A 72089-nucleotide genomic window follows, 5' to 3' on the forward strand; every position below is an offset into this window, starting at 1 on the left:
AGGATGCATTGAAGTATAACTGAAGACAAAACTTTTCTTTTTGTTTATTTTGGATAGAGTGCAGGGGAATTAGAGCACTTGTCATCTAATTGCTGTCTGTGCACTCATTAGGGAGAGTCACCCTCTCTTTTTGTCCTGTCTACCACTGTCGTTGAAAGTGAGAGTAAAGAAAATCCCAAATGTTGGGTTGTCCCCAGAAACGTAATAGAGAGGAAATCTTCCAATGTAGACACAAGTTTAATTTGCAGAATTTCATTTTACTTCCTGTTTTGGCTATGAAACAGGAAATTAAGTGAATTTTCCCAATTGGACACAGATGGCGGAACACAAATCTGACAGGGGTTATAATCCTCCCTTACTCTATCCAAAATGAAAAAAAGTTTTGCCTATAGTTATACTTTAAGGCAGTGGTCATCAACCCTGTCTTCAGGGCCCACTAACAGGCCAGGTTTTATGTATTACCATGCAGACTAAAATACTGCAATCACTGAGCAGCAAATGATATCACCTGTGATGTATTTCAGTTATCTTGCAAACCTGGCCTGTTAGTGGGCCCCGAGGACAGGGTTATTGACCACTGCTTTAAGGTAAAAAAAACTTTACCCTTTAGAACCACTTTAAGTGTATGAAAAGACAACCATTTTAAGATTATGGCACTGAATATCCAATCTCACTGTGTTTCAGAGAACACAGCATGTTGAAACAAAATTATTTATATATGACACAATCATAAGCTTTCTGCCAATCACGTTCCAAAAAAGCTCACTTCCAAGTAAAGCAGGATGGTGTTTCAGGTGAAGAGAGGTATTTAGAGGTAGCAACAAAGTTCAACATGGTTTTCATATTATTTATTGCACATACTCTCAAACATAAGTTTGTCATTGTTTTGATTGGTGCTAGTTTACATCTTTAGCGTGTGTTAATGTGCATTGGCCATAAAAATCGATGTCTTTTCTTTAATCTGTTCATGGGTATTTAAAGGAAATGGAAGTGCATGGCAAACAAAAAAACAGTAATATAAAGATGCAAATGAGTCCAGTTTTAGCGTTCTTACAGATTACACTGCGTCAATTGTTTTAGGTGCAGCTTATAAGCGTGTACTTTTCTGCTCTAGCTCTGTGCTCAGTTCAAGATGTCCATTGATCAAATGTTGTCCTCTTTTGCTCTCGCTTCTGAAAAAAAGACAACTCAGCTTCAAATATGGGAAAATATGGAAAAATGTATGCAATACAATTTTTCATCTTATGATATGAGACCAGAACTTTAGAAATTACCATAAAATTATTATTTTGACTATCTACATCTATTATTTATACCAACTTTAGATATTAATTTCTTTTGAATGGGTGAATAAAGTAAATTTATTTCCGAAACTAGCACTGAAAAAGAAGTGCATGACAAGAAAAGATTACCAATCTGTGGATTTTAAATCTCTGCAAAAAGAGAAAGAAGATGAAATATCGGAAGTGATGCCGCGTACACACGATCGTTTTTCGGCATTAAAAAAAACGACATTTTTAAAAACGTCATTTAAAATGATCTTGTGTGGGCTACACATCCTTTTTCGGCTTCTGAAAAACGACAAAAAAAAAATTCGAACATGCTGCATTTTTTAACGTCGTTTTAAAAAAATTTGTTTTTCAGGTTGTAAAAAATGATCGTGTGTGGGCTAAAATTAAGTTTTAAACCCGTGCATGCTCAGAAGCAAGTTATGAGACGGGAACGCTCGTTCTGGTAAAACTACCGTTCATAATGGAGTAAGCACATTCATCACGCTGTAACAGACAGAAAAGCACGAATCATCTTTTACTAACACGGAATCAGCTAAAGCAGCCCAAAGGCGAATAGAACTTCCCCTTTAGAGTGCCATCGTACGTGTTGTACGTCACCACGCTTTGTTCATCATTTTTTTTAAAACGATGGTGTGTGGGCAACGTTGTTTTTAATGATGAAGTTGGAAAAACGTTGTTGATGTATTCATCTTATGGAATTAATCTAGGGAAAAGGTTAATAAATGTTGGCCTATATCAATGCAAAGACTGGATGGCTGGCAATAAGCTTGGACTGAACGCAGCCAAAACTGAAGTTCTATTAACCACTTCCCGACCGCCGCATGTATATGTACGTCCACAGAATGGCACGTACAGGCAAATGGGCGTACATGTACGTCCTTGCCTTTCCGCGGGTCGGGGGTCCGATCGGGACCCCCCCCCCCTGCTACATGCGGCGGTCGGGTTCCCTCAGGGAGCGATCCGGGACGACGGCGCGGCTATTTGTTTATAGCCGCTCCATCGCGATCGCTCCCCGGAGCTGAAGAACGGGGAGAGCCGTGTGTAAACACGGCTTCCCCGTGCTTCACTGTGGCGGCGTATCGATCGAGTGATCCCTTATATAAGGGAGACTCGATCGATGACATCAGTCCTACAGCCACACCCCCCTACAGTTGTAAACACACACTAGGTGAACCCTAACTCCTACAGCGTCCCCTGTGGTTAACTCCCAAACTGCAACTGTCATTTTCACAATAAACAATGCAATTTAAATGCATTTTTTGCTGTGAAAATGACAATGGTCCCAAAGATGTGTCAAAATTGTCCGAAGTGTCCATTAGTAGTAAAAAAAAAAAAATTAATAAAAATGCAATAAAACTATCCCCTATTTTGTAAACGCTATAAATTTTGCGCAAACCAATTGATAAACGCTTATTGTGATTTTTTTTACTAAAAATAGGTCGAAGAATACGTATCGGCCTAAACTGAGGGAAATTTTTTTTTATATATGTTTTTGGGGGATATTTATTATAGCAAAAAGTAAAAAATATTGCATTTTTTTCAAAATTGACGCTTTATTTTTGTTTATAGCGCAAAAAATAAAAACCGCAGAGGTGATCAAATACCACCAAAAGAAAGCTCTATTTGTGGGGAAAAAAGGATGCCAATTTTGTTTGGGAGCCACGTCGCACGACCGCGCAATTGTCTGTTAAATCGACACAGTGCCGAATCGCAAAACCTGGCCTGGGCATTTAGCTGCCTAAAGGTCCGGGGCTTAAGTGCTTAATTGGACCTACTAGCCCCCTATTGCTGGCTGCTTGGCCTCCATCTTTCGGACCAGCACCCATTCCAGCCAAGCAGGTAAAAAACCTAGGAGTCATAATTGATGACACCCTCTCGTTTGTGCCCCACTTTAGAAACATCCTGCGGAATGCCAATTACCATCTAAAGCTCCTCAGAAAAGCGAAACATCTATTCACGCAAAATAACAGATCACTACTTGCCCAGGCTTTTATTCATTCCCGGTTAGACAGGGCAAAGGTATTCCTATTGGGTGCCCCGCAAAAATGGGCCCATAAGCTTCAGGTGGTTCAGAACCACACTGCTCGCTTTGTACTTGGTCTAGCAAGACAAGATCACATTAGCCTGGCCAGGAGATCACTTCATTGGCTCCCTATCGAGCAGAGAGTGATCTTTAAAACGCTCTGTATCTTCTTTCGTGCATACTGGGGACAGGGTCCCAAGTATTTACACAGCTTGGCAGTGCACTATGAACCCTCGCGCCTATTAAGATCCAAGACCCAACATTTAGCCACAGTTATTCCATCTAAACTTTCTTCCATGGGAGGCAAACGACTCCAGAGTAGGGGTGCCATGCTGTGGAATGCCCTCTCCTTGGAACTTAGGATGACACCTAACCTGCTCCTCTTCAGAAAAAAACTGAAGACGGAGCTGTTCGTCCAGGCTTATGGATAAATGTATTTTTTTTATTTTCCCTTTCACAGTCCGCCCCCTCATTGAAGGGGCCACTTGCCTCTCTAATAACCATGATCCCGGAACGGCCCTGACTATTCAGACATCTATGATGTCTTCTACCCCTCTTCTAGTATCTCCACTGCCCCTTTTTCTTTTTCTCTCTTACATTCCACGGCTCTTTCCTCTTGCTCCCCTAAGGGCTGGATACCATTTCCTTTCACCGACCTTTTCTTCTCTTTCCTCTCTCTTCCTCACCAGGGATTGATTCAAAGTAACATCTCACCAGCGGCGCTTAGATGCTCACTTCACAGTGGGCATTTGGCGCCTAACTAAGCTCAAAAATCAATAAATCAAATCAATCAAATAACATAGGTATATTTTTTACAAGTGAAATCCATCAAGAATCTATCAATTTCTTGGATTTGACTATATAGAAAGACAAAAGAATAAGAAGAATTGCAGTAATTTACAGGAAACTGACATCAGTGAATAGTCTGCATCATTGGTATAGTCACCATTCAGATTATGAATTGTTGAATTATGAATTTAATTGAAATTATGAATGAAATCATGACATTTATGAATGAAACCAAGGGAGAGGGATACTGACAGGGCAAACATTGTGATCAAGCTTAAATTATTTAACAATGAATTCAAGAAAGAAGCCAAAGTTTGGCAGACATATTTTTGGAGAGAGGGTATCTGAAGAAATGTTTAGAGATCGCATATGAGAAAGTACAAAATAAAACCAGAGAATCTCTTATGAGAGTGAAAAGGGAAAGAAAATTAGAAAGATACAATAAGTGATTGGCACATATTCATAACAATTTGGCAAGATTTTAAAAATACTAACACATTTTCCTAGAAGACAAAGACCAAAAATAATTGTATAAGCATTATATTATACATTGAAGTGTGAGGAATATCAAAGATGTGCTCATTCATAGCCATCTGGATACACATGATAAAATTGCAAGGAGTGAATTCTAGTTATCCCAAAGGCTGAACAGGTCTTTTCAAGGTGGGAACTTCAAGGCATGTCAAAATATTTGTAAGTACCATTGATTATCCAAAAATAGTGGAAGGATAAAAAAATTGATCTTTTTACATTTATAGCTCCACAAGAGCTACTGTGTGTATTCAGCAAAAAGCCCCTGTTCTAAATGATATATAAGAATAAGTTATTATATAGTTTTTAAGGTGAGTTTTAGAGCATTCGAATAATTTCCTGCTCAAAAGAGGGAACACCCTAGCACACAAGTATGGTCAGCGCATATAGGTAATTCAGATTGTATACATTTTTAGGTACTCAGCATAAAAAATTGGACCCCTGTAAAGGAGACTTAGATAAGGCCCTGCTTTAGGCTAACATGTGATGTATCTTTAGAATAAATTCCAAAGCAACAGTTTGAATGAAATATTTCCATGTTTGTCCATCATCAGTAACTGAGATAGGATAGACTACTCAGTATATGACATAAAGAATTAATCTACAAAGTAATTTTTCAATAAGATTTAATAAATATTCAAAAAGATTGCATAAAATACATTGATTGTACTAAAATGTATAGGAATTCCTCTGGCAAAATATGAGTAAAAAAATAATTTTATGAAACTATTAGGTTACACTGGTGATTCTTATTCTTAGAATTAATTTCTAATTATCTAAATAGTAAATTAGATGTAGCTATTATTATTAAATCCCAAATAGCAGAAAAAGATATAGGGGTTGATTTACTAAAACTAGTGAGTACAAAATCTGGTGCAGCTGTGCATGGTAGCCAATCAACTTCTAACTTCGGCTAGTTCAGTTATTCTTGGACAACAAATTTGCAATAAGCGTATATAGATTGGTTTGCGCAAAAGTTATAGCGTCTATAAAATAGGGGATCGTTTTATGGCATTTTTATTATTCATTTTTTTTTACTAGTAATGGAGGCAAGCTACGATTTTTATCTTGACTGCGATATTGCGGCGGACACATCGGCCAGTATTTTGGAACCAATGTCATTTATACAGCAGTCACTGCTATAAAATTGCACTGATTACTGTGTAAATGACACTGGCAGGGAAGGGGTTAACCACTAGGGGGCGAGGAAAGGGTTAAGTGTGTCCTAGGGAGTGATTCTAACTGTGAGGGGGCTGGGCTACGAGGGACATGACATTGATCACTGCTCCCGATGACAGAGAGCAGTGGATCAGTGTCCCGTCACTAGGCAGAACAGGGGAATGCCTTGTTTACATAGGCATCTCCCTGTTCTGCCGCTCCGTGACACGGGACACCAGCGGACATTGAGTCTGCAGGTCCCACAGGCACAGTCCCGGAGCTTGCAGCGCGCGTCTAGGTGGCAGATTCAAAGCAACGTACCTGTACGTTGCTTTGCCTGCCTGTGCCATTCTGCCAACTTAAATGTACGTTAGGCAGTCGGCAAGTGGTTAAAGAGGAGTTCCAGCCAATACATTTTTTTTAAAAGTCAGCAGCTACAAATAGTGTAGCTGCTGAATTTTAATATAAGGACACTTACTTGTCCAGGGATCCCACGATGTCAGCCACCCGAAGCCAGTTCATCCATCGGCTCGGGTGCAGGCATTGGCATCGCAACTAAGGGAAACCGGCAGTAAAGCCTTCAGGCTTCACGCCGATTCCTACTGCTCATACGCAAGTAGTGCTGATAGTAGAATGGAAGTCCAGCTGGAGAACAACAAAAAAGATAAAAAAATACAAAAAGAAACGATATCCAAAAATTATTCTTTATTGTTCAAGACCTACTGTAGTTTCATTTTAGCCAGAAAGTCAACTTTAAGCTGATAACCATAAGCATGCACAATTGGGAGCTGTTTTTTTCAGTCTAACATCACTCGAGTAAGACTTTGAGATATACACACCAATCAAAGTGAGGAAGGGGTAGAGCGGCGAGCCCATATCCATAATTTGTTCTGGGTTTTGTTTCCAAATAACTGCAGAAAGTCGGTTAATTCCAGGGGGTTCACATACTTTTTCATGCCACTGTGCATGACAATCAGATTGCATGAGTTGTGTTAAATTCGATTAGATTTTTTTTTAAAAGCTACTGTATATAATGTGAGGGCATACCTAAACAATCCATTTAGTTTGTATCCAGTCAGGTAGGCCATTGGTCTACATAATCTATAGGTAGATGTAAAGGAAATTGTACAACAAGACTGTATGGTCCGATTTAACCAAACTTTTCACCAGAAATCACTAAGCCCAGGTTATTTTAATCATACATTCCTTACACATTATGATTTTGTAACCGTTTTGATAACTACGTGCATGTGTGATTTATTGTAACCTTGATTTAGGGTGTCTCTATACTGCCATTTGAATGAATCAATATAATCTGTATTTTTTTCAACAAGACAGGAAAACATTATGAGACAGGAAGTAGACAGGAAGTATGCCTCAATGTTTATTTCCCAAATAGATATAAAATGTCACCTGACTTGTCAAGCAGACTCCACATATAAACACAACTTGACCTTTGAGGTGAATCAAATCTTTAAAATAGAATATACTTAGTGAGTGCATGTTTTAGGTTGTTGTAACACTTGCCTGAAACTAGTATTTGACTTTCAGCAGACAGTTAGATTTTAGGAAGATAAACAGTAAAAAAAAATGCAGTCCTTGTAATGATATACAGAAACAATGTTTTTATTTAATCACTAGAACACATTGGTAATCATGTTTAAACACAAAGATCTATAAATAATGTAAAAATAATACTAGTATTATATCTGTACCTTGGCACTCCATTGGCATCATGTGTATGGTCCTGGAGGTCTCTGTTCCGTGTCTCTGGAAGAAAGAAACAGGAAAGGCCTCCAATGATGGGGCCACTGCCATAAACAGCCATTGGAATAGCTGAATGATACTGGTCCAAAAGATTTATGAGGGGAGCAATTATTCCAGCAACACGGGATGTCATAGAGCAAAGACCCACTCCATTTTGTCTGTAAAAAAAATAAAAACTTTCACCATTGGTGTCAGAATACCATAATCCAAAAATACTTTTACAGAGTATGTCCATAATGTCAGGCTCAATAAAAGCTATTAAGACTGATATTCTCCACCATATGACAACTGCAGCCAGAACAATAATAGCTTGAAAATGGAGAAGTACAAAAAGTCAGACCAGGGCCGATACGCCCTATAGGCTCACTATGCAAGCCGCTTAGGGTCCCGCAAAGCTGCGGAGGGCCCCCTAAATGACTAGAGGCCCCGCCTGGTGAGAAGTCATTCTCAGCCCCTCACCCCACTTCTCAACTCGCTGGCTGCATGGGAGAAGAGGTAAGAAGTCAGCACCCCCCGCTTTTCTCATTTTAATGTAAGATGTAATTTCTGACAGCAGAACACCCCCACCCCCCGCTTCTCAACTTTAATCTTTAATGTGACATGTCACTGTTGGCAGCGCCCCCCTGCTTCTCAACTTTAATGTGACATGTCATTTTGCTTAGGGCCCCAGGGAAGTCAGGATCGGGACTGAGTCAGACTATAATTGAATGGATATGTGAAATTAACGAAACACAATACACAGAAAGACAGATAAGGGAAGAAGGGTAAAAAAAAAATCAAATGCCAGAAATATGGAAAAGATGGGAATGATTTCAGTCCTCAATAAAAATAATAAAATATTTATAAATATGAATGAATGAATAACCCCAAAGGGGGGGGAGTTAAAGGGGAGGCAAAGGAGGGAAGGAAAATAAACAGTTTTTTTGTTTTTGTTTTTGTGGTTGTGGGTTTTGGATGAGAGTACAGTAGTTGTATGTATGTTGAACTTTTGGGAAAATGAAGGAGAAAGAAAGATAGGAATAATGAAAGTCTATATAACAATGATGGACCCTAGTTGACTTATAGGACATAGAATGTTTGTATAATGTAATGAATTTTATATAACTGTGAACATTTTGGTATAAATCAAAAAAAGGAAATGTGTCTAGAATTTAGAACATTTGTCCCAGCCACCCGTAGGCCATGACATCTCCTAGCATCTCCTGGCTGAGAACTCTTGGGAGACAAATCAATGAGTTTGTATGGATTTGGTCAACCAAATTCCCTTTGAGAGAAACTAGTGCTCAGGCGTTCCCTTCTCCATAAACATTCATCCTGTGAGATTGTTTGTACAACAATTTTTCCTAAAAAAAGTTTTGGCATCTGGATTGTCTGTTCACAGCCAGATGGTGCCTGTAGGCACCTTAGAGTGTATTTCTGAGGAAAAAATAAAACATATTTAGTGTATATCAGCAATGCATGAACATTTCCTGGTGTTTTATCCTTTTGGGGGCAGTCGGCTCAGGCTCTCAATGGCATGCTGAGAGGTTGAGCCAGGTGTCGGTCCAGGGATCTGGCGGATCCCGACTCCATGGTCGTGATGACGTGGAGCCTGGACAGACTGCTGTGACGTCAGCAGAGAGCAGACTTCAACCTGCTCTCTGCTGAAAACAGGTCACAGGAGTACAAAACGAACTGCACTGCTGTGATCCACAGGAGAAGTACAGCCAAACCAGCTTTGGCTGTACTTCTCCTTTAACTGGTTAAGCTGTGAGTGGTTTGTGTGGCATGTTACATACAGTAGCTCTTTGCTTCACCATAATGAATAGCCTCAAAATCATTTTGATTTAGAATTGAATTCTGTTCAGAATCCCAACAAGGACATCTTCCCACATTTCTGGCACTGCCTCAACAGGCTAAGATCTTCTTTTAAACAAATATACCATTGTCAGCCTAAACTCATTTATAGAGAAAAGGCACACAGAAGATAAAAATCTATCTGGATTTCTCATTAAAAAATTAGGAGGGCCATCAGGAGTAGAAAATGTCCCAGCATCAGCTGGAGTAAACAATACCCTGTATTTTGTGTCATTGGGAGGAATTATGCGCCATAATTGGTGTCATAAGGCCCCATTGATGGTGTCATTGGGAGGAACTGTGCTTGTTTGTTAGTGTCAGTGACAGTGCCTCAAGAGCAGGCAAAGGGCCACATCTGCCCCCGGGCTGCAGTTTGGAGACTACTGCCCACTGGAGACCAATAATACTGGCAGATAGACTGAAGAGTTGTGCCTAATGCACTAAAAACACACCAAGGGTTGGGAAAAATCAAACTGCAAGAGTCACTTACAGTAGTGCTCAACTAACCCAAGACTACTCAATGTAAATACACTCAAAGAAAGTGACAGACATGGAAAAATTTAAAGGATCTCACCTGATAACAGTGGGGAATACCTCAGCGGCATAAATATAACAAATTGAATAGGAAGACGCTGTTGCAAATTTTCCAATTACGGCCAACACTGTTATTACGATAGAAAACTCTAAAAAGGAAAATGATAAACAAGTGAGGAGAGATTATTATGCAAACTAAAACAGGTCAACAAATCCCCAATCTAATGAGGATTTGAAAAAAAAATAAAAAATAATGGTCACTATACAAGCATTGTTCTACTCCAAAGCATTGATTACAAGGTGTAAACAAATGTGTTATACATTTATGGCATAGGTGGGCCCCATGTAAAGTTTAGCATAAAACATTGCTTGTAGAAAGGGCATGGGATTTCTGGAAAAGTTAGATAGTGGCATCAGGGTGCTAGAATTTTGTTGGCATTTCTTCGAGAAAACTAATTTCTTTGGCTTTCAAAGATGGACTGTCCCAAGACAATTTAACTTGATGCTCGACAATATTGCAGGTCTTACCGTTTGGTATTGCAGTAACAATAAGGCAGACAACTCCTCCAAGCAAGAGACAAGCTGCCTGGCTTGGTTTCCTTCCAAAATACTCCACCATGAATATGGCTCCAATCCGAGCTGGAACTTCTACTGCTCCAAATATGAGCTGGGTGACATAAATGTCCAGCCCAAAACTCCCAACACTGAGACTTAGACCATAATAGACCAGACTGTTCACAAACCTGAAAGCAGATTTGTAAATACAGGTGGGACCTTTCCCCACAAACATAGGGTTATAACATACATACACTTTTAATAAATATGCCATCAAATGTGCACAAGGAAAACAGAAAATAACAAGTGCAACCAAAGATTACGTTTTTGTTTTTTTATTATCTTGAAATAAATAGGACCCCATTGCTCTTTCCTCCCTGTGTAAATGCCAGATGCGGTCATGCAAAAAATAATAATTTAAGCCCATTTTACTATGCACAAAAGACACGCAAGCTCCTGCGCACGGGTGGGTTGTCCGACAGTTAGTCACTATTTCCACATGGGAATTTCCACAAAATCAAAACTGGTAACAAAGGCCTTGCTGCCCTTCAGGGACGGGGAACATCCTAGCAGAGAACAAAAAGAAGAAAAAGAAAGGCGCACCAATAAATAACAATACAAATACACATACTAAAATAGGAGAGGCTGAGATCCCATCTCAGCCTCTCCTATTTTAGTATGTGTATTTGTATTGTTATTTATTCATTTGTCTATTTGTATTTATTTCTTCTCATTTTCATTTTTATTCATTTATCTCTTGTCCTTCCATTGTTCTGTTATTGCTGTCATTTTTCACTTATTGTCGTTTTGTAAGACCCGGAACTGCCCATCATTGGGTGGGAGGAGTCGTGGTGTCCCCTGGGAGGTCTCCCTGGGCTAGAGATAGGCGTGGTCAGTGCATATGTGTAGGTATATCTAGGGGATGCTTATGGAAGGGCCTGTACTGCTGAGCTCTGATGAAGAGGCCTCTGCTGCCTTGAAACGCATCAGCTGGCAGTGACATACCTCTTTCCCCCCTATCCGGGATTGTGGCTCGAGGGATATTCATCATCATACCGTTGTTGACAAGCCTTTTATACTATCTCATTTGTGAGTAGTTTTATTTTATCTTACCTATTTATTAAACTGTCAAACGGTAATACACTAGGCTGGTGCGCCTTTCTTTTTCTTCTTTTTGTTCCCATTTTACTATAGTCTGACTCCTGTACCTAGTGTTTAAATGCTGGGTTAGATAGTCGGTTACAGTTTTGTTACTGACTGTGACCACAATTGGAGACATTTCCCCTTTCTTCCTGTCTTGTTGACAGAGGGATGGGAAGTGGTGGGACATCTATAGAATAGGAACAAGTACGACAGGAAAACATTTTTAAAGTAGACTTATGCCACGTACACACGGTCAGAATTTCTGACAACAAATGTTTGAGAGCTGGTTCTCAATTTTTCTGATAACAAACGTTTTTGTCAGAAATTCCGATTGTGTGTAGCCAATTCCGACACACAAAAATCCACACATGCTCGGATTTAAGCAGAAGAGCTGCACTGCCTATTAAACTTAATTTTTCTTGGCTCATCGGGCGTGTTGTACGTCACTGCGTTCTTAACATTCAGAATTTCCGACAACATTTGTGTGACTGCATGTACGCAAGACAAGTTTGAGCCAACATCCGTCGGAAAAGAATCCACGGTTTTGTTGTCGGAATGTCCGATCGTGTGTACATGGCATAAGGCTGTTTTCCTGTTCCAGTGACACTCACTCTATACTTAGTAAAAAAATAATAATTTGGCTGATAGTTCTGTTGTAAAAGAGAAAGACAGGTCATTTGATCCCCCACTCAGCTTATCAATGATGTGAGAACCAAGTCAGATTTTACTGGTCTTCACATTTGCAATCTAAGAATCTGAATAACTGATAACACTGTAACAAGTGCAAATAGATGACCCCCTTATACTATGCCAGATCACGTCTCTGCACTTTTCAGTATGGTATAGCCATACTACTGCACTTTAAATAGACCAGCAAATTCTGAGATTTCCTAATTAAACAATCAACCTTTCTTTTTGGTTAGAGCACAAAACAAAAATAAAGATCAGAAACAAATTAACAAAACTGCTAAATCTCACAAATCCCGGGCATTACCATCTTGAAGAAAGTCTCTACTGAGAGAAAAATCAAAGCTGTCAATGCTGACCTGGTTGCTTGGTTTCTATATTTTCTGAATCAAAGACCCAGAAACGTATGTCGATTCAGAGTACATTTAGGACTTCTGATCTGCATACTAGTGTTGGATCAGTGGCTTGGATGGTATGGAATCTGTTGGATCGGTTGCATTTTCAGGAGTCATCAGCAATGGCAACCTTCATATTTCTCAAAGTAAATATTTTCCTTAAAAAGACACTAAACAATAATATCAAAGGGACTTTTACTCTAAAAAAAATTTAAATAACTTTTCTAACACCCCAATTTTATTAAATATTTGATTCCTGTGTAGGCTCAAGAAAAGACAGATGTATTCCTCAATAATGTGAAAATGTGTGCAATGCACATTCACAACCAACGAAAGCACATTCATCAATCCAACTTTAATTTTTTTCTAGGTGTTTATTACCTATTTTCACCTCCAAGACTTACCATATCAAACACATAATCAGAGTTACTTTTCTCAGATTTGGGATCCTAAAAAGATCTATCATGTTTCCAGATGTAGCCTGTTTTTCTTCTTGTAACTTTAAATAAAAAGAGAAAGTTAACTGTTTTGAGAATCTAATGTTTTTTCACCTCTCCAGCAAAGTGTCCTGGTCCTGTACGTTTTTCTTGCTACTGCTAATGTAACAAGTGCCCTTCTTTCATCTCCTTATTCCATTAAAAGATAGCTATATAATATAATTGTAATAATAATCCTTTATGCTACCCCTTCCCAGCATTCCCCCAATGTTTTTACTCATATTGTGAAACCCAAGGAAACTACTGCTTCCAACTCTTATTTTGTACATATTATTTTTATAATATCTTGCAAAAATTGGACGTTGAGTTCGACGTACGACAACATTTTTATAGTCTGTACATCCAGCTTTTGTCTGAAGAAAAAACGGAGTCGGCTGTTAAAAGCACCATACTAACGATTCGGAAATCATCAGAACGTTCGTCGAACACGATTTTACTTCCGATTTTTGTATCATGTGTACGGGCCTTAAAACACACCAAGTGGGGGGGGGGAATTATAACAACACAAAAGTATATTTATTTTTAAAAGAGAGCCAGTCATCAATGGGCATTTGTTTTATTCCGAACCCCCCCTCCAATTGTTATTGCGGACTTTCCATAAGAAATAGAGGGTCCACTTTAATGGTAGGCACTCACTACCAAAACCTAATTAGCTCTGAAATAATCTTCAAAAAGTATTTAAAAAAATGAATTCATTACAACTTCATTACAGGACTGCATTACTGCAGGATTGCGAGCACCCAGAAATCAATAAAGTTCACCCCCCGAAAGCATCACCCACAACTCCAATAAGCTTCAGAAGTTTTCCTTTTTTTTCAAATATTTATTTTTCAGAGTAGGGTACTGCCAATAAAGCAGACCTTCCATTTCCATGGAAGGTCTGCTTTACAAAGTGCATCTTTAAGCACTATTTTATATCATTTTTTTATTATTCATTCTCCACCTGAATGTCAGGTGGTAAGGCCATCTTATCTCCTGTCTGTGTATGGTGGTAATATCAAACTCTCAGACAACAATCAAATAGCAAAGGTGCCATCAGGATTACGTGAAAAGGCTTTGACAGTTCTACCAGGGATGGACTGGCCATTGGGACTACAGGGAGTTTCCCGGTGGGCCGATGACTCAGTGGGCCGGCTTCAGTGACAGCAGACCGCCACCCCCCTCTGCTCCTATGTCTCTCCCTTCCCGCAGCGATCACCTCCTCTCCCTCCCCACAGCGCTCAACTGGGGGGAGCAGAGAAGCAGGGGGAGGAGCAGGGGGGACAACAGAGGAGCATAGGGGAGGGGACAGACAGCTGACTCAACAGCTATGGCCTGGGTGAGTTTCTCACTTCTGCCTAATCTTGTCCCATAAGGGGGGGCACCGAACTGATTCTTTGCCCCGGGTGAAATAATGTCTAGCTTCCCCACTGGTACTGCCTATAAGAGTACCAGTACCAGCCGTTCTACTTGAATAAAGTATAATGGCTAGTGAAGGGGGAGGGGGCTTGGGTGGCCGAGGGGGGGGGTGCGGGATTTGTCCGGCCGCCATGGGAGAGACCTGTCAAAGTGGGCCAGTCTGGATGAAATGCAGTGCCAAATTTTTGTCCCAGTCCAGCCCTGAGTTCTACCCTCCTTTATCAGCACAGACAGGCTGACAGATGTCAAACCTGAGCTTAGATTAGAGTTTGGTGAGACTACATCAGGGGTAAAACTGGTCCGCTCTAACAGGGAGAGAATACATGTTAACAGTGCACATGCATCCCTAGAAGAAAAGGCTGTAATTCCTTAAAGAGGAACTAAAAAAGCTGTAATTTTGTAAAGTGAATGTAAATTTCACTGCTGGTGCTTAGAGGTTTTGTAATAATGTTTAAGTATGCACAGCATTAATGCACATTATGACAGAATTTCCTGCCAAATTTTCCCCTCCAGGATTGCAACAGTCACCATCATGAGTAGTTCAGTGTACAATCTTAGTATGATTTTGTACCGGTACTAAGCAACCCCAGTGTGCCAATCAAGACAGTCCAGGACTTCAAACCTGGAGGATTGGGTGAAGATGGAAGTGTCAGTGAGAAAGATTGCATCACTAGAGGGCAGGTAAGTATTGCAGACTTTAGTTCCACTTTCCATGTCCACAGCAATCTACCACCCACAGTTTCAATTGTTTCCTGCATCAAAGTAGCATAACAAGTACAATTATAATGGAAATTACTTTTAAACTGATGTAATGCTAATCTAACAAGTATTTTAAATAATATTGCTCCCAAATATAAATTGTTTGCTCACTTGAATCTCCAAGAAGCGATTTGTGGGTGGCAGTTTCCTGTGGAACTTTCAATTCTATGGCCACATACTGTATATAGGCACTGTACGGGCTAGAGGAAGCCACATTTTACAATAAATACATGTTTTAGCCATCCTTCTTGATCAAGTGATAAGAGTTAGATATGTGCATTCCTGTTCGTACGAATGTTATTTTCGTACGAAAATGTTCATTTTCGTACCCGCAGAATAATGTGTACATACGAAAAAATTAAAGCACCAAAATACGAAAACGACGGGATTACGAATGACCCGCATAACGAACAACCGCAAATACGAACGAACGATCCGACGAAAATACGACAAAACGAAAACGGCAAAAGAACGAAAATTATATCTATAACAAAAGATTTGCATTCTGTATCCTGTTTGAATCCCCTCTCTGCTCGTATCCTCAGCCGTATGTTCACACGACATCCACAACAAAAGATTTGCACTCTGTATCTTGTTTGAATCCCTTCTCTGTTCACACCCTCAGTCGTATGCTCATATGACATCCACAACAAATGACCCGCACCCTGTATTTTGAATTCCTTTTTTCTGTTCGTATTTTGGATTCAACAGAATGCAAATCTTTTGCCACAGATGTCACACGAACACACGACCGAAAACACCAAAAGAAAAAGGACCCAAAACACAGAATGCAAATCCCTTGCCACAGATGTAATTTTCGTTTTTTTTTTAATGGGCAGTGAGTGTAGTTAGTAAAGCAGCTTCTCTTTTGTGCTGAGTAGTACAGTAAAGCCAAATAAACTTTTCTGTGGATTTTCATCTGAAGGGAGATCAGTTGGCCAGACTTTTGAACCCAAAAATGGTTTTCTGATGGAGTTTAAAAACGAACAAATTTTCTGAGAACGAACGGAAAACGATCGTTTTTATGTTTGTTGTTAAAAAAGTCTGACCAAGTGTATGGGGGCTTAACAATAGTTAATATGGATGAGCCGCGTGTTGAAAGTGCCGCAAATCCCGCGATATATTTACGAAAGTACAAAATGACGAAAATCCTTTTTCTGTTCGTATTTTCAGTCGCATGCCCGCATGACATCCACAACAAATTGTCATAGATGTCACATGAACACACGACCGAAAACACGAACAGAAAAAGGAATCCAAAACACAGAATGCAAATCACTGATGAAAATTCACGAAAATTATTGTCTAACAAGTAACGAACGTGAATTAAACAGAATAACGAACCATCCCGCATGTACGAAAATAAAACGGTAACGAAAATACGAAACGATTGGAATACAAAAAAATCTCGTCGTACGGAAAACAAACGGGAACGAACAGGAAAACGGGCGTCTTACGAAAAGCGAACGAAAACGAACCTACGGAACGATACGAAACAGAACAAATTTTTTTTTTTCTGTGCACATGTCTAATAAGAGTAATTTGCCAGTTAATACCAGTTGCTGTTACAGGGTAATTATTACTGGCATTAAAAGCCTGATTAATGTAAGGATACTCACTTGATTAAACAATTCCTCAGATAGTTCCCGTTTATTCATAACTGCTGCTTTCTGGAGGAGTTTTTTGGCCTTTTTTACTTTCCCTTTAGCTAGAAGCCATCGCGGTGATTCTGGAAGAAACCTGACAAAGAAGCTTTCATATTATGTGAACTTGAAAATTGGCAGTGTTACAGAAATAAAATATTTATCATTAGGGTTGATTTACTAAAACTGGAAAGTGAAAAATCTGGTGCAGCTCTGTATAGAAACCAATCAGCTTCCATTTGTTTTGTAAAAGCGTAATTAAACAAGCTGAAGTTAAAAGATGATTGGCTACCATGCACAGCCTCAGCTCTAATTCATAACAAAGGTGTTCTATCGGGTTGAGGTCAAGACTCTGTGCAGGCCAGTCAAGTTCCTCCACCCCAAACTCGTTCATCCATGGCACATATCTGCAGACCCAGAAGAGGATGCCCTGAGTCTGGTAAAATACTAATATTGCACAATCTAATCTGTTGTCTACTGGGAACTGTTGTGCTTCCTTCAAGGGACCAAACTTTGCCGGCCAATGTTCTCTTTTCATTATTTTCTGGCCAGTGTGACAAAATGGGAACTGGTATAGCAAGTTAGGACTGTCTTTATATACTGCTGTTAGATTAATGCAGTTCAGTTCTGTTAATTACTGCTAGACAGAATACTCCAGTTGTTTAACCTCCCTGGCGGTATGATTCTTTCAGAAAAAAGATGCTGAAAGCGGTACCATTATTTGCAAGGAAATTTGGCGTTTTATACTGTAGGTCTGTAATTTTTAGGAATAACTCACTTAAATCTGACCAAACAAGAGGCTAGTAGGCATCCCGGGTATGAAATTTTTTTTAAAAACAAAATTATAAATTATAATATAATAAATAATTATAACAAATAATAATATAATTCTAATAAAAATTATTCAATAATGTAATCAACTCAAAATCACTGAAATTTGCTCAGTTGCAGAATTGTCGCTGTCATTACTTTTATTTTTTTATGACGAATTTCCCCACAAATCGCTATCGCACAATTCTGCAAGTGATTATAATTTATTATCGCCGTTTTCTAGCTGCTCCAAAACCATTTTTGACATAAAGGGACACTTTTGGTTGCTATGGACAATCTACAGTTTGCAGGGAGAAAGAACCATTTTTATTATATAAAAGTACATGTAGGGCACTGGGCAGACCACTAGGGACAAGGGGTGTGTGTATTTTTTACATACAGTACTGTAATCTATAAGATTACAGTATACTGTATGTATAGTGTTTGTTTACGTTTTAGAATTTGGCGCCGTTCTCCACTCCCGTGCGTCGTAACGTCGCAGGGAACAGAGATCAGCGGCACAGGAGGACACTGTGAATCGAGCGAGGTCCCGCTCGCTCACACAGCGCGGTGGCATCGCTGGATCCAGGGACAAGGTAAGTAACTTTGTCTGCTGCTGCAGCGAGGCAAGCCTGAGTCTGACTCGGGGTTACCGCTTTTGGTATGAAAATCTCACCCCGAGTCAGACTCGGGAATACCGCCAAGGGGGTTAACCATATCTCTCAGAGTAACATTATTTTCTTATTAATTGTTTGTATATATATATATATATACACTTGCTAATCCACTCTCCTTTTAGGCTAAGCTTAGCCTCAGGATGTGTCAGTAAGTGCTGGGTGAGCAAAGTGTACCATTTTAAGATATGCAGCGGTTCCATTAGGGGTTCAGGGGCGCCGCCCCCCTAATCCCCGGACCCTAATTTAAATGCAGGGCACCAGACGCATGGATTTCAATGGGATTTATATTTTATTTTTTGAAGCACATGATTAGAGCCCGAGGCTCTAATTGGCTTAAAAAAGGGTGGGCTCCGGGCGCACCTGCTTCTCCTCCTGGCCAATCAGGAAGCGGGTCTTAAGACCTGATTGGCCTAGAGAAGAAGCGACCGTATTGGTCAGGAGCAGAAGCAGGGGAGAAGCTGCAGAGGAGACACAGGGGGAAGCCGCTGAAGCTGCCCACAAACTGAATGGGGTAAGTGTGGTACTGGTGGATGAGCGGCAGGATGGTTTGATCACCAATCCACTGACCGACGGAGGGGTAGGGGGTTTGATCAATCGATCGACCGTATGGGGGCGGGTGGTTCGTTTTCTGCCCCCCCAAAAATGGAGCACCGGCTGCCACTGAGCTCTACACATGCAAGAACCCCAGCATGGGTTCACACAAATAGCTGCAAGTAGGCAACCCAATTAAAAACAATGGGAGGCTGGCAGTTCTCTCAGCCGATCATGCCCACTCACATGTAATCACTCATGCAGCAATCACATGTGAGTGCCTGCATCCAGGGCCGATCGCTCACATGTGATCACTGCTTAAAAGAATACATTCAAGTGGGAGTAATTATCTTCGAGAGTCAACAACCTCCCATTGCTTTCAATTGGGGCTGCTTACTCACAGCTAATTGCGGGAACCCTTGCTTGGGTTCTTGTAGGTAATCGCAGGTAGGATGCATTCACAGGTGTGAATGGACCCCTATGGGTGTTAAAGGGTCAGAAAGTGAGGGATAATCTTCCCAAAGGGGTTGCAGCCAGAGACAAAAGGGTGGCAGAAAGTTTAACCATATTCAAAATGTTTTAACGGTTTGACTGTTGTTTGGCTTTAAACCCCTTCAATGGTTCTACCATACTGGTAGATTAAATGGTTTCTAAATAAAATGTCCCTAGCTCATATTTACATTTGTGTGTGCATGTCCTTTGTGTTCCACTAGTGTGTTCATCTGACGGGTAGTGAGTATAAATTGAAAGTAATAGCATTTCGATTTTTAAGAAAAAAAAAAAGACATTGAGACTTCCCAACAAAGGCCTTAAAATATATGCCCTGTACACATGATCGGAATTTCCGATGCAAAAAGTCAGACGGACTTTTTCCATTGGAAATTCCGACTGTGTGTATGCCCCATCGGATTATTTCCATCGGAAATTCCGATGAATTCCGTCCGAGTTTAGATAGAGAACATGTTCTGTTTTACTCCAATGGAATTCCATCGGAATTCCTAAGTGATTTTGGTCGGACAAAGGTCCAACCGTGTGTACGAGGCTTTATTGTGTATTGTAATGTGCAAATTTGAGGCCATATTGTCCCAATGGACAGATGTGTTGAATGGAAACTTTTTCACTTATCTAGTAACATAGGGGCAGATTCACGTAGAATCGCGGCAGCGTAACGTATCCTAGATACGTTACACCGCCGCAATTTTTCATCGCAAGTGTCTGATTCACCAAGCACTTGCGATGAAAACCTACGCCGGCGGCCTCCGGCGCAAGGCGGGCCAATTCAAATGGGCGTGTGCCATTTAAATTAGGCGCGCTCCCGCGCCGGACCTACCGCGCATGCTCCGTTTCCGAACTCCCGCCGTGCTTTGCGCGAAGTGACGTCATTTTTTTGAACGGCAACGCGCGTAGCGTAATTCCGTATTCCCGGACGGCTTACGCAAACGACGTTATTTTTTAAATTTTGACACTGGAACGACGGCCATACTTTACACAGCAATACGATTGCTGTGTAAAGTTAAGGCACAAAAAAATTACTAACTTTGCGACGGGAAACTAGACTAGCGGCGACGTAGCGAGCGCGAAAAACCGTCGGGGATTGCCGTAGCTCCTAATTTGCATACAAGACGCTGGTTTACGACGCAAACTCCCCCCAGCGGCGGCCGCGGTATTGCATCTTAAGATCCGACAGTGTAAAACAATTACACCTGTCGGATCTTATGGCTATCTATGCGTAACTTATTCTATGAATCAGTCGCATAGATAGAAACAGAGATAGAAACAGAGATACGACGGCGTATCAGGAGATACGCTGTCGTATCTCATTTGTGAATCTGGCCCATAGAGACAATCTTTAACCTGCCTGGCGGTATCCCCGAGCGTGACTCGGGGTGGGTTCTTTAGGGTGCGATCGGTATCCCCGAGTCACGCTCGGGGTAGATATGCAGAGCCTGCAGCGTGCGCTGGCTTACCTTGTCCTGGATCCAGCGATGCCACCGCGCTGTGTGAGCGAGCGGGTGCTCGCTCGATTCACACAGCGTCCTCCTGTGCCGCCAATCTCCGTTCTCTGCGACGTTACGACGCACGGGAGCGGAGATCAGCGCCAAATTCAAAAACGTAAACACATTACATACAGTATACTGTAATCTTATAGATTACAGTACTGTATGTAAAAAAAACACACCCCCCTTGTCCCTAGTGGTCTGTCCAGTGTTCTGCATGTCATTTTATATAATAAAAACGGTTCTTTCTCCCTGCAAACTGTAGATTGTCCATAGCAACCAAAAGTGTCCCTTTATGTCAAAAATGGTTTTAGATCAGCTAGAAAACAGCGATAATAAATTATAATCACTTGCAGAATTGTGCGATAGCGATTTGTGGGGAAATTCGTCATAAAAAATAAAAAAATAATGACAGCGACAATTTTGCAACTAAGAAAATTTCAGTGATTTTGATTTGATTACATTATTGAATAATTTTTATTAGAATTATATTATTATTTGTTATAATTATTTAAAATTATTTATTATATTATAATTTATAATTTTGTTTTTAAAACAATGTCATACCCCAGATGCCTATTAGATTCTTGTTTGGTCAGATTTAAGTGAGTTATTCCTAAGAATTACAGGCCTACAGTATTAAATGCCAAATATCCTTGCAAATAATTGTACCGCTTTTGGTACGTAATTCCAGACAGAATCATACCGCCAGGGAGGTTAATGCACAACAGATAAGCTAAAGCCCAAGTTTCATTTTATTTTTTTTACAAAATCAGCACAAGGAACGGTACTTACATTTAATGTGAAGCATCCTTTATGCTGTTGGAAATCCTCTGTCTCCTCATCTTCCACCCCACCTTACTATGAATGGGCGATGGGCTGATGAATAAAAAGTCCGATAGGAGCTATAGTACATTTTCTATGAATGGGGGGAAAGAGAGGAAAGGGCAAACATAGTGGGTACTCTTGATGAATGCCTGTAACAGGTTTAGCTGTTTGTTTTAACCCCCCCTCCCCCCGCAACAGAAGATTACATCTGCAGGGGTATGGTGGGGGGCAAAGTACTTTCATTTAAAATAAAGAGATCAGCCAGCAGCAAAAGGGACACCTTGCATTGAGTGGAAGTACTGTCCCTTGTGCTGGTTTAGAAACATTTATTAAGTAAACCCTGGCTTTAACTTATCTGTTCTGAATGACAGATTGTCTCTGTGTTACTTTATAAGTAAAATAGTATTCTAAAATAAAATATGATTTAAAAAAAAAAAGCAATACACGTTGTTCTATAAATGGAGCCATTCATAAATTGAATACACCTACCAGAAGTACCAGAACAGCAGGGCTGTGGGTGCAGAGCAAGCAATCTCTAACAACCTCCAGTTTCGGATGGCATAAGCTACCCCAGCCAAAGCTATTAGTCCTACTGCAAAGCAAACATGTGCAGTGATAGTGGCAAATGCACGCTGTGATGCTCCTACCCACTCTGCAACTGAAACAAAGAAATGAATTGTGAGCAATGAGAATACATAGAGAGTCTGCCCTGTCTGTAGCTGACTGAGCACAAATCTAATGCCGCGTACACATGATCGGTTAAACCTATGAGAATGGTCTGATGGACCGTTTTCATCGGTCAAAACCGATCGTGTGTGGGCGACATCGGTTATTTAACCATCGGTTAAAAAAAAGCCAACTTGTTTTAAATTTAACCGATGGATTCCTAACCGAAAGAACAAAACTGATCGTTAGTAGGCACGACCATCGGTTAAAAATCCATGCATGCTCAGAATCAAGTCGACGCATCCTTGGAAGCATTGAACTTCGTTTTTTTCAGCACGTCGTGTTTTACGTCACCGCGTTCTAACACAATCGTTTTTTTAACCGATGGTGTGTAGGCGTGACGGACCATCAGTCAGCTTCATCGGTTAACCGATGAAAATGGTCCATTGGTCCGTTCTTATCGGATGGACTGATCGTGTGTACGCGGCATTACTAATGGATGCAGACATCACTTCTTGCTTTAATAAAGGCAAATAGACTGTTCAATTTGCAAGCAAAGTTTCACTTTTCAAGGACATTTTCCCCAGAGCTTAGTGAATGAGGTGAAGCACTGTTGACTTCCATCATCCAATCATGTACAAGCAAAAATGCTTCTTTTTATTTTCCTTGCATGTGCTTGGCATTCTTTAGCAAAGTGAAATTTCACCACGTTCACTGAGCTCTGGGGAAAATTCACAAGCAAAGCGTATCTTCCCTTTCAAAGTAAACAGCCAAATTGCATTTAGTAAATCAACACCTAAAAACCATTTAGATGCTGTCCTTTGTTTATATAGTGGTTAATAGTAAAGATTTACAAATAATGAAAAAGAACTCTGCAAAATCACACTTTTTTCTGTCTGTTGTTTGAACATTTGAAAGGACCACTCGCCCGTTCACTATCAGCATCAAAGTATGGCAGCAGACACTCCTTCACCAAAGCAGCCCAGGCAATTTTTTAAAGAGTTATATTGTGACACTGTTTACCTTATAAGAAAGAAGGTACTATAGCTCTTTATTTTGGTTCTTATGCCATTTACATCACAGGGATGAGGAATATTGCTTAATAAATCCTTGGGGTGTTACAGCAGAGATCATCCAGGAACACGGGTGCCCACTAGGGTGACCACATTTCCAAACTACCATTCAGGGACACCCCCCTTCCCAAAAATCAGCTTGTGGTGTAACGGATCACAGTAATAAACAATAAAATATATAATAACAAATAATGTAATAAAGAAAAGGAACATTGAGAACACAAAGCAATTATGTCATAAGCAGAAAATTTGAACCAATTTCTGAAAGAGCAGCTCAGTAATAGGAAGGTTTATTGGTCTCTTTAAAACTCTGTAGTTTATAATACAGTCCAATGTACAATCAGTGCTAAGAGAGGTTTAAATAAATGCTGCTAGGAAAGTAGTAAAACAGTAAAAAAGGAAAGTAAGATTAAAGCGCACACATTAATAATAAGCTATCTTTATGTTCCATATAATGTATCCATAACAATAAAGGAAAAAGTACAACCTTACGCTGCACAATACAATGTAATGGGCCATATTTATGGCTTTTGATGACAGCGTTAGAAGTTCGGAACTGCCATAGAAATTGATAACAAAAACGCTGACTCATTCTTAAAAGGTTTTCTGTGTTGTCATATGAATGCATCTCACCTGTAGGATCCCATTGCAGTAACCAAAAGCAACTGGTCATTTTGTCATCATGTGCTGGTCTTACTGGTCACTATGAATACCCTGCATGTTTTTCTGCCCTGAGATATTATAGCGGAGTTCCACCCAAAGGTGGAAGCTCTGCTTATCTGCTTCTCCCCCCCCCCCGTCGGTGCCACATTCGGCACCTTTTGGGGGGGAACGGGTACCCATTACCACTTCTGGGAGACTGCGCTGCAGTGACATGTTCGGCCCCCGTCCTCCACCGCTGCCAGGGCAGTTAGAAAGTGCAGGGCGCTTCACGCATGCGCAGTAGGGAACCGGTTGTGAAGCCGAAAGGATTCACTTCTGGTTTCCCTTACCACGAATGGCAGTGGCAGCACCCAAAAGCCAATCCGAAAATCGTCTGGGGTACCGACATCGTGGGATCCCTGGTCAGGTAAGTGTCCTAATATTAAAAGTCAGCAGCTACAGTAGGTTCCAGTTTGGGGTGTTTGGGGTGTTGAGGGTTTAGGCTTCCCCGGATTAAATTTTTATTGTTTTCTTTGTATTTATTTGCTTTATTCGCAATATGATGTGAACCGCCCCTAGGGGCTTTATGCATTTTTGAGAAGCTTATGTGTTGACTGTAATCCTATTTAAAACCTCAATAAAAATGTATTGAAATTAAATATGTACAGTATGTGTGCATAAAAGACTGTGAAATCATATAAAATGTTATAAAGATGAATGTATATGAATATGGTATGTGTTATTAAAACAAATGAATGTTTTACAAAAAAAAGTGTAAAAAATATATCTAAGGCCCCGTACAGACGACCGAACATGTCTGCTGAAACTGGTCCGCGGACCAGTTTCAGCATACATGTTCGGTCGTGTGTAGGCCTGAGCGGGCAGGATTCCACCAAACATTTGCCCGCTGGGCCTTTTCCCAGCGGGCAAATATTTCCGGGCTTGTTTTAAAACAGCCCGCTGGAATCCTGTCCCCTCGGACATGTTCGGTCGTCTGTACAGACCTACCGTACATGTCCGAGCGCCCGCCATCCCTCGCATGCGTCGAATGACTTTGACGCATGCGTGGAAGCATTTAACTGGCAGGCCCGCCCACGTCACCGCGTCATCGTCGCGGCGACGGTGCGGACACGCCCCGCGTATTGTTTACGCGCGGATTTCTGTATGATGGTGAGTACAGCCACCATACAGAAATCCCCGGGCAGACATGTACGGTGAAAACGGTCCGACGGACCGGTTTCATCGTACATGTTTGCTCGTCAGTACCCGGCATAAGTATATTAACAGCGCTTATTAACAACAATACAGTTGTGTCCAAAAAAGAAAGAGCCCTAGGGATCTAAATTGGTGGCTAATTAGTGAATATGTTAATGTAAGGAATGGACAACGTCCAGTGTAAACGTAATTTCATTAAGGAATAGTAAAAAGTGAGGTATAAGTGATGTGTATAAATAGGTGGTAACCACCGATATATCAAAAAGTGGGAAAAAAACAGGTTTGATTAAAAGAACAACCACCAATAAAAGACTAAAATGAAAAAGTCTCCTATACTGCCAACCCCACCACTCCAGCACTAAGTCTGAGAAAGGGTAGTTTCAAAGATCCCTGCTTCTTTGTTATTTAACAAAAAAGCTAGGATCTTTGAACCGTGTTATCCGATTCGAGAGAGAGAGCGCCCCTAATCCCTCCCCTTCCTCTGACACGGGTGGCCGGATTGGCCATGTCATTTCACTTGGCCTGCCACATTATTGTCTGTGAGCAGCCATTTTCTTGGTGGGCTCCAGCTTTACCACACACTACTCTGAAGTGTGCCTTTCCTGCGGGACACAAATATCTGATCCCAGCGAGTCCTTCTGGCTGGTATGTGAACCTTGAGCCTGTTTCCATCACAAATGCTGGTCCCTCTATTTAGTGTTTGGAGCTGGATGAGACTTGGGCTTTTACCTTTTAAATTACTGTATAAGCCAACCCGAATATAAGCCGAGGCACCTAATTTTACCACAAAAAAATGGGGGAAATGTATTGACTCGAGCATTAGCCTAGGGTGAGAAATGCAGAAGCTACTGTAAGTGGAAAATAGGGTCAACAATGCCCATCTGCAGCCTCACTGTGCCCATTTGCAGCCTCAGTGTGCCCATCTGCAGCCTCACTGTGCCCATCTGCAGCCTCACTGTGCCCATTTGCAGCCTCACTGTGCCCATTTGAAGCCTCATGTACCTTTGATCTCCCGCTGTGTCATGCAACTGCAGTTGGCAGCCGTCCACTGTAACAAAGCCCCGCCTCCTCCTCGTCCGTGATAGACGGAACACTGATTCAGTTTCCCAGCATTGTTATCAGTGTTCTGTCTATCATGGATGAGTTGGAGGCGGGGCTTTGTTACAGTGGATGGCTGCCGAACAGTTAAGACTGACACAGCGGGAGACCCTCACTCGAGTATAAGCCAAGGGGGGCTTTTTCAGCATAAAAAAATGTGCTGAAAAAGTCGACTTATACTTATACAGTAGACTGTGTCGTTCACACATGACTGTGATTTTATCTGGACTGTGTGCTTTATCTATGGCCACATAGTAAATGTTACTTTATGGTTTATATGGAAGCAAGTTATTCTTTATTCATCATTCTCCAATTTATCTACTGTATATACTCGAGTATAAGCCAAGTTTTTCAGCCCTTTTTTTGAAAGCTGAAAATACCCCCCTCGGCTTATACTCGAGTCAGTGTACCTGAAATTATTGACAGGCTGCGGGCGTCCATTGTTTAAAAGTCACGGTCTCCTCCTGGTCCCTTCCGTGATAGGCGTTTCTCAGCAAACACAGTTCTGCCTATCAGGGACGTTTTCTCATCCTCTGACTCAGTTTCCCAGCAGACACTGTGTTCAGTGTTCCGACAATCACGGATGTCCTTTCATCCTCGGACAAGAGGACATCCGTGATTGGCGGAACACTGAACACAGTGTCTGCTGGGAAACGGAGTCAGAGGATGAGAGAACATCCGTGATAGGCGGAACTGTGTCTGCTGAGAAACGCCTATCACGGAAGGGACCAGGAGGAGACTGCGACTTTTAAACAATGAATGGATGCCCGCAGCCTGTCAATAATTTCAGGTACACTGACTCGGGCACAGTGAGGCTGCAATGGGCACAGTGAGGATGGGTACAGTGAGATTGCATTGGGCACAGTGAGTTTGCAATGGGCACAGTGAGGTTGGGCACAGTGAGGTTGCAATGGGCACAGTGAGGTTAGGCACAGTGAGGCGTGCAAATGGGCACAGTGAAGCTGCAAATGGGCATTGTTGACCCTCTTTTCCACTTACAGTAGCTGCTGCATTTCTCACCCTAGGCTTATACTTGAGTCAATACATGTGTAAGAGACCTTAATCAAAAATGGATTTATATAATATTACATTTGCAAGAAGGAAAATATGTTTATATAATATATATATATTACCTAATGTGAGATTGTTCAGCATAACACCAGCCATTCCAATTCCTACCATACAGCGCAGAACCATATAGACATAAAAATATGGAACAAATGCTGCTCCCACACCAAAGGCAAACATCATTAACATTGAGATTAACATAACAGGACGTCTACCAATCCTTAAAGAGAATAGACAAAAAGGTCCAGTTATTGTATATACACTTTTATGCAACACTGGGGTTTATTTACTAAAGGCACATTGCATTTGTTTTCCCCAGAGCTTAGTAAATGTGATAAAGCTCTGCTGATTTCCCTCATCCAATCATGTGCAAGCAAAAATACCTGATTTGGTATTCTTTACAAAGTGAAGATTTACCACATTTAAAAAAAGAGCACAACTGAACTTGCAAAGTGCATAGACTATTTGCCTTTACCAAATCCACCCCACTGCAAATCACCATATTTGTAATACATTCTTAAAAAGGACAGATTAATATTGTCATGTGTCTCCTTTTTAAATATATATTTTTGCAGGGCTGGTTCTATTTTATGGGTGAAATGCAGACATTAAAGTGGAATTTCACTCTCTCAACCAACATGGACTATGTTTAATCCTTATGCTGCGAGCATTAGTAAATAGATACAAAAGCACATATTTACTTGTTGTAAACTTTGTGTTTTACATTTCTTCAGTCACTTCCTGGTTTCCAGGCCTAGGCAAATTACATCATACATCACTATGCCTTTAGGAGAAGAGGAGGGGTTTTCTCAGTCTAAACACACCCTTCCTGCCTGTATGAGCTAAGGGCACATGGATTCCAGGAAGTAAATGCGTTGAGTTCAAGCTTTGTAAGCGGAGCCTAAGGTTTTTCTCACGGTAAGATGGAAAAAAAGCCAATGCGGAAGTGTAGCCCAGCTAAAAATGCTAGGGTACATGTTCTCTGAACAAATGTCCAATTCATTTATGGTCCAGGTCTATATATACACACTATGGGCCAGATCCCCAAAAACCCGGCGCAACGTAACTTTTTCAATTTAAGTTACACGGCCGGAAAATTTCTACCTAAGTGCCCGATCCACAAAGCGCTTACCTAGAAATTTTCGGCTGTGTAACTTAAATCCGGCCGGCGCAAGGCGTTCCTATTCAAATGGGGCAAGTCCCATTTAAATTAGGCGCGCTCCCGCGCCGGCCGTACTGCGCATGCTAACGACGTAATTTTCCCGACCTGCTTAGCACGGTTTTACGTTGCGCCGGGTTTTGAGAATTGCGACGGGCGTAAAAAAAAAATACGAGTTGCGGCGGGAAAAAAAAAAATTTGAAAAAAAAAAGACGGCGACGCTGGATAGAAGGGTCTACTTTTACAAGGCCTAAACAGTTTATGCCTTGTAAAAGCAGCCCTAATTTTACGATTGCAAACTAATACTTACGGAGAAAAAACGAAGCGTAAAAGCTTCGTGGATCTCCGTAAGTGCTAATTTGCATACCCGAAGCGGCATTTCGACTCAAAATGCCCCCAGCGGCGGATGCGGTACTGCATCCTAAGATCCGACAGTGTAAGTCCCTTACACATGTCGGATCTTCTCCCTATCTTTTGGAAACTGATTCTGTGGATCAGTTCCAAAGATAGAAACAGGGATACGACGGCGTATCAGTAGATACGCCGTCGTATCCCTTTTGTGGATCAGGCCCACTATTACCAAAAGTATTGGACGCTTGATTTTACACGCACATTAACTTTTATGGCATCCCATTGTAGTTATAACAACTTCAACTCTTCTGGGAAGGCTACCCACAAGGTTTAGGAGTGTGTCTATTGGAATATTTGACCATTCTTCCAGAAACGCATTTGTGAGGTCAGGCACTGATGTTTGACGAAAAGGCCTGGCTCGTAGTATCCACTCTAATTCATCCCAACGGAGTCAAAGAACGATGGGGTGGCCTCTAAAAGTCACACATCTAGGTGTCCTAGAATGGTGAGTAGAATGGTAACCTCAGCCTGGACTCCAACCAGGTCATGCACCCATTGCGTTTCACTCCACCCACCAAAGGAGGTCAGGATTCTGTACAGGCCAGTTCTTCCACCCAAACTCCCTCATACACACTATATTGCCAAAAGTATTGGGCCAGCCCTCCAAATCATTTGGTGGAGGGGGGATTGTTGTGTGGGGTTGTTTTTCATCGGTTGGGCTTGGCCTCTTAGTTCCAGTGAAGGGAACTCTTAAGACGTCAGCATACCAAGACATTTTGGACAATTTCATGCTCCCAACTTTGTGGGAATAGTTTGGGGATGCCCCCTTCCTCTTCCAACATGACTGCGCTCCAGAGCACAAATAAGGTTCATAGAGTCATGGATGAGCGAGTTTGGGGTGGATGAACTTGATTGGTCTGACCTCAACCTGACAGAACACCTTTGGGATGAATTAGAGCAGAGACTGCAAGCCAGACCTTCTTGTCCAACATCAGTGCCTGACCTCACAAATGCGCTTCTGGAAGAATGATCAAACAATTCTAAACCTTGCGGACAGTCTTCCCAGAAGAGTTGAAGCTGTTATAGCTGAAAAGGGCAAGCAAACTCAATATTGAACCCTACGGACTGAGACTGTGGTACCATTAAAGTTCATGTGCGTGTAAAGGCAGGTGTGCCACAACTTTTACCAATGTAGTGTATATATATATATATATATATATATATATATATATATGTGTGTGTGTGTATATATATATTTTTTTTTTGTTCTTTAACCACTTAACACCCGCCCGCCGTCAAATAACGGCGGGCGGAATACTCTATTGTTCTGACAAGACGTCATATGACATCCTGTCATTTAAAGCGGCTAGGGGGCGCGCGTGGCCGGCGGTGCATGCGTGCACCCGTTGCGTTATTGGGAACACAATGCACATGAGCCCGGCGGCCGCGATGGCCGCTGGGCACCTGCGATTGCCCAGTAACTGAGCAGGGACGTGGAGCTCTGTGTGTAAACACAGAGCTCCACGTCCTGTCAGGGAGAGGAGACTGATCGGTCACCTCCCCCAGTCACCCCCCTCCCCCTACAGTTAGAACACTGACTAGGCTACATATTTAACCCCTTCCCCGCCCCCTAGTGGTTAACCCCTTCCCTGCCAGTCACATTTATACAGTAATCAATGCATATTTAAAGCACCGTTCACTGTATAAATGTGAATGGTCCCAAAAATGTGTCAAAAGTGTCCAATTTGTCCGCTATAAAGTCGCAGTCCCGGAAAAAAAATCGCAGATCGCCGCCATTCCTAGTAAAAAATAAATAACAGAAAAAAATCATAATTATGTCCCCTATTTTCTAGGCAATATAACTTTTGCGCAAATCAGTCACTATACGGTTATTGCAATTTTTTTTACCAAAAATATGTCGAAGAATACGTATCGGCCTAAACTGAGATAAAAAAAAAAAATTATCTGGCCAATAACCTCTAAGAAGGTAGCTGTAGCCTTTAAGGAAGAATAGTAGCTTTATTTATAATATGAGAATTACAATTATACGGCCAAGCGTTGCCCCTCCAGTGCAGGAATCCTGGGCTCAATTCCTATCAGGGCACAGGGTGTGCATGTTGTTCTCATGTTTGGATACCCCTAGGTGCTCAATTTTTCACCCACAGATCATAAGAAATGTTACTGGTAGTTAGTGGTTAGTTTGTACTTAAAAATAGTTTGTACTCAAAATTAGTTTGTATTCAAACTTGGCCCTGGTGTATATTTGTATGCAACTTTAAAATGTGATTAATAAACATTAATTTAAATTACTAAATCTATGACAGTGGATAAATAAAAGTCATAAACATTCTTACCTGTCTCCTAAATGACCAAAAATAATAGATCCAATAAGCAGCCCCAACATATGAATGGACTGGGAGAGATCCTTCTGTTCCTTTCTGTGACACACCAGGTCAAACTTCCATTGAACGAAATGCAAAAAATAGTTTAATTGGTTTCACCATTTGTTCTAACAATACACACATTATTAAAGTGCATGTATTCCCCACATTTGTTTTGTTATAGATTAGAGTATGGATGGTTAAAAAACAGACAATTAATTTTTCTTTTTATTTGTCTGTGTACCATTTGGGAAATTACTCCCATCTCAGTGACGCAACAAAAAGTTTTAAAAAAAAATCTACAAAAATTAGGAGAATTCCTCTCTTAAGGCCCATACACACGATCGGATTTTCCGACAACAACTGTCCGACGGCCGTGTTTATTCCAGACAATCCGACCGTCTGTATGCTCGGACAATTGTTGTTTCCGATAACAAATTTTGGCTGTGCATGCTCTCAAATTTTCCGACAAAACATGTGTTCCATCGGATTATCCAATCGTGTGTACACAAATCCGTCGGACTAAAATCCAAAGTACAAACACGCATGCGCCGAACCAATGCTAAACATCAGACAACAAAAGCAGAAGTTGCCCAAAGGGTGGCGGTAAAGAGCTGAAAAATCACATTATTTGGTGAATGTTGGCTGAAAATGTTCTGCTGTGGGTATGCATACCAAGTTCACGGACAATGCCCTTTGGACAAAAATCCATGGAAAGTCTGATCGAAGTCCGATCGTGTGTATGAGGCTTAAGATAGTTGTTTCAGAAACTGTGCTTCCATTTCCCATCCTCTCTGGTGGCGGCACAAAAATTTGGGATATTTTCGCACAATTTTTTTGACTCTATAAATACAGCCGTGGCCAAAAGTTCTGAGAATGACGGAAATATTAATTTTCACAAAGTCTGCTGCCTCAGTTTTTATGATGGCAATTTACATATACTCTATGGGCCGGATTCAGAAAGGACATACGACGGCGTATCTCCAGATACGCCGTCGTATGTCCGAATGAGCGCCGTCGTATCTATGCGCCTGATTCTTAGAATCAGTTGCGCTTGAATTCGGCCAAGATACGACTGACGTAAGTCTCCTACGCCGTCGTATCTTGGGTGCATATTTACGCTGGCCGCTAGGGGCGCTTCCTTATATTTCCGTATTAAATATGCAAATGAGGTAGATATGCCGATTCAGAAACGTACTTGGGCCCGTCGGATTTAGCTACGTCGTTTACGTAAGGTGTCGGTCCGGCGTAACTTTACCCCTCATAAAGCAGGGGTAAGCCATGTTAAGGTATGGACGTCGGAAACGTTCCGAACAGCGTCGTATTTTACGTCGTTTGCGTAAGTCGTACGTGAATGGGGCTGGGCGTAAGTTACATTCACGTTGACAAAGCATTGAGCCGACGTATCTTGGGGAGTATTTGCGACGTGACTCTGAGCATGCGCGCGCATGCGCCGTTCGATCGCCAACTCATTTACATGGGGTCACGGCTCATTTCAATACAACACGCCCACTGCCTGGATCATTTGAATTAGGCGGGCTTACGCCGGACCATTTACACTACGCCGCCGTAACTTAGGATGCAAGTTCTTTCTGAATACGGTACCTGCCTCTCTAAGTTACGGCGGCGTAGTGTATATGAGATACGCTACGCCCGCCGAAACTTACGCGATTCTTTCTGAATCTGGCCCAATAATGTTATGACGAGTGATCAGATGAATTGCAACTAATTACAAAGTCCCTCTTTTCCATGAAAATAAACTTAAAGTAGAAGTCCACCCTAACACTAAAGTCCCTGCATCTACAGACATCCACGATCTAACACTAACATTTCCAGCCCTGTAAAGAAGAAATCAGTATACATACCTTTTTTGAAGTCGATCTGACCCAATCCTACGCTGAGCTGTCAGCTGAGGCTTCGCTGTGAAGGTGGGTGCAGAGGACACAGCCAACAATGGAAGCCCCATAGTAAGTCTATGGGTGACGTCACTCCCCATTAATTTCACAGCCGGCTGTGTCCTCTGCAGAGCTTCTACCACAGTAGACTAGATAGGATCAGCTTCAAAAAAGGTATGTATAATGATTTGTTCTTTACTGGGCTAGATAGGTTGGTCTTAGATCATGGATGTCTGTAGATGCAGGGATTTTAGTGTTAGGTTGCACTTTAATCTCATAAAAAACATTTCCACTGCATTTGTGAAGAAGGCCTCAGGACACCCAAGAAAGTCCAGCAAACGCCAGGACCGTCTCGTACAGTTAATAAAGCTGCGGGATCGGGGAATCACCAGTGCAGAGTTTGCTTAGGAATAGCAGAAGGCAGGTGTGAGTGCATCTGCATGCACAGTGAGAAGAAAACATTTGGAGGATGGTCTGGTGTCAAGAAGGGCAGCAAATAAGTCACTTCTCTCCAGGAAAAATATCAGGGTCAGACTGATATTCTGAAAAAAGTACAGGCATTGGACTGCTGAAAACTTGGGTAAAATTATTTTCTCTGACGAATCCCCTTTCTGATTGTTTGGGGCATCCAGAGGAAACCTTGGCTGGAGAAAAGACGGTGAGCGTTACCATCATTCCGGTGTCATGCCAACAGTAAAGCATCCAGAGACCATTCATGTTTGGGGTTGCTTCTCAGCCATGTGAGTGGGCTCACTCATAATTTTGCCCAAAAACATTCTCCGAGAACAACTTCTCCCGACCTTTCAAGAACAGTTTTGTCACAAACAATGCATTTTCCAGCATGATGGAGCACCTTGCCATAAGGCAAAAGTGATAACTAGGTGGCTTGAGAAATTTTGGGTCCATGGCCAGGAAACTCCTCAGACCTTAATCCCATTGAGAACTTGTGATCAATCCTCAAGAGGCGAGTGAACAAAAAAACACAAATTCTGACAAACTCCAAGCATTGATTAGGCAAGAATGGGCTACCATCAGTCAGGATGTTGCCCAGAAGTTGATTGACAACATGCCAGGGAAAATTGCAGAGGTCTTAAAAAAGAAGGGGCAACACTGCAAATATTGACTCTTTGCATAAACTTAATGTAATTGTCAATAAAAGCCTTTGACACCTATTAAATGCTTGTAATTATAATTCAATATACCAAAGTGACATCTGACAAAAAGATCTAAAAACACTGAAGCAGCAGACTTTGTGAAAATTAATATTTGTGTTATTTTAAAAACCTTTGGCCAAGGCTGTAGAGTGGTAAATTTCTCAAACCTTGGACACAGGCATCAATAAAAACTTGTCTAACCCTTTCCACACCCTATTCAAAACTTAAAAAAAACTTTACTTGTAGGCTAATAGTGTAGAAAGGCAAATTATTTGACCATCTAATAAACCTTTCTTTAAATATGCTTATTGACTATATAGATCATTTTCAAAAGAACTATGGGCCAGATTCACAGAAGAAATACACCGGAGTATCTACTGATACTCCGGCGTATTTTCAAATTTGCCGCGTCGTATCTTAATTTGTGATTCACAAACAAGATACGACGGCTTTTGGCTAAGATCCGACAGGCTTACGGCTTCGTACGCCTTCGGATCTTAGGCTGCAATACTTCGGCCGCCGCTGGGTGGAGTTCGCGTCGTTTTCCAGCGTCGGGTATGCAAATGAGCTTTTACGGCGATCCACAAAGGTTTTCGCGTTCGTTACGTCGTCGCTAGTCGTTTTTTCCCGTCGCAAAGTTACGGCTGCTTTAACATGGCTTAAATTTAGACAAGCCATGTTAAAGTATGGCCGTCGTTCCCGCGTCGAATTTCAATTTTTTTTTTTTTGCGTAAGATGTCCGGGAATATGAAAGTACGTTACGCACGTCGCTGTTCAAAAAAATGACGTCACTTCGCGCAAAGCACGGCGGGAATTTTAAAACGGAGCATGCGCAGTACGTCCGGCGCGGGAGCACGCCTAATTTAAATGGTACACGCCCCATTTGAATTAGGCGGGCTTGCGCCGGACGCCTTTACGTTACACCGCCGTAAGTTTACACGCAAGTGCTTGGTGAATCAGGCACTTGCGCTGAAAACTTGCAGCGGTGTAACGTATAGACGATACGTTATGCCGCCGCAGTTATATGTGAATCTGGCCCTATGCTGTTATATCTGCACTAGTGATTTAGAACAATGGAGATTTCCAAAGGTATCCCCACGTTTTTGTGCTGAGGTTATTTTGGAGGAACTTCTGCTGCATTACATTTTTCAGCAAGAAACAACACATAACATTTATCAGATTTTTCATATCACTTTCCAATAGAAAAAATGTAAATGATTAACTTCAAATCTTGTGCATGGTCATTCAGACATAAACATGACAGGTAAATGACATCAGATGACTCTCCCTAGGCCTATTACAAACATATTAACAATTTTACTATCAAACTGACTTTTTTTTTACATTTTATATCATTAACTTTTTTTAGTTATAAATAAGAAATAGCTTTATTATTTTCTGCATTCTCTCATAGTGCTTATTTCCCCGTATTTGCATTAAATAAATGTTTTATACAAAAAAATGTATATACTGTTAGTGTTTAATATTTAGGTGGAGGGTTCTGTTGTATTAACAGTGTGCAAAAGACTTCTGTACTCCAGAGTTTTAATTATTGACTAGCTACCATACACAAAAATGCATTTTTATTACCAAAATAATTCATGGCAATACATTAAAAGTAAGCTTTAATTATGAAAGGTGGCATTTAAAGTGATAGGGGTCAAGTTTCTCTGCACCTTGTTGTCAATTTATGGATTTTTGGAAATTTTGGAAAATTGGTCTGTGGGTTATCAGTCCACATGCAACAGTGGAAATGCATCAAATGCTGTCTGTCAATACTGTTGGCAGTATTCTACACTGACATTAAACAAGAGCATTTATTGATTACCTAACCACAAGCATGTCAACTGAGAAATCAATATTTACAGACCTCTGTGACCAGCGTTGACTTCTGCTGTGACATATCATACACCCATCCATCCTGGCAGACCTCTGTGCTGTTCAGTCCATATCTTTCAATAGATTCTATATCCCAGTCCACAGGAGTGTACATGAGGCATTGCTCATAGCTGCCTTCTGTATAATGAGGGATGGTTAAATTCTGCTGATATTCTTCAGTTAGGTTTGGATTCTTTTCTAAGATCCAGCTGGTATTACAATGATGAGGCACTGATATTCCCATAAACACTTGTCCAAACATGTGGAAGGAGTTCAAGAAACTGATTAAACACATCTGAAATACCAAAAATTTCTGGAATCGCCCAAATTCCCCAACATTTTGTAGAATTTCCCCAAACTCTGTCATTGTGTCCTGGATTAGAGTTGTGAAAAGCAGGAGAGCAAAGAAGAGATGAATTAATGTTTAACCCCAGTCCATGAGACAAATGTAATAAGTCAAAGTCTCATAACATATGCATATTCTATATTACTTCTCTTAGAAGGTGTTTCATATGCTAATGTACATAGTTATGTAGGTAGATTAGGAGTTACAGTGTGTAAAAACCCTTAGCTTTGTAATTAGTGTCCCAGGACAAACTTTTCTACAAGACAGTAAGAAAAGCATTAATTCACATAACAAAATAAAAGGTTATCAAATAGTAATGATCAACCCTTTATTGTAACAAACGTTCAAAAATGTATAGTAAAAAGCAAACGTATACTGTGTAATCCTGATGTGTATCATCTGCATCTATATAGTTACATAGTTTGGTTGAAAAAAGCCACAAGTCCATCCAGTACAACCAGTAAAAAGACAAAAAAAATATCATACAATCCTATATACACAATCCTATTCCCACAGTTGATCCAGAGGAAGGCAAAAAATCCCAGCAAAGGATGATACAATTTGGTCCGGCAGGAGAAAAAAAATCCTTCATGCTTCCCTGAGAGGTAATCGAATATTCCCTGGATCAACTTTACTTTCAAATGTAAGTACCCAGTTATATTATGTACATTTAGGAAAGAATCCAGGCCTTTTTTAAAGCAATCTACTGAGCTGGCCAGAACCACCTCTGGAGGGAGTCTATTCCACATTTTCGCTGCTCTTAATGTCAAGAAAACTTTCCGTATTTGGAGATTAAATCTCTTTTCCTGTAGGCATAAAGAATGCCCCCTTGTCCTGTGTGATGACCTTAAAGTGAATAACTCAACACCAAATTCACTATATGAACCATTTATGTATTTATACATGTTGATTATATCCCCCCTTAATCTCCTATTCTCAAGAGAAAATAAACTCAGTTCCTCTAATCTATCCTCATAGCTAAGCTCCTCCATGCTTCTTATCGGTTTGGCTGTCCTTCTCTGCACTTTCTCCAGGTCCCCGATATCCTTTTTGTGAACTAATGCCCAAAACTGAACTGCATATTCCAGATGAGGTCTTACTAATGATTTGTACAGGGGCAAAATTATCTCTCTCTCTAGAGTTCATACCTCTCTTAATACAAGAAAGGACTTTGCTCGCTTTGGAAACCATAGCTTGGCATTGCATGCTATTATTAAGATTATGATCTACCAGAACACCCAGATCCTTCTCCACCATTTATTCCCCCAGTTGTACTCACCCTAGTATGAATGACGCATGCATATTCATAGCCCCCAAGCAAATAACTTTTTTCAACGTTAAACCTCATCTGCCACATAGTTGCCCAAATAAACAGTGCACTGAGGTCAGCTTGTAAGTTGGAGACATCCTGTAAGGACATTATTTCACTGAATAGCTTGGTGTCATCTGCAAAGAGTGAACTTGTACTTTTAATCCCAGACCCTATACCATTTATAAGTATTTTAAAAAGTAAGGTCCCAAAACTGAACCTTGGGGTACACAGCTAACAACCCCAGACCATTCAGAGTATGAATCCTTAACCACTACTCTCTGAAATGTGTGTCCAATTGTTTCACTAATTTGCTTGATAAATGCCCCCCAATACAATTTTAGCAGTGCTATACACAAGTTTTAGGCAGTTTAAAAAATGCTGTATATTAAGAAAACTTTCAGAAATAGAAGTGCTAATGGTTTATGTTTATCAATTAACAAAATGGAAAGCAAATAAAAAGAAGAGAAGTCTAAATCAAATCAATATTTGGTGGGACCACCCTTTGCCTTTAAAAGAGTATCAGTTCTTCTTGGTACACTTGCACACAGTTTTCAAAGGAACTTAGCAGGTAGGTTGCTTACTAACCACAGACCTTTTGTGGATGTATGCTGCCTCAAATCCTGTCTCTTCATGTAATCCCAGATAGACTTAATAATGTTGAGATTGGGGCTCTGTGGGGGCCTAACCATCCCGTCCATGACTCCTTCTTTTTCTTCTTTTTGTTGAAGATAGTTCCTAATAAAACTGACTGTATGTTTGGGGCCGTTGTCCTTTGAGGTCAATAACACGTTTCCCTAATGGTATGACATGATGGATAAGTATCTGCTTGTATTTCTCAGCATTGACGACACCATTGATCCTGACCATCTTGACCAAATCTCCAACTCCATTTGCAGAAATGTAGCCCCAAACTTGCAAGAAACCTCAACCATGATTCACTGTTGTCTGCAGACACTCATTATTTTACTGCTATCCAGTCCTTTAAGAACAAAGGGCCAGATTCACGAATAATTGCGGCCGTGTAACGTAACCCGTTTACGTTACACCGCCAAAAGTTTTCAGTGTAAGTGCCTGATCCTCAAAGCACTTACCTAAAAAACTTGCGGCGGTGTAACGTAAACTCGTCCGGCGCAAGCCCGCCCAATTCAAATGGGGCGGGCACCATTTAAATTCGGCGCGCTCCAGCGCCGGACGTTCTGCGCATGCTCCGTTCACAATCAATTTTCCCAACGTGCTTTGCGCAAATTTACGGTGGCCCGACGTGTTTGTGAATCGCAACGTGCGTAACGTACTTACGCCGGAAAAAAAAAAATCAAAAGCGATGCGGGAACGACGGCCATACTTTAACATGGTGGAGTAATTTTACACCATGTTAATAGCACACCTAACTTTGCGACGGGAAAAAAGACTTGCGCTGACGTAACGAATGCAAAAACCTTTGTGGATCGCCGTAACTGCTAATTTGCATACCCCACGCTGGAATACGATGCGAACTCCCCCCAGCGGCGGCCGAGGTACTGCATCCTAAGATCCGACGGTGAAGGTCAATTACACCTGTCGGATCTTAGGGCTATCTATGCCGAACTGATTCTATGAATCAGTCGCATAGATACGACAAGAGATACGACGGTGTATCAGGAGATACGCCGGCGTATCTGTTCTGTGAATCTGGCCCAAACTGCTTCCTGCTACAGGCAAATATTTAAAAGTTTTACTCATCAGTCCAGAGCATCTGGTGCTATTTTTCTGCACCCCAATTCCTATGTTTTCATGCATAGTTGAATTGTTTAGCCTTGTTTCCACGTCAGAGATATGGCTTTTTTGCCCCAATTCTTCCATGAAGACCACATCTGTCTGGTTTCTGTCAGCTCTGTGTTGATGGCACTGCTGGACATTTTTCAATGCCAAAGGGAAGTAAGCATATGTCTTTCATCTGCTGCATTAAGTTTCCTTGGCTGACCACTGAGTCTATGCCTGTTTCTTTGTGCTTCAAAAGAGCTTTAATAAGCACATCCTAAAACCTCAGTCTGCTTTGAAATCTGAAGGGGGGGTCTGTGCTTAAAGAGGGTCCATCTGTGTGGAATGGATGGGTCTGTGCTCAATGAGGGAGTCTGTGTGGAATGGTGGGTCTGTGCTGAAGGGGGTCCATCTGTGCTGAAGGGGGTCTGTGCTGAATGGGGGAATCTGTGTTAAAGGGGGGTCTGTGCTGAAGGGGAGTCCATCTGTGCTGAAGGGGGGTCTGTGCTGAATGGGGGGTCTGCGCTGTGGGGAGCTGAATAATGTAAAGGGGTCCAGAGGTTCAGGGTGCTGTGTAATGTAAAGGGGTCCAGTGATACATGGTTCTGTGTAATGTAAAGGGGTGCAGGGTGCTGTGTAATGTAAAGGGGTCCAGTGATGCATGGTGCTGTGTAATGTAAAGGGGTCCAGTGATGCAGGGTGCTGTGTAATGTAAAGGGGTCCAGTGATGCAGGGTGCTGTGTAATGTAAAGGGGTCCAGTGGTACAGGGTGCTGTTTATTTTGTTTTTCGTTAAAAAAAAAGAAAATCCAAATTAAGGTCGAATCTGTCATTGAAGGCTTATGGTGTCTGTTGAATGTTCTAAGAAGAAGAAGAAGAAGAAGAAGAAGAAGAAGAAGAAAAAAAGAAGAAGATTCAACAGAATCTTTAAAAAAAAAAAATTTGAATCTTCATGTCTCTCTATGTCGAATCTTTTCTCTCTATGTCGAATCTTTTCTCTTTATGTAGAATAATATTGGACTAATGGAGTTAAGGTTAGGCACAATTAAGGTTGAATCTGTCATTGAAGGCTTATGGTGTCTGTCGAATGTTCTAAGAAGAAGAAAAAAAAAAAGAAGATTCGACAGAATCTTTAAAAAAAAAATTGAATCTTCATGTCTCTTTATATAAAATTTTCATGTCTCTCTATGTCGAATCTTCTCTATGTCGAATAATATTGGACTAATAGTTAAGGTTAGGTACATTTGACCGCAACGAAAACGAAAGTAAAGTATTTGTTTATGTCGGATCTTTCGGTTTTCGTTTTCTGTGCTTTCGTTATCGTTTGTTAAAACAATAACGAAAATACCTGAAATTCGGACGAAAATGCATTCTGACGAAAACGAATGCACATGTCTAGTTTGCGGCACGATTGTTTGCTTAAAAGGAGAGCACTAATTAGAGGTTGAGATTCACCAAGATGTAAAATGTTATATATATGTGCACTTTCATTTTTTATAAGTGGAATAATTTTTTAATTGTAGTGTCACAATTATTAAGGAGATACCTAGCGCCCATACACGTTCAGATTTATTTTTGTACATATGTGTGCATCCTATTTGTACGTTTCATTTGTTCAAAATAGTTCCTTAGGTAGCACTCCGTCGGGAGACAAGCAGCCGCATCACACCCTGGGGCATGAGCAACAGTGTATTCAAAACTTTGGTTAAGCCTAAATAGTTGCCTGTGTACAAAGATGAATAATAACCCCCTTTTTTAAACATCTATAAGAAATATACAGAACATAATCAACTGTTCACCACTTTTCATCCACCCTCAGTGTTTAACTCTATCTCCGAAGTCAGCTACAAAGAGTGCCATGCATTGTTGATGAATCTGTTTGAGAGATTAGACTTTATGAAATGGCTGATAAATTAAATGAACATGGTTATACAAAACAAGAAATTAAAAAAGAGGTTAGATTAGTTATGAATTACTCTAGATATAGAGAAAGACAGAATACTGTTTGTATCCCAATTTCATTCCCTTTTAATAAAATGTTGGAATGTATTAAATGTCACTGGCATATTTAAAAACAAATTACCATTTGGCAACTGAATTCTAGGAACATCCCTTGCAATTGTTTAGACCCGATCGCACAATTTATAATCAAGTTGTCTATTCAGACTGTGTGAGATCTAAATGGATACTATCCTTGCCTTTTTTGTATGCATTGCTCCAGTATTAACAAGGGTGAAACATTCACTCAACCCCATGAGGGTTACTCTATGGAAATTTAAAATTGTTACACGTCTTGGTTCCTATGTAATTTATGTGATCAAATGCCCCTGTGGGCTGCATTATATTGAGGAGACTACCCAGCGAGTGAAGAAGAGAAATTCCCAACACAAATATGCCATTTAATCAGATTGCACAACCTTTAGCAAAACATTTTGTGGCTGTTTCAGTGCTGAAATTAAAACGAAAAGAGGCTATAAAGAGTTACTGTATAGGATTCCTAAGCTTAGCACTTTATATCCATTATGTTTATTTTACGTTTTTGAATTATAAATATTTGTTCTGTTTGACATATGGTTATATCATTTTATTTTTGTTTCAGGTTTTCTGTGTTCAGAGTGACTGCAGAAATATATGTTCCTTAATTGACCTGAGTGAAAACCGCTAGTCTCTCTTACCTGAACTAGTTTATATTCACCTGTTATAACTTTGTGATCATAGAGGTCTTTCTCATGTGTGATGTTACAATTATTGGTCCTGATACTATTTATATGCTTTGTGTCTAAGATGTTTTCAGATCTGCTTTTTGACCTGACAAAGTAAATAATCACTAAGTGCTGGAATCCCTGTTTTTCAAGCATAACTTTTTGACCACCCCCTAATATTGACTAGGTCCTTCTTTCGACGTTCTGACCAGTCGAGGCATGGATCCAATTACACTTCTGAAGGTACGCCGTGGTATTTGGCACCAAGCCATAAGTAGCAGATCCTTTAAGTCCTATAAGTTGTGGGGGCCACTCTTAAAACACTTTTGCAGTCTGGCAGGGCATATTGTCCTGCTGAAAGAGGCCACTGCCATCAGAGAATACCGCTTCTATATTTGGTCAGCAACAGTATTTAGGTTGGTGTTACATGTCAATCCACATGAATAGCAGGACCCAAAGTTTCCCAGCAGGATATTGCCCAAAGCATCATTGCCTCCGCCGGCTTGCCTTCTTCACATGCTGTATCCTGGTACATCTCTTCTATAGATAAGCAACACACATGCATACAGCCATCAAGATGATGTAACAGACTTGATTCATCAGGCTAGGCCACCTTCTTCTATAGCTCCATAGTCCAATTCTGATGCTCAAATTCCTATTGTAGGTGCTTTTGGCTATGGACACACGTTAGCATGGGCAGCCTGACTGGTACCCCATCTACTGTCTGGAGAAGTCCAGACTAAAGTGGTCTTCATGGAAGATTTGTGGCCAAAATGCTATATCTCGGACGTGAAAACAAGGATGGGTGACTCAATGATGCATGAAAACATAGGAACTGGGGTGCAGAAAAATGGCAGCAGGTGCTCTGGACTGATGAACCAAAATTTGTTAGTTCTCCGAGATGTTTTGAATACTTTACCAAACATCTTGAGTTCCTTCAAAAAAGGAGTGCATGCCATTCTGAGACCTATGTCTACACTGGGTTTTCCACATAGGTGTTATCAAAAGCCATCACTCACAGCCATCCTATTCTTAAAGCAGTTGTAACCCTAGGGTAAACAAAAAGCTTATGTTCCTTTAAGGCTTGATCTATAGCACAGTGCTTGTTCTGTATAACTTGTTGCTTTCTGTGCTGTAAAATACCTGGTTGCACGGCTGTATACATGATACCATGGTCAGTTTTCATGCCTCTGTCATCCTGCTCTCTGCCCTGAGTCTCTCCCTCTCCCTCCCTGCCTGTCAGTTCTGAAGCCTGTGTGTGAGAGCTGATCTCCTCCCCGCCCCTCTCCTCCTGCTGCTCTTGCCTGTGCCCTAAAAATAACATTTATACATAATTGCCATCCCCTCTAGTTGATCAAGATGTAAAAAACTGTGTGCCTGTTTTTTTTCCATTTTTATACTAATCCTAAATACATTCTTGTAGGTATTCTTCTGGCCTGGCTGACATCAGAGGGGAATCTCTGCCCCTCCCACCACTCTACTTAGATCGGGAAAGCAGAGCAGATGAGGACACATGACTGCACAGAGGTGCTGTGAGGGAAGATATTTAGGATTAGAATTAGAAACAGTACACTGCTTTATATCTTGATAAAACAGAGGGGATGGCAGTTGATTATTCTGACTTTACAACCACTTTAAGTGTCAGTGTATATTACACTTGGTGCCCTTTATGTCTTTTGTATGGTTTATGTGGGGAGTTGTCCCATTATTTCCACCTTTGGAGTAAGCGACTGTACGAGTGTGTATGTATGTATATATGTATATGTATATATATATATATATATATATATATATATATATATATATATATATATATATATACACATATACACACACACACTGAATATATGTATTTTGTTTTTTATATTTCCTTCAACAAAGATGACATGATGACGTGCATTGTAAGTGTCCGACATCACTGGTGATTTTAAAGAAGATCATCAGGAAATCTGTGCAATGAATAAAGCTGCCCCATATAAATATTTATAAATTATACAAAAAAAGCAACTTTTTAAAGACATTAACAGACGTTACATTAATCTAGTCTATTTCTAACAAAAAATATTTTAAATTGCTTTAAAGTATAAGAGTGCATTTGCTAAACAATATGAGGCTATTCTGGAAAACTGCTCCTGTATTTATATCCATATTTACTGCAAAATGTAACCTTGCCACCTCTATAAACTGTATTTTGGAGATGGGGGGGGGGGGGGGATTCAGCAATCTGTCAACCAATAGCAGCTTTTTCACAGCATAAAAGGACCCAGCAGGCCACTGGCAACACAATTATAATAGCATACCTCCCAACTTTTGAGATGAGAAGGAGGGTAAAATTGGTAAAATTATGTAGGCATAGGACACACCCCCTGTCACGCCCCATTAAAGGAGAATTATAAAAAAATATATTAGTTAAACCCACAAGTGCTTTTTTTACCACTACTATTACTTCATATTGGCTTTTGAACTTTGCAAATGCAGCAATTTAGAAATTGGTTATAAAGTGCATTTTACATACAATTATATAGAGCAAACCAAAATGAGGGACAAATGAGAAGGAAAGAGGGACAGTCGGGAGGTATGATAATAGTATATTCATATGGAGGACAAGGCTTTTCTTCAAAAAAGGTAACCGATTTATCATATGGGAACTTTTTCAGAGGCAACAGGGATTCATATAAATGTATAATTTTAATGAAGTTTAGGTGTAGTTAGACTTTAAATATAACATTTTCACAGCATAAAAGGACCCAGCAGGCCACTGGCAACACAATTATAATAGCATACCTCCCAACTTTTGAGATGAGAAGGAGGGTAAAATTGGTAAAATTATGTAGGCATAGGACACACCCCCTGTCACGCCCCATTAAAGGAGAATTATAAAAAAATATATTAGTTAAACCCACAAGTGCTTTTTTTACCACTACTATTACTTCATATTGGCTTTTGAAATTTGCAAATGCAGCAATTTAGAAATTGGTTATAAAGTGCATTTTACATACAATTATATAGAGCAAACCAAAATGAGGGACAAATGAGAAGGAAAGAGGGACAGTCGGGAGGTATGATAATAGTATATTCATATGGAGGACAAGGCTTTTCTTCAAAAAAGGTAACCGATTTATCATATGGGAACTTTTTCAGAGGCAACAGGGATTCATATAAATGTATAATTTTAATGAAGTTTAGGTGTAGTTAGACTTTAAATATAACATTTTCACAGCATAAAAGGACCCAGCAGGCCACTGGCAACACAATTATAATAGCATACCTCCCAACTTTTGAGATGAGAAGGAGGGACATCTATTGGTAAAATTATGTAGGCATAGGACACACCCCCTGTCACGCCCCATTAAAGGAGAATTATAAAAAAATATATTAGTTAAACCCACAAGTGCTTTTTTTACCACTACTATTACTTCATATTGGCTTTTGAAATTTGAAAATGCAGCAATTTAGAAATTGGTTATAAAGTGCATTTTACATACAATTATATAGAGCAAACCAAAATGAGGGACAAATGAGAAGGAAAGAGGGACAGTCGGGAGGTATGATAATAGTATATTCATATGGAGGACAAGGCTTTTCTTCAAAAAAGGTAACCGATTTATCATATGGGAACTTTTTCAGAGGCAACAGGGATTCATATAAATGTATAATTTTAATGAAGTTTAGGTGTAGTTAGACTTTAAATATAAAATTACTTCCAATGTTGGTAAAGAAAACAGCTATAAACGGGTTCTCTTGTATTCCTGCTTTGCACTCGGTTCTTGTTCCTGGTGGTTTTTGTATATTATTTGTTCTTCTAGTAGATCATGAGACCTGTAAGGAAGGGAGCACAAAATTGTATTAACAAAAACACAGTGGAGGGTATTTGATAAAATATTTATGACACTTTCTGGTGTTATGGTCAATGCACCAAATTCAGGAAAGCCTTTTGCAAAAGTTTAATTAATGGTGCTGCCATATGCAACAGATCCATGTGGTTCTTGTTTGTATTAATTTTAAAATTAATTGTCATGACTGCAACAGATTCACAAAGAATTAACTTTAATTCATAGATAAAGATGCAAAAGAGTCTCTTGGTTTACGTTACTGTTCTGAACAGGAATCTGATAATATATACCATTTATTCACTGTTCTGACCCATTCTCTTGAGCATGTTTTATAATAAACTTCACATTTTATTTTCCAAGTTTTTTTTTTAAAATCTTGTTTTTCTAAACAAAAATCTGATACTCTAAAGCAGGGGTTTCAAAACTTTCTAAGCAAAGTGCCGGTTTTCTGTTTTTCATGTTTTATAAAGGGCTGGACTGTGGCCAGTGGGAGTACAAAACACACTGGGATCAGAGGGCATAAACAATGCCCCATCATTGGTTATAATAGGAGGCCCCATTGTGGTATCAATGAGACGAACAGTGCCATTGATGGTGTCAATGGGAGGAAGGGTGCCCCATCATTGGGGTCAATTATAGAAATAGTGCCCCAAGAGACAGATAAAGGCAAGCAAAGAACTACATCTGGCCCCAGGCTCAGTTTGGAGAGAACTTCTCAAAAGCTTTTCTTATTACAGCCATACCTTGGTACTCCATTGGCCTCATGTGTATGGTCCTGCAGGTCTCTATTTCTTGTTTCAGGAAGGAAAAAGCAGAGAAGGCCTCCAACGATGGGACCGCTTCCATAAATGGCCATTGGAATAGCAGAGTGATATTTGTCCAAAAGACTAATAAGTGGAGAAATGATCCCAGCTATCCGAGCTGTCATGGAGCAGATACCCACTCCATTTTGCCTGCAACAAAACAGTTGCACCATTAACATCATAAAAGGGACTAATGGGGAAAGCATGAACATTCTTGTCTCTCGACACTCTCTTATCTCTGTTGTGGCTATTCTTGCTACAATTTTTAAACACTGTCCAATAATTCTCCAGTGCCTACTGACAGCAAGTATCTTGCAATATCCACTACAATAACAGTACATACTTTTAAAGCAGGTTTCCATCCGCATTTTTTTTATTTTTTTTTAAGTCAGCGGCTACAAACACTGTAGCTGCTGACTTTTAATAAGGAAACTTGCCTGTCCTAGGTGCCCGCGATGTCGGCCCCCCGAGGCTGATCCCTCAATCGTTGCAGCTCCCAGCGCAGCCATGCTCACTAAGGGAAACAGGCAGTGGAGCCTTGCGGCTTCACTGCCCATTTCATACTGAGCATGTGCGAGTCTTGTGGCGCTCTATGAATAGGCGGCTGCTCTCTGGGATACACACAGTTCCCAGAATGCAGTGCGTACCATTCCCCAGAAGACAACGTGAGGATGAAGACCAGCCGCAGACTAGGAAGAGGCAGATTAGGAAGATCCGCATAGCAACCGCAATTTTTGGTAAGTAAAAAAAAATATGTATTTTAATTTTTTTCTATTTTTTTGTAGATATTTGGTGTAATTTTTTTTTTTTTTTTTTTTTAGGGTGGACCTCCACTTTAACTTGCCTATCAGACTCACAGTGAAGTCCATATGCGGTGACAAATGTCACTGCTGGTTTGAGGTTTGTTTCAAAGGTTTCTACAGAGAAATATGTTATTGGTCCTCAAATGGCTTACTGAACATGTGACTTTTTAGCTGGTTGTGTACATATCCAGTGATAGAAGAATCCAGATAATCCGAACAATAACCTGCTTTGTTTTGCAGTGTTCCGCGGATAAAACTATTGGTGTTGATAGACCTGAGGATGCCTAGAAGTTCAGGCCTGCAATTGCTACAACAACAAACTTGCCTCTCACTATAGGCAAAGACAAAAATCTTACCACACATTCTTTTAGTGGCTGTAAAAGTTCTAGATAGTCCACCCTGCTGGTGAATAGATGACTGGGCGAGTTTCTGAAGCTCTACTATGGGTGGAGGTGAGCTACTGCTATAAAAGAGAGGTTGAAATGCACATGCATGACAAAATAGGATATACTGTTGGGTGAATGACATACTGTGCTACTAAGGCAAGGGTGCCCAACCAGCGGCCCGGGGGCCATAAGTGGCCCGCGGAGCCCTCTGATGTGGTCCGCGACCTCCTGCTTTGGGATAGCAGGTTCGCAAGCCTAGATCGCAGGTTGCCGACCTGTGTGAAAGCAGCCTTAGGCCCATTTCACATGGTTCAACTCACACAGACCCTCCATTTATCTCTATGGAGCGGCAGATGTAAACGGACTTGTGTCCATTTGCACCCACCTACCTCCAATCCAATCCACTAAAAAAAAAAAAAAAAAACAGAAGGGGATCTGTCCCCTTCCATTTGGTTGGGTCGGATGGGAGGGCCCACAGAGTAGAGTGGGCTGTGTCCGTGTCCGCTCTGCATATACAGAGCGGACACGGATTCTGTCTTCCGTCCGCTCCACTTATTGTGGCCCGCGACCAGTTACCAAGTTGGTTATGTGGCCCTCGCTCTTCAAAAGGTTGGGCTCCCCTGTGCTAAGGGATATAATATTCTGCTGAGTGATACAATAGTGTCAGTCATGATGCCCAATACATTATCATTTAAAGGATTTAAATAATTTTTGTAAGTAGAAACAGCCACATCTATGACTATTATTCTTGAGGCTAAAGCTATTAACCTATCATGGATGGTTAACCAGTATTTTGCTATAATGCCTTTCTGTGATTTTAAATTTGTGATCACTGCTTCATGTACCACATCCAACCAGCCCTTCATTCCGACTTTAAATACTTATCGGCTCTATTGTGTGTAAATTCAAGGAATTCAGATACTTTGTAAAATGTGCTGGTTTTACAACTGGCATTTTTTTACTAAGAGCAGAGAGAACAGCTATATATTAACAGCAGAATTTCTGGCCGCCCCTCCCCTCTTCTGTTCATTCACAGAAGGTTTGAATTTTGTGAATAGGTTCACATAATAATAAACCACTCTGTCATTGGGCAGGAGGAGGAGAGGGGAAGGCACAGCAGTTGCATGTGACATTGCAGCTGCTACAGCTGGGACCAGAAGGTCCAGGGTAGGCGTATCGGAAGTATAGCAAAAGCTATGCTCCTGGCGCTCAGTAAAAATGTACACTGTAAGTTAAAGAGATAACATGCACTTTGCGGAACTTAATCTATAGTAATTCAGCATATGTTTCATAGTGGCCGACTTTCCGGAGTTCAGCTTTACTCTGGCTAGGGAAAGTAGGCAGCTAGCAGCTGAGGAGTATGGTATCTGTACTTACTCCCAAATTTAAATGTATTACTGTACTGGGTTGCTGTAAGGGCTCACCTGATAACTGTAGGAAATAGTTCTGCAGCATATATGTAACAGATAGAAAATGAAGCTGCAATTGCAAATTTTCCAATCACGGCAAGCACTGTGATTACAACAGGCAATGCTAGGAAAGAAGCCAAAAACAAAGTCATTATACAAATCTTTCATAAAAAAAAAAAGGGGGATTTAATTAAAATGAATAAGTACAAAATCTTATGTGAAACGTAGTATATATTTTATTTGGAAAAATAACAGTATAGTGTTTTGTAATGACAGGACAGTTCCAGGAAGCAGTTTGACTAAGTTTATTCCTATGGTAGAAGCCAATGTTTCTGTCCCCTTAGAGACCTCCATCATTCCATGGCTATAGACATAAAGAGGCCATTTATACTGCTGGTAAAACAACTTTTTTATACTGTATGATTGTTGCATTACGATCATTAGAAAAGGAAAAAAACAATCCTTACTCTTCGGTATTGCCGTTATAATAAGACAAACTGTTCCACCAAGTAATAAACACATTGATTGGCTACGTTTCCGTCCTAAGATCTGCACTATGAACATGGATCCAAGGCGAGCTGGAACTTCTACTGCTCCAAATATAAGCTGGGTGAGATATATATCCAGCCCAAAACTGCCGACATTCAGACTCAAACCGTAATAAACCAGGCTGTTCACAAACCTAAAACATGAAAAATAAAAAGTAGAAGGGGGTAGATGGGGAAGAAAAGAACAATCTCTCCAAAAGGGAATCATGAAAATTAAAACATTATTGCCGTATAAAGAGAGTCTTAAACCCCTGTTTTTTTTGTTTTTGCTTGTTTTTAAATTTTGTTTGTCCATTTTGGAATATTTATTTTAATTCTCTGTCCCTGTGTTATCCTGGGGGTTATTTACGAAAGGCAAATACACTTTGCACCAGGGGAGGGCTGGGCCGGGGGGAAGGGTGGCAATTACAAGTGCACTTGGAAGTGCAGTTTTTCTAAATCTAATGCCGCGTACAGACGGTCGTTTTTTGTGATGAAAAAAAAACGACATTTAAAATCATGAAATAAAACGACGTTTTTGAAACTTCATTTTCAAAAACGACGTTGCCTACACACCATCGTTTTTCCAAAATGCTCTAGCAAAGCGCGGTTACGTTCAGCACTCTTTTCTATTGAAGCTCGCTTCATAACTAGCTTCTGAGCATGCTAGGGTTTAAAAACGTAATTTTAAACGTCGTTTTGTCCACACACGGTCATTTTTTGTGAAACAAAAAACGACGTTTTGAAAAACGACACAAAAAATTCGAGCATGTTCGAATTTTTTTTTTGTCGTTTTTCAGAAGACATAAAACGACACGGTCATTTTAAATGACGTTTTCAAAAACGTCGTTTTTTTTCATCACAAAAAACGACCGTCTATACGCGGCATAAGGCCTCGTACACACGACCGAGAAACTCGACGGGCGAAACACATCGTTTTGCTCGTCGAGTTCCTTGTGAAGCCGTCGAGAAACTCGACAAGCCAATTTTCTCCATTCCCGTCAAGGAAATAGAGAACATGCTCTCTTTTTGGCTCGTCGAGTTTCTCGACAGTTTTTTCGACAAAAAAATATCTCCCAGCAAGTTTCTTGCTGGTTTTTGCCGAGAAACTCGGTCGTGTGTACGAGGCCTAAGAGGTAGACCTGAAATGAGGGGAAGCTCTTCTGATTTCATCATCTAATAATGTGCAAGATAAAATTCAAGTTTTTTATTTTCCTTGCATGTTCCCTCAGATCTACAACGACTTTACTTCCAAGTGCACTGCGAGTGCAAAGTAGATTTGCTTTAGTAAATAACCCCCCCTGTGTATCAGGTGGGAGGCTGCAGATGTGCGCAATGCATCAATGTTCTGAGCCTCAACACACATTGCTTAACCACTTGCTTACTGGGCACATATACCCCCCTCCTGCCCAGGTGAAATTTCAGCTTCAGGCACTGCGTCGCTTTAACTGACAATTGCGCGGTTGTGCGACGTGGCTCCCAAACAAAATTGATGTCCTTTTTTCCCCACAAGTAGAGCTTTCTTTTGGTGGTATTTGATCACCTCTGCGGCTTTTATTTTTTGCACTATAAACAAAAAAAGAGCAACAATTTTGAAAAAAAAAAACAATATTTTTTACGTTGCTATAATAAATAGCCCAATTTGTTTAAATTTTTTTATTTTTTTTTCTCAGTCTAGGCCGATACGTATTCTTCTACATATTTTTGGTAAAAAAAAAAAAAGGCAATAAGCGACTGGTTTGCGCAAAAGTTATAGCGCCTACAAAATAGGGGACAGAATTATTATTATTGTTTTACTAGTAATGGAGGCGATCTGCGATTTTTATTGGGACTGCGACATTATGGCGGACACATCAGACACTTTTGACACATTTTTGGCACCATTCACGTTTATACTGCGATCAGTGCTATAAATATGAACTAATTACTGTATAAATGTGACTGGCATTGAAGGGGTTAACACTAGGGGGTGAGGGAGGGGTTAAATGTGTACCCTGCATAGTGTTTCTAACTGTGGGGGAAGGGGACTGACTGGGGGACGTGACCGATCTGTGTCCCGATGTACAAGGGACACAGATCGGTCTCCTCTCCCCCTGACAGGACGTGGATCTGTGTGTTTACACACACAGATCCACGTCCTTGTCTCTGTAACCGCCGATCGCAGGTGCCTGGCGGACATCGCGGCCGCCAGGCACGCGCATCGGCATCTCAGTGATGCGGTGGGCACGCGCACGCCGCCGTCGGCAGCGCTTGCGCGCCCCCCAGTGGCTGGAGGCCGTTGGCCATATATAGACGGCCTCCCAGAGATTAAGAACCACTCTGCGGCCGTATAAAGTCGTACGGCCGTCAGGAAGTGGTTAAAGGGGTTGTAAAGGTTCGTTTTTTTTTTTTTTCTAAATAGGTTCCTTTAAGCTAGTGCATTGTTGGTTCACTTACCTTTTCCTTCAATTTCCCTTCTAAATGTTTTTTTTCTTTGTTTTCTTTGTCTGAATTTCTCACTTCCTGTTCCTCCTCAGTAAGTTGTTCTGGCTGACTAACCACCGCTCAGATGCAAGCTTACGGAGGAGAAACAGGAAGTGAGAAATTCAGACAAACAAAAAAAAAAGGAAGGAAAAGGTAAGTGAACCAACAATGCACTAGCTTAAAGGAACTTATTTAGAAAATAAAAACGAACCTTTACAACCCCTTTAAGTATTTATAGTTAGCATATTCTTTACAATACATTTGCTCAGGTCCAAGCATTAGAAAAGAACTTACCACACGAAGCTCATAACAAGTGTAACTCTTCTTAGGGATCGAATCCTGAAAAGGTCTAACATGCTTCTCGACTTTGTTTCTTTTTCCTCTTTCAGCTTAGAGACACAATATCATATAACATCATACGTTTGATAAATGACTACAATGGTCAGTGTCATTATGATAAAACTCTTTAGTTCACCTACCCTGAGATTCTCTATAGTATAATGCTGGAAAAGGGGAATTCTATCCAGTAACTGGCTGTAGAAAGACATATAGGGGTTGATTTACTAAAGGCAAATAGACTGTGCGCTTTCCAAAATGTAGTTGCACTCTGCAAGAGCAGTTGCGCCAGAGCTTAGTAAATGAGCAAAAAGCTCTGCTGACTTCCATCATCCAATCATGTGCAAGCAATAATGCAGTTTTATTATTTTCCTTGCGTGTGATTGGGTACTTTTTGCAGAGTAAAGCTTTACCTCATTTACTAAGTTCTGGAGCAACTGCACTTGCAGTCTTTTTGTCTTTAGTAAATCAACTCCATAGTGTCATAAGGACTGTGGAAAATGCATTTTAATACAGTAATATCTCAGATTGCGAGTAACGTGGTTTACGAGCATTTTCGCAATACGAGCTATTATTATTTTTTTTATTTGACTTGTTTTGCAAGTTTTCTCTTGCAAGATGAGCAGGATTCAAGCCTCTGGGGTATGAAGTACCACATTTGGCCTAAGGTGCAGGGGCCAAATTTTCAAATTTCCGAATTTTTAAATTCGGAAATTCTAAATTTCGGAAAGCTGAAAATCCGAAAATCCGAAAATTCGGAAATTGAAAAATTCGGAAATTTCAGAATTAACTAATTTGTCAAAATGTGTTAAAAATGAATTCGGAACTAAACAAACTGCACATGTCTAGTAAGCGGACTCATGCTGTCTCTTGCTCTTTTGAGTGTATCAGACATAAGCAAAGCTGAAGAGGTATTTAACTTGCTGCTTGCCTGCTCAAATCTGAAATGTGATTTATAGATAGAGCTAGCCTTTAAAACATTTGTATTCAGCCCCCCTGAATCAATACTTTGTAGAACCACCAGTCTTTTTGGGGATGTCTCTACCAGATTTGCACATCTAGAGAGCGAAATGTTTGCCCATTCTTCTTTGCAAAATAGCTCAAGCTCTGTCAGATTGGATGGAGAGCGTCTGTGAACAGCAATTTTCAAGTCTTGCCAAAGATTCTCAATTGGATTTAGGTCAGGACTTCGACTGGGCCAAATTTAACACATGAATATGCTTTGATCTAAACCATTCCATTGTAGCTCTGGCTGTATGTAAAATAAGGAGACCTAACTAATTAAGACGCCATTGGCTGCTTGAAACCAAATGTTTGTCACCAATTAGGTCAAAGGGAAGGGGGAAAGGGGATTTTGGGGGGGACTATTCACGGCACTGGTTAAACACAGTATAATAAAAATAACAAGTATTTATTGGACATAAAACAGGTATCATAAAGCAACATTTAAAAACAATCCCCACATTGCACAACAGTAAGTTATACACAAACTATATCTGCATGTAAGGAGTTGATCGCCTCGACCGGTTTCGCGGTAGTGTACCGCTTCTTCAGGAGGGGGTTTGTCTACAAGATATGCATAAAACATATAAATATACAAGCAAATTTATACAATAGTTGTAAACATTTTATAACATAATCCAAGCAGCATGCCATATAATGGAGTGAAAAACTCACCCAGACTGGTCAATTGATCGAGCCAGGAACCCAGTTGAAAACCTTCTTTGGCGCAAGGAGGGGGATATATTTATTTAGAACGGGCTCTATTAAAGAATAAAATTGATAATTTCATATGTAGCGAGGTGGTCAGTTATTTAATAGGGTGGGGATCACCGTGGAGTGTGTGGGAGTGATATATCACAGTGACGAAGGTCGATTAAAGAGAGTGAAGGGTTGGGAGTGGGATGAAAAAAGGGGGGGTATGGGGGGGAAGGGGGAGGGGGTTGGTAGTGGGGCAAGGGAGGGAGAAGGGAGGGAAAGAAGAGGGGGGGGGTGGAAGAAAGGGAGAAGAAGGGGACAAGAAGGAGTGGAGGGAGGGAGAGGGAAGAATGGGTCTATGTGGTGACACCATAAGAGTAAAGTATTCTAAAGATGCTGAGAAGGAAAAAGTTGTATTAAAGAAGTTAGTAGTGAAGAAAGGGGCAGGAAGACAAAACGGGGATGGGGGGCGGGGTTTAGGGGGGGGGGGAAGAAAAGGGGGGCCGGGATGGTTAGAAGGAGATGGAGGATGGGGACTGGGGAGGGGAAGAAAGGGGAATGGACGGGAGTAGAGGGGAAGAACAAAAAGAAAGAACAGAATAGAGAGGGAAGGGGGGAACAGGAATTAAGGTAAGATAAAGATGAAAAAAGGGAAAAGGAGGGGGGGGGGGAAAGGGGGGGGGGTTGGTCCAGGAAGGGAATAGGGAGGAGGGAGGGGGGGGGGAAAAGTGAAGAAAAATTAAATTAAAGTGAAGAAAAAAGGGAAAGTGAAGAAAAAATGAATAAAAAAGAGGGGGGGATTGAAGTGATAAGTACTTATGTTTAATTGTGCAAACATGCAGGGTGGCTGAGGTGAACGTGAAAACATAATGTTAAGGGAGTGCCAAGAATATCCAAGGAATCAAAAGTTAAAGAAACCAATCACCAAGCAATCTAATAATATTTATATAGGTAGACCCTGATGGGTCTTTACCATAGCTGTATACAAGTTATATATACTTGATTTTACTGGGGCACAGAAAGACAGTCTCTGTCAGTCCATTCTAGAGTTTGCTCAACTGCCAGGGTATAGGCAGTGCAATGCACTGGTTCCAGCTGAGGGAATTAGAAGGCAGAGGGCCAGTTAGTCATGCAAAGCAATCAGAACAGGGGCCCAATGGATGGATAATGATCTGACTTACCGTGGCTGATACTCTTCCACGTGTGTCCCCAGGGAGAGCGTCCGTGCTAACTCACTAAAGCGGCTTCCTCAGCCGCTTTTGTAAGGATCCCTGGACGGCAATGTGTGACGTCATCAAAAGGCGACGCTATCGCCGTCCAACGTCCCACCAACCCTGCACGTGAATGCGTGGGTGTGCGGCCGTAGACCCAATGGCATGACGCCAGGTCATAGGCCGCAAACAGGGAGCCATGATTGGTGCTCCCTGCTGGGGACGACACTCCGTGCGCCAATAGTGAAGGAGAGGCTGGGCACCAGGCTGAATCAGCCAATCGGGGAGGTCAAACTCCGGAGGCAAGCTGAACTTGGAAAATAAACATTGTACATGACATTTAAATAGCAATTACAGCGATAAGCATCAAAATTACTCAATACATATAGTTGATGGGGGATTAATCCATCATTTTGCCTAGCAAACTGCATCAGAGCACAGCATTCTGAAATCTAAACAGGACACAAAGGTTTACATAAAGGGATAAGAATATCACAGTGTCACATCTATGTGATGGCTCAGGGGCCAGATAACCCACACATCAGGCCATGGTTGTAGCCTAAGGATGTGGGGGATGCAGTTGGTAAATGGGAAAAGGGAATTAGAATACACAGGAAAGGTAAGGGGGAAGGGAGCAAAATCCTTCCTGATTTTGCTCCCTTCCCCCTTACCTTTCCTGTGTATTCTAATTCCCTTTTCCCATTTACCAACTGCATCCCCCACATCCTTAGGCTACAACCATGGCCTGATGTGTGGGTTATCTGGCCCCTGAGCCATCACATAGATGTGACACTGTGATATTCTTATCCCTTTATGTAAACCTTTGTGTCCTGTTTAGATTTCAGAATGCTGTGCTCTGATGCAGTTTGCTAGGCAAAATGATGGATTAATCCCCCATCAACTATATGTATTGAGTAATTTTGATGCTTATCGCTGTAATTGCTATTTAAATGTCATGTACAATGTTTATTTTCCAAGTTCAGCTTGCCTCCGGAGTTTGACCTCCCCGATTGGCTGATTCAGCCTGGTGCCCAGCCTCTCCTTCACTATTGGCGCACGGAGTGTCGTCCCCAGCAGGGAGCACCAATCATGGCTCCCTGTTTGCGGCCTATGACCTGGCGTCATGCCATTGGGTCTACGGCCGCACACCCACGCATTCACGTGCAGGGGTTGGTGGGACGTTGGACGGCGATAGCGTCGCCTTTTGATGACGTCACACATTGCCGTCCAGGGATCCTTACAAAAGCGGCTGAGGAAGCCGCTTTAGTGAGTTAGCACGGACGCTCTCCCTGGGGACACACGTGGAAGAGTATCAGCCACGGTAAGTCAGATCATTATCCATCCATTGGGCCCCTGTTCTGATTGCTTTGCATGACTAACTGGCCCTCTGCCTTCTAATTCCCTCAGCTGGAACCAGTGCATTGCACTGCCTATACCCTGGCAGTTGAGCAAACTCTAGAATGGACTGACAGAGACTGTCTTTCTGTGCCCCAGTAAAATCAAGTATATATAACTTGTATACAGCTATGGTAAGGACCCATCAGGGTCTACCTATATAAATATTATTAGATTGCTTGGTGATTGGTTTCTTTAACTTTTGATTCCTTGGATATTCTTGGCACTCCCTTAACATTATGTTTTCATGTTCACCTCAGCCACCCTGCATGTTTGCACAATTAAACATAAGTACTTATCACTTCAATCCCCCCCTCTTTTTTATTCATTTTTTCTTCACTTTCCCTTTTTTCTTCACTTTAATTTAATTTTTCTTCACTTCCCCCCCCCCTCCCTCCTCCCTATTCCCTTCCTGGACCAACCCCCCCCCCTTTCCCCCCCCCTCCTTTTCCCTTTTTTCATCTTTATCTTACCTTAATTCCTGTTCCCCCCTTCCCTCTCTATTCTGTTCTTTCTTTTTGTTCTTCCCCTCTACTCCCGTCCATTCCCCTTTCTTCCCCTCCCCAGTCCCCATCCTCCATCTCCTTCTAACCATCCCGGCCCCCCTTTTCTTCCCCCCCCCCCTAAACCCCGCCCCCCATCCCCGTTTTGTCTTCCTGCCCCTTTCTTCACTACTAACTTCTTTAATACAACTTTTTCCTTCTCAGCATCTTTAGAATACTTTACTCTTATGGTGTCACCACATAGACCCATTCTTCCCTCTCCCTCCCTCCACTCCTTCTTGTCCCCTTCTTCTCCCTTTCTTCCACCCCCCCCCTCTTCTTTCCCTCCCTTCTCCCTCCCTTGCCCCACTACCAACCCCCTCCCCCTTCCCCCCCATACCCCCCCTTTTTTCATCCCACTCCCAACCCTTCACTCTCTTTAATCGACCTTCGTCACTGTGATATATCACTCCCACACACTCCACGGTGATCCCCACCCTATTAAATAACTGACCACCTCGCTACATATGAAATTATCAATTTTATTCTTTAATAGAGCCCGTTCTAAATAAATATATCCCCCTCCTTGCGCCAAAGAAGGTTTTCAACTGGGTTCCTGGCTCGATCAATTGACCAGTCTGGGTGAGTTTTTCACTCCATTATATGGCATGCTGCTTGGATTATGTTATAAAATGTTTACAACTATTGTATAAATTTGCTTGTATATTTATATGTTTTATGCATATCTTGTAGACAAACCCCCTCCTGAAGAAGCGGTACACTACCGCGAAACCGGTCGAGGCGATCAACTCCTTACATGCAGATATAGTTTGTGTATAACTTACTGTTGTGCAATGTGGGGATTGTTTTTAAATGTTGCTTTATGATACCTGTTTTATGTCCAATAAATACTTGTTATTTTTATTATACTGTGTTTAACCAGTGCCGTGAATAGTCCCCCCCAAAATCCCCTTTCCCCCTTCCCTTTGACCTAATTGGTGACAAACATTTGGTTTCAAGCAGCCAATGGCGTCTTAATTAGTTAGGTCTCCTTATTTTACATACTAATTGGGATGAAGGCACATATTTACTTCTTATACTTTTAGTATAAAAGAGACCATACTCATCCTTTTTTCCAGCTCTGGCTGTATGTTTAGAGTCGTTGTCCTGCAGGAAGGTGAACCTTCGCCCCAGTCTCAAGTCTTTTGCAGACAATAACAGATTTTATTCTAAGATTGCCCTGTATTTGGCGCCATCCATCTTCCAATCAACTCTGACCAACTTTCCTGTCCCTGCTGAAGAAAAGCATCCCCACAAAATGATGCTTCCACCACCATGTTTCACAGTGGGGATGGTGTGTTCAGAGTGATGTGCAGTGTTAGTTTTCTGCCACACATAGCGTATTGTTTTTAGGCCAAAAAGTAAAATTTTGGTCTCATCTGACCAGACCACCTTCCTTCATATGCTCGCTGTGTCCCCCACATGGCTTCTCATAAACTGCAAACAGGAGTTCTTACGGCTCTACTTCAACAATGGCTTTCTTCTTGCCACTTTTCCATAAAGTCCAGATTTGTGGAGTGTATCACTAAGGCCCCATACACACGATAGAATTTATCCGCGAATACGGTCCAGCGGACCGTTTTCGCGGATAAATCCTCTCGTGGATTTCGGCGGATTTTCATGCGATGGTGTGTACACACCATCGCATTGAAATCCGCGCCGAAATCCTCTGGCGATGACGTGTCGCGCCGTCGCCGCGATTATAACGCGGCGAGGTGCGCGACGCTGTCATATAAGGAATTCCACGCATGCGTCAAATCATTACTACGCATGCGGGGGATCCCTTCGGACGGATGGATTCGGTGAGTCTGTACAGACCAGCGGATCCATCCGTTGGGATGGACTCCAGCAGATGGATATGTTGTGCATGTCAGCAAATATCCGATCTGCTGGAATCCATCCCAGGGGAGATATATCCGCGGGAAAAGATCCGCTGGCGTGTACACACCATAGGATCTATCCGCTGAAACCCATTTGCTGGGATTTATCTGCAGATGGATTCTATGGTGTGTACGGGGCCTAATAGTTGTCCTGTGGACAGATTCTCCCACCTGAGCTGTGGATCTCTGCAGCTTCTCCAGAGTTATCACTTGGCTGCTTCTCTGATGAATGCTCTCCTTGCCCGGCCTGTCAGTTTAGGTGGACGGCCATGTCTTGGTAGGTCTGCAGTTGTGCCATACTCCTTCCATTTTCGGATGATGAATTGAACAGTTCTTCATGAGATCTTTAAAGCTTGGGATATTTTCTTTTTATAATCTAACCCTGCTTCAAACTTCTCCACAACTTTATCCCTGACCTGTCTGGTGTGTTCCTTGGCCTTTATGATGCTGTTTGTTCAATAAGGTTCTCTGAGGGCTTCACCGACCAGAGTAGTGATACTGAGATTAAATTACACACAGGTTCACTCTATTGACTAATTGGGTGACTTCTGAAGACAATTGGTTCCACTAGATTTTAGTTAGGGATATCAGAGTAAAGCAGGCTGAATACAAATGCATGCCACACTTTTTACATATTTATTTGTAAAAGAAATATAAAATTGATCATTTTGTTTCCACTTGACGATTATGTGCCACTTTGTGTTGGTCTAACACATAAAATCCCAATAAAAAAAATTACATTTTTAGTTGTAACATGACGAAATGTGGAAAATGTATAGGGTTATGAATACCTTTTCAAGGCACTGTACAGCATTTGTAGCTGCTGAGTTTTGGTTTTCACATTCCCTGCTGAAGTTCCTCTTTAAAAAGACTCTGTCACCATACCACTCGTTTCAACAACAATCTTCCCATAATATTTTATGTGCTCTTAAATTATGTTATGCATGTTATGTACATTATTTATATGGACAAACAGATCCTCAGATTGAAAAAGCACCTCATCCCATTAATGGTATGTATAAAAAGAGGGAGGTAGGGTACCTGAGGACCCTGGGACTATTATGCGGTGCAAATAGATTGTGTAACAATCTATGTGCACCGCATAATAGTCCCAGGGTCCTCAGGTACCCTACCTCCCTCTTTTTATACATGTTATGTACATGTTAAAGTCTCCCTCGCTTTAAAAAGTCCTGAGACTGCTGCTGGGTGCTGTCTTCTTGAATCTGATGTCAGTAGCCCCAGTAGACTCAGATCTGTCACTCAAGACACTTTATAGTAATCCCCTTTTCTTTTGCCCATCAGCCACATAAAAGTTTATGCAGAGAGATAAGTGGTGGGATGGAGAAGATGGGCCTGTGTTCCGTCAGAATTGATAACGGAAGTGACGTTCCATCGCCGCAATCTTGCTACACCCCGCACTCCTCCACACTAATGATACACGGAGAACAGGGCAAGCAGACATCTTTTTTACACCCACCGGATTTTTGCATTCCACAGTTATTTTTAACAGTAAACAGAGCTTGTAAGATGAAATACAGTATTTAGAAATCCGATGGACTATTTAGATGTTAAATTTTCTTAAAGCAGCGGCAAACCTGCTGATCTCACAGGTTTGCGAATATGTGAGAACACCAATGTTTTTATAATTCAACATGTAAACAGTTCGATGGATTTCCAAATACTGTATTTCACCTTATAAGCTAAATTTACTGTTAAAAATAACTGTGAAAAGCAAAACTCTGGTGGGTGTAACAAGATGTCCGCTTTCCCCCTTCCCTGCGTATCGTTAGTGAGGAGGAGTGCGGGGTGTAGCAAGATGGCGGCGGCAGGACGTCACTTCCATTACCAATTCTGACAGGTCTCCTTATCTTACGGAACACCTGCAAGGACTGTAGATATAAACCGTTATGCCCTGTACACACGAGCGGAATTTCCGTTGGAAAAAAGTTGGATGCTTTTTACAACGGAATTCCTCTCAAGCTTGGCTTGCATACACACTGTCACACAAAAGTTCTCTGAACTTTTGAGCGTTAAGAATGCAGTAACGTACAACACTACGACGAGGCGAGAAAAAGAAGGCCAATGCTTTTGAGAATGCGTCAAATTATTTCCGAGCATGTGTGTTTTTTTTCCCGTTGGAATTGCATACAGACTAACGGATTTTCCGATAGGATTTTTTTCAGTCTAAAAAAATTGAGAACCTGCTCAAAGCAAAAGTCTGATGGAGCATACACACGGTCGGAATTTCCGATGAAAAGCTTACATCAGACTTTTGCTGGCGGAAATTCTGCTTGTGTGTACAGGGCATTAGAGGAGGAGAGGGCTATGAGGTGTAAGGAAAGAGGTTGTTGTGCTACGGAATTGACTCTTGTTCTAGCAAGTTAAAGAGTGCCCTGAAAGTGGATACAAAATAAATTATAGAAAGGAAAAACACTGCAAGTAAGCGTTTATACTTGTTTGTGGTTGTACCTGCATTTTATTCAGTTGGTGGCAGTTGTTTAAAATGTTGAGTCTCATGCTGCGTTCACACGACCATTTTTAATGGTCTAGAAAAAACGTTTTTTAACACGATTATTGTTAAGCCTGCCTTGCCTACATACGATCGTGAAAAAAAAATGCTCTAGCAAAGCACGGTGATGTACAACACGTACGACGGCACTATAAAGGGGAAGTTCCATTCGGATGGCGCCACCCTTGGGGCCTTTTACTGATTTTGTGTTAGTAAAAGACGATTTGCGCTTTTCAGTCCGTTACAGCGTGACGAATGTGCTATCTCCATTACAAATGCTAGTTTTACCAGAACAAGGGGTCTCATCTCATAACTTGCTTCTGAGCATGCACGGTTTTTTCACATCGTTAAAGCCCACAAACGACCATTTTTTACGACGTTAAAAACGATAACGTTAAAAGCGATGTGAAAATTTAGAGCATGTTCTACATTTTTAATGGCCATTTTTTTACATCGCGTTAAAATGCTCTGGAGCCCACACACAATCGTTTTTAATGACATTAAAAAAAAAAAAAATTTTTACATCCCAAAAAACGGTCGTGTGTACGCCGGATTCGGGTCAAGCCATGCCTGTTCAATACACCCAGACTAACGTATGTATTTGCTTTTTTACATCATGTCATTTTCTGCAAAATGTTGTACAAAACCATGCCTTATTGTTACCTGTGTAAGCAATTCCTCTGAAAACGTATTTTTATTGACTGACGCTGCTTTTCGGAGGATTTCTTTTGCTCTTTCACGTTTTCCTTTAGTTAAAAGCCATCTGGGAGATTCTGGGAGAATCCTGCAACAGTGTATTTTTTAACAGTCTAAATCAAGAGTGTAATTTTAGAAGTTGAGAAAGGTTAAACTGCATAATCCATATTTGTTTTTACAATTGGGGCAGGTGGGAAATGTCCAACAGACAGGCCTCAGCCTGAGGAAGCCCTGGATAGGCCTACAGAGAAAAGTTTTAGGAGGTGGCAGGCTGCCCAGAATTCTACGATTTTCTATGTCTTTCTTAAGTAAGCATTAAAGTGTATGGATAGCCAAAACTTTTTTTTCATAGTTTTGGATAGAATAAGGACTAGCTAAAACCAGACAGTTAATTTTTTGCTATCTGCATTCAGTTTGTGCGTTTTACCTTCATTCCTGTCCCAGAGACCTGTAGTCCTTCTCAGTCTAACTGTCCCCGGTCCACCCCTTTAATTTATTTAATTTCAATAATGGAGTGCCCTGGTGGCTCCTCCCACCAACACTGATCTGCTTGGATTGCATAGAGTTGCACAGAGAGTCTAAAATATGGTAAGTAGATAAATATAGGAATTTTATTTAAAAAAAAAAAAAAAACATTTGCAACATGGACACAACTAAATGGATGGGTTCCAGCCAACCCTTAATCTACTTAAAACACAGTTTTATTTCTGTCTTGCTGTTGGACATTTTACCTTCTCTGGTCAAACCAGGGGAGGGCTGGAAGCCTTAGGTCTGGGGGGCAAGTCCAGTCAAGTGGCCCATTGAACCTCCGAATCAGCTCACCATCCATGGCCCATCTGGATTTTCAATGCCGCCTCACCAGTGCCCATCAGTGCAGCCGACTCCAGTGCCCACCAATGCAGCCTGATCACTGGAACAGGTTACATGGGGTGTATAGGGCGGAGATGGGGGTCAGCTATGGGTGTCAGGGTCTCTCACCTCAGTGATCTCAGCTCAGCAGGTCCTTGCATGCCACAGCCTCCTGGGGGGGGGGTAATGCTCCTGGTCCTGGGGTCAAGTTGCAGCCAGCACCCAGCCCTGGGTCCTGACTCCCTGACATGCCCTGCCTCTGCCTGCTTCCAAGAATCCACTCCCAGGGAGTTGTAGTTTCCTCTGCTCTGTTTTCCACCCACTGGGAGCTTGAGCGTGGACTACAACTCCTGGAATGCAACAGCTAGTGGTCATCCCGACTTCCAAGACCAGAATAAAAAAATAAAATGGTAGCGGGCATTTTGAACATAAGTTAGGGTGGCCTGGGAGACAATTGCCACCCTGCCCCCTGGCCCAGCCCTCCCCTGGGTCAAACCTTCATCAGCAGGACAGGAACTGAAGAGAAATCTCTCTATTGTAGCCCCAGATAGTATTGAAAACCTGACAGAGGTTTTAACCCTTCCCCACTATTCAAAACTACAGTAAAAATTGGCGATTTTAAGTTGCATTGTGCCTTATGCAGTATACTATGTTGGTAGGTAAGATTATTATGTTAATTAATCCTTCCATTGATTATGACGATAATTTCCTCTTTTTATTATTTCATGTACCTTACTCACCAGATGTAGAAAAATAAAAGGGCAGTTGGGGCTGAGCAAACTATCTGCAACAACCTCCAGTTCCTGATGCCATAGCTGACTCCTGCCAAAACCATTTGTCCAACTGCAAAACAAACATGGCCGCTGATGGTGGCATAGGCGCGCTGAGACGATCCCACCCACTCAGCAACTGAAATAAAAAATATGTAATGATAAATTAGATACACATTTTCTGTTTGCCTTAACAATATTGTACACAATTGTAAGAATAGCCAGAGCAAAAAATAAATATTCCAAACTGGTGTGGGCGTTCACAATGTATATTTCTGTTTTCTTTTGTATGAATATCACAAAAAATAAATGTATCACTTGCCATACTGCAGTCTCCTAAGTGATGTAAAAAAACACTAGCAGAGTTTTTTGTTTTATAAGAGAACTGTGTAGGTGGTAACCACTCCATACCACTACGCAGAGTGGGTATGGAGTGGGCCCCAATCAAACAGGGCAATTACTTTTTTGTTGCTTTAAAACAACATTTATTAGAAGGCAAATACATTTACTATAAAGTAACAAGTCTCACGCCTATTACCTAACACAAGATTGTTGATCAGGACCCCCGACATGGCCATTCCCACAACGCACCGCAGGGCTGTATAGAGGTAAAAATTTGACACAAATGCTGCTCCAACACCAAACGCCATCATCAATAACATTGAGATTAATATGACCGGACGTCTCCCAATCCTTAAAAACAAAGCGTTACTTATTCCAAAAATATTGACTTTTTACAGAGTTTTTTTTATCTAGAAAGTTATTATAGGCATTCTGGAAATAAGGCCAGTTTTGGAGCTGAAACTCTAAAATCAATATGAATTTCCGAAACAAGGAATTAGAAATCATAGTAATATTTCATATGTAGGGCCAGATTTACCTTTAGGCACAGCAAGCCTTTGCCTATGGGGCAAAGAGACAGCTTTTTTCCTTTAAACCTTGTTCACACAGGCGTACTTGAGCACACATTTGTGCAAAGGGCAGTGTTTGTTTTCACAGACACAGCTGCTGCTCCCAATTTGACTATGGGTGTATGTCCCCTAACGCAAACAGTGTGAGTATGGGGACACACACCCGCACGGATGTTATTTGGGATCAGCGACTGTGGCAGTGCATGGGAAACCCGTGCATCCTGTGCGAGCGAACACAGCCATTCGCACAGATGTACACTTAAAGTGGAGGTTCACCCGGAAATGACAATTTTTAAGATTAGATTTATGCTCATTTTGTCAAGGGGGATCAGGTAGTTTTTTTTAAATCGAAGCCGTACTTACCGTTTTAGAGATACATCTTCTCCGCCGCTTCCGGGTATGGGCTGCGGGACTGGGCGTTCCTTCTTGATTGACAGTCTTTCGCCAGACTTCCGACGGTCGCATCTATCGCGTCACGATTTTCTGAAAGTAGCCGAACGTCGATGCGTAGGCGCCGTATAGAGCCGCACCGACGTTCGGCTTCTTTCGGCTACTCGTGACGCGATGGATGCGACCGTCGGAAGCCTGTCGGAAGACTGTCAATCAAGAAGGAACGCCCTTTCCCGAAGACCATACCCGGAAGCGGCGGAGAAGATCACTCTCTAAAACGGTAAGTACTGCTTCGTTTTTAAAAAAACTACCCGATTCCCCTTGACAAAATGAGCATGAATCTAATCTTAAATTTTTTTTTTAGGGTGAACTCCCGCTTTAAGTACGCCCGTGTGAAGGAGGCCTTACATTTATCAACCAAACATTTTTTGATCATTATCGGTAGAAATAAAGTCATCTTATATAAGCAGATGGGTGCTGCTCTGGGTTCCCATGATTGTGTGCCTCTAGGCTCCAAGGATGGCACTCCAGCTTTGATCATATAACAATCTGTTGTGTGTTGCACCTACAGTATTCTGTACTTCTGGAAGTTAGGGTGGGACTGTACTCCATCTGTTTTTAACTCACTGTATACACTATGACTAAAAATGTCTCAGGGGTGGCGCTAAACCCTTATCAGAAATCAGTGGCTATGGAATAAAGACATTAATATAGTAGGATAATGTCATACCTCTTTAGTTCTTTTATCTATGGCAGCAAAGATCCTCCCAACGCTGTAGATAAGGACTCGCACGTGATGGACAGAGCAAGGCCAAGTTGTTTAGTTCACGTTAATGACTGTGCTTGTTTTAGGTCTGTCTACTTTTGTAATTTGGAAAGAAGTCTACTAAAAAGTATCTTAAAAAATAGACCATAATAAAAGAGAAGAGAAACAAGCTCCCTTTCCTCCAAGCAGAGACAGGGACACCTTGCTTTAGCTTATAGAAGCATTCAACAAGCATATAGGTATTGCAGGGCTTTCATAATATAAGCCTTAGCATGCCTTGTAAACAGTGTCATAGATTCAGTCTGTACTAAATGTTGGTTTGTAAAATAAAGAATCAATAAAACAAATTAAAAAAAAGTAAAACAATAAAAATATCTGTTCATGTGTGGTGTGTCACTCCACATGCAGGTGGGGCATTGGGATTCTTTTCTACCATGAGCCGTCATCAGGTTGCAAAATCTTTAGCAAACCTTGAAAGCTTGGGGTTACACATCTGTTCAGGTCGCAGCAGAATAGTGGAGATATCCTAGTCATCCTGCAGTTGGCTTCTATTGCAAGCGATGTGTTGCAGACTAAATTTGACATAGCACACCACTAAGCTGCCAGGATTTGCCAATGATATTAGTAGGAAACTTGTGAAAGTCCACCATGTATTTAATATTTTTTTTACCTGGAGTATACTCTCCCTTTAAAGTTGACAATTTTCCACTTCCATATGAAAATTCTAGTTTATTTGCTGTCTTTTTCTGAAACACAACGAGTATGCAGCAAGTAACGCTGCATACTCGAGTTTAGCTTAAACCATAATAATGCAAATCAGGCAGCCACACTTCATGAGCAGTGTTGTTGATTGGAACGCAAGGGGCATGTCAGACTGCTGAGCTCCTTGTTGAAGCGTTGTCCTAATCTCTAGAGAGCTGGAATTCCAGAAAATGTAGTGGGTGCCCCATTTTTTTCCTGCGCTTGGCAAAGCTGGCTGCCGCGATTAGACAGGCTCTGCACAGAGAGAGACTGCCAGCAGATGCAGTGAAATTTCCCCTCTCCTTATCCTCTTTCCTATTGGCAGGAGGAGGAGAGACAATGACAGGAGCAATTACAGGAGCAAATCAGAAGGACTCTAACAAGCAGCAGCTGCAAAGGATTCTGGGATGTGTAGTCCCTATCAAAAACGACCCCATAGTCTTGTATCGGGACAGGAACTACTAAGGCCAGCATGCACTGGGAGAAGAGGAACAAAAGACTCTATCTTGCTTATCTGAGGGAATTCAGACACCACGAGGCAAGATAAAAGACTGGTCCTAGGGGAGAGGTGCTGCCTCCCAGGTCAGTCCACCGCATGATTTCTGGCATCCACAGCCGGTCGAGGACGTCCAGCTTGTAATAGGGGTATCCCAGGTGTTCCTGCACAGATGGTGTGAAGCATTCCAGTGTGAGGTGACCAGTCAGGTCACCAGAAGAGCCTGCCCATTATCAGGACATTCATTTGGGCCTGACCACAGGATTTGGTGAGGGGGCACATGCCCATTTGCAGGAAACAAGGACACTGCATACAGACAAAGTTGTTTTACTTTGCCCATCCAGCTTTATGAACACTGTATACAGACATCATTGCTCTTAGTCCCCTTGCTGACACCTGTAGTGCCACAGGACACAAGTCCATTCAGATACAGAGACGCTGTATACAGACACTATTGTCCTTTCACCTTGCCAAGAAAGATCCTGCATTATTTACTTGATAATCTAGACCAAGTTGTGTTGTTTGGCTGTGCTATTCAGGAGTTTATGTGCACCAATGAGAGTGGTTAGCTGAACATACAAAGCCTCATTCTTCTTCAAAGAGACTGAAGTTACTAGTGCCCTGTGGGCACACACATGTGTGTGTACTCAGGGCTCTGTATACGCAGTGGGTATGTGGGACAGTTTATATGGGAAAGTTAAGCCACTAAACATTGATTTGAATACAGTGTTTGTCGTTGGGCCTGTCGTGTCAGGAGTCAGAAGGGAGAGGTCTGACATAAAGGGTCATTCTTCTGCTTTCCTCCTGCTTGGACTCATAGAGACAAATTTAAGTAGTGGCAGCCAAACTGATATAAAGTGTCATATTTGTGATTTATTTGCCATTTAAGTGTGCCTCTTGGGGTTATTCTCAGGTTGGGAATCCCCTGATAGCAGTCCGAATACAGTATTAAGCTACATTGCTCTTGGTCTTAGTTACTATTGTAGGGGGCAAGTCTCTTTTGTTGTGATTACTCACACCATAAGCCGATCTGCAGGTGAAGGGCAATGGATGTAAGCTGGCAACCGTAGATAGTCGGGCAGAGACACAGGATGGAGCTGTCTGTGTAAACAAGGCAGAGCTCCGTTCTGACAGGGGGAAAGTGAGGGATTTTGTGGAATAAAATCCATCACTTCCCTTAGTAAGAGCAGCACACAGTTTAAACAAAAACACTGGTTAGGAACACAGTTCACCCTTTGAGTACCCTAAATGTTTAACCCCTTCCCGCACAATGTCATTAGTACAGTGACGGTGCATATTTTCAGAACTGATCACTGTTTTAGTGTCACTGGTTCCCACAAAGTGTCAGTGTTTGATGCAATATAGCAGTTCTGCTATAAGTCGCTTATTGCCGCCATTACTAGTAAAAAAAAAAAAAATGACAGTATATATCCCATAGTTTGTAAACACTATGAGCTAGATTCAGGTAGCGGAGCCTTTACTTACATCAGGTGTCCCCAGCGGAGCCCCTCCTTACATCAGGTGTCATCAGCGGGGCCCCTCCTTACATCAGGTGTCATCAGCGGAGCCCCTCCTTACATCAGGTGTCATCAGCGGAGCCCCTCCTTACATCAGGTGTCATCAGCGGAGCCCCTCCTTACATCAGGTGTCATCAGCGGAGCCCCTCCTTACATCAGGCATTCCCATCGGAGTCCCCCCTTACATCAGGCATTCCCAGCGGAGTCCCCCCTTACATCTGGTATGGCCCCTCAGCAGCAAAGACTCTCTCCGCCGCCACTACAGTACAGAGTGGACAGTGGAGGAGCTGGTCGGGTGGCTGTCAATAGGTATTGAGCTGCGGCGCCGCCAACCCCCACCCCTTCCCACATAATTTCACAGACAGACAGCAGCGGGGCGGGAGGTGGGCAGTGCCGCAGCTCAATTCCTATTGGCAGCCACCCGGGCTCCTCTTGTTTGGTCTTCAAGAAAATGGCGGTCGGCGGAGACATTGTCCCCGCCCGACCGTGGACCTCGAGTAATTTGTGGAGCCCTACGCAGCTTGCCTAGCAAGCGTATAGTGCGGATCAGCACTGGCCGTATCGCCAAATTTGGCCTGGTCATGTAGGGGGGTAAACCTTCCGGAGGTCAAGTGGTTAAGGGCTCTCTGACAGCAGTAAAAACTGGTGGCCGAGCTGTGATTTTTCTCACCCATTAAATTTAATGGGGCCATGCCGCAACTGTATGCAATGCATACGCATGTGGTGAGGTTGTGAGACATTACAGGGTTAAATCAGACATTAAGAAGGCAATGTATAACGCCTGTCAAATTCCCTCTGAAAAGCTATCTGCTTCAGAAAACAACACTGCGCTCCACTGCAAGTAGTATGAAAGAGCCCTATAAAAAAAAAATGCAATCAAATCCTTGACTGTTTATGCAGCCTGACTGTGTTACAGTTATTAAAACGAAGGGTTCATTTGGATTTTAATTCATTACATTATTTAGATTCTTACAGAAGCAATTACATTTTCTATATTGATCATTAAAACAGACATAAAGAAGTTTTCTTACCAATCCCCTAACGGTCCAAAAATAATGGATCCTATTAGGAGCCCCGCCATATAAACAGACTGTGAAATATCCGTTAATTCTTTTCTGTGGCAGACAAGATCAAACTAAATAAGAAGATATGGTTGAATTAGTTTATAACTTCATACTGTATCATTTGTATTTAATAACAAAAATTCATAGAGTGTGTACTAAAGTACTTTTAGCTATCAGGATAAGGGGGAGAGTCCACTGCTCAGTTATGAGGGTTGAACCCTGAATTGTCTGCGCTTTCTGCAACTGACCAAATTTACCATAAGATCAATTTTTCTTTCCATGCTGAATTCAGCTTTTGTTTTTTTACTAGCAAAAGTGTGTCCAGTCATCAAACATGCTGAATATAGAAATGTGCGTTGGTACAGTAGCGGTGAGTGCAGCGGTAGGCATTGGTGGAGGGGCAAGTGAAGTGGAGGAATGCAGAAGAGGAGGATGCAGATCAGGCGCAGTAGTGAAAATGGGGATTGATGAGCTGGCATGGTGGTGAAGTAGCATGCAGGCACATTGCTGACAAGGAGGGGTGCTGGCATGGTGGTGCTAAGGGGGCCTGCAGCTGTAGTGGTAAGCAGAGTCTCCACTAAAGAGCTGTCCACTTGGCCAGCAGCATAGGTCGGGCAAACTGGTTGGTGGCGTTTGCTGCCAGACCAGAGATTACAGCATCTATAATACAGCAGAAGCCGGTGGAGAAGGAGGTGGTGTGAGCTCATATGGTCAGAAATTAGAAGACTATGTTCATTTTCCTGTATTCTTCTTTTACAATGATTATTTATTTTTTCTTAAAGTATAACTAAAGACAAAACTTTTTTCCAGGTTTGGATAGAGTGGGGAGAGATTAGCACACCTGTCAGTTTTTATTGCTGTTTGTGCCCCCATTAAGGAAATTCACACTCTCCATTTCTCCTGTTTACCATTATCACTGAAAGTGAACGTAAAAGAAAAATTACACATTTTGGGTTGTCCCCTGAAGTGTAAGAGAGAGGAAATCTACCAATGAGGACACAAGTTCTGTTGACTTGGGGGACCTCAAGGAATTCCCTTAATTTGAAGGGGTTTTGTCTCACTTCGTGTTTGGCTATGGGACAGGAAGTGAAATCTCTGCAATGGAGCACAAATGGGGAAAAAAATAAAAATAAATTGGACAGGGGCTAGAACCCTTCCTTAGTCTATCCAAAATGTAAAAAAAGGTTTTTCCTATAGTTCTACTTTAAGCAAATCTTTAACAAAATGCAATATAAGTACATGTATAATAACAAGTAGATGTGCAGTTCACTTCTAAAGAACTTGCCATAATTGGATTGCTTTGTGGTCTTTAGAAACAGTACTGAGCATGCCTACTTCAACAGCACACTGTCCTTAGAAATTATGGTAAACACTTTAGCAACTGTATATATAACATTTTTAGTTGTCTTTTTTTGCAATATTTGCCAACATTTAATAAAAAATAAAAAAACAACTTCATGTGTTGACATTTTTTGCATGTAACAAATAGTATTTTCCATATATTAAAGAGGAAGTAAACCCTCTCTAATTTTTTTTTCTTAAACACCCTGCAAGACAAAGGCATAATG

At 41.4% G+C, this 72089-nt stretch overlaps 2 protein-coding genes across 2 annotated transcripts in view; both read right to left on the reverse strand.

Moving 5' to 3' along the window:
• Positions 1 to 833: 833 nt before the first annotated feature.
• LOC120940121 (solute carrier family 22 member 13-like) lies at positions 834 to 37210 on the reverse strand. The gene is made up of 10 exons (XM_040352778.1): positions 36423 to 37210; positions 31477 to 31580; positions 27678 to 27832; positions 22340 to 22508; positions 16984 to 17104; positions 13115 to 13209; positions 10459 to 10673; positions 9971 to 10079; positions 7509 to 7718; positions 834 to 1172 (listed from the first exon to the last, which is right to left on the reverse strand). The coding sequence occupies exons 1-10, from the start codon at positions 36795 to 36797 to the stop codon at positions 1088 to 1090; spliced, it is 1638 nt and encodes a 545-aa protein (XP_040208712.1). The 5' UTR covers positions 36798 to 37210; the 3' UTR covers positions 834 to 1087.
• Positions 37211 to 46037: 8827 nt separating this feature from the next.
• The window catches only part of LOC120940122 (solute carrier family 22 member 13-like), a 27706-nt gene continuing 1654 nt past the window's right edge, over positions 46038 to 72089 (reverse strand). The window contains exons 2-10 of the mRNA XM_040352779.1: positions 70489 to 70592; positions 65175 to 65329; positions 64607 to 64775; positions 62985 to 63105; positions 53045 to 53139; positions 50228 to 50442; positions 49776 to 49884; positions 47103 to 47312; positions 46038 to 46345 (exon numbers count right to left, since the gene is read on the reverse strand). Coding sequence (XP_040208713.1) covers positions 46252 to 46345; positions 47103 to 47312; positions 49776 to 49884; positions 50228 to 50442; positions 53045 to 53139; positions 62985 to 63105; positions 64607 to 64775; positions 65175 to 65329; positions 70489 to 70592 — 1272 coding nt within the window. The 3' untranslated portion in view covers positions 46038 to 46251. The remainder of the gene's footprint in view (positions 46346 to 47102; positions 47313 to 49775; positions 49885 to 50227; positions 50443 to 53044; positions 53140 to 62984; positions 63106 to 64606; positions 64776 to 65174; positions 65330 to 70488; positions 70593 to 72089) is intronic.

This window comes from Rana temporaria, chromosome 5 (genome assembly GCF_905171775.1).
Source record: "Rana temporaria chromosome 5, aRanTem1.1, whole genome shotgun sequence".
Taxonomy (NCBI): domain Eukaryota; kingdom Metazoa; phylum Chordata; class Amphibia; order Anura; family Ranidae; genus Rana; species Rana temporaria.

Coding starts and splice junctions, on each gene's coding strand:
- LOC120940121 (XM_040352778.1), bottom strand. CDS start 36,797: ATGACAGAGTTTGGGGAAATTCTACAAAATGTTGGGGAATTTGGGCGA. Junction 13,210..16,983: donor CTGAGGAATTGTTTAATCAA/GTGAGTATCCTT, acceptor TTTTATTTAAAG/TTACAAGAAGAAAAACAGGC. Junction 10,674..13,114: donor CTGATTATGTGTTTGATATG/GTAAGTCTTGGA, acceptor ATCTGCTTTCAG/GTTTGTGAACAGTCTGGTCT.